This window comes from Vitis vinifera, chromosome 2 (assembly GCF_030704535.1).
Source record: "Vitis vinifera cultivar Pinot Noir 40024 chromosome 2, ASM3070453v1".
NCBI classification, from domain to species: domain Eukaryota; kingdom Viridiplantae; phylum Streptophyta; class Magnoliopsida; order Vitales; family Vitaceae; genus Vitis; species Vitis vinifera.
Window position 1 is genome coordinate 160177 of NC_081806.1, and position 50560 is coordinate 210736.

The 50560-nt window shown below is 37.0% G+C and overlaps 7 protein-coding genes across 16 annotated transcripts; 4 read left to right on the top strand and 3 right to left on the bottom strand.

Annotated features, from left to right (window-relative positions):
• Positions 1-5982: 5982 nt before the first annotated feature.
• On the bottom strand, positions 5983-9130 carry LOC100267372 (uncharacterized). The gene is made up of 3 exons (XM_002279151.4): positions 7937-9130; positions 6490-7032; positions 5983-6323 (listed from the first exon to the last, which is right to left on the bottom strand). Exons 1-3 carry the CDS (start codon positions 8867-8869, stop codon positions 6216-6218), a joined length of 1584 nt encoding a protein of 527 aa, XP_002279187.1. The 5' UTR covers positions 8870-9130; the 3' UTR covers positions 5983-6215.
• Positions 9131-12335: 3205 nt separating this feature from the next.
• Positions 12336-17216, top strand: LOC104881090 (pentatricopeptide repeat-containing protein At2g13600). Of its 8 annotated transcripts, none has more exons than XM_010659950.3 (3): positions 12336-14940; positions 15665-15783; positions 16290-17216. In XM_010659950.3, the coding sequence occupies exon 1, from the start codon at positions 12417-12419 to the stop codon at positions 14859-14861; it is 2445 nt and encodes an 814-aa protein (XP_010658252.1). In that variant the 5' UTR covers positions 12336-12416; the 3' UTR covers positions 14862-14940; positions 15665-15783; positions 16290-17216. The 8 variants fall into 8 exon arrangements, with proteins under 8 accessions (XP_010658252.1, XP_010658255.1, XP_010658270.1 ...); XM_010659953.3 differs by having other exon boundaries at positions 16305-17216; XM_010659968.3 differs by having other exon boundaries at positions 15665-15691; positions 16305-17216.
• A 1764-nt stretch (positions 17217-18980) lies between these two features.
• Positions 18981-21694, top strand: LOC100251848 (uncharacterized). The gene is made up of 5 exons (XM_002273092.5): positions 18981-19377; positions 19457-19571; positions 19669-19750; positions 19828-19879; positions 20041-21694. The coding sequence occupies exons 1-5, from the start codon at positions 19021-19023 to the stop codon at positions 20119-20121; spliced, it is 687 nt and encodes a 228-aa protein (XP_002273128.2). The 5' UTR covers positions 18981-19020; the 3' UTR covers positions 20122-21694.
• Positions 21695-23129: 1435 nt separating this feature from the next.
• Positions 23130-25115, bottom strand: BCH1 (beta-carotene hydroxylase). Of its 2 annotated transcripts, NM_001281197.1 has the most exon segments (7): positions 23221-23298; positions 23386-23442; positions 23552-23677; positions 23915-24049; positions 24164-24235; positions 24331-24390; positions 24497-24868. In NM_001281197.1, coding segments are annotated over 7 exon segments (900 nt in total).
• Positions 25116-34169: 9054 nt separating this feature from the next.
• LOC100250191 (protein SPIRAL1-like 5) lies at positions 34170-34985 on the top strand. Its single transcript, XM_002278952.4, has 2 exons — positions 34170-34525; positions 34619-34985. Exons 1-2 carry the CDS (start codon positions 34298-34300, stop codon positions 34691-34693), a joined length of 303 nt encoding a protein of 100 aa, XP_002278988.1. The 5' UTR covers positions 34170-34297; the 3' UTR covers positions 34694-34985.
• Positions 34986-40766: 5781 nt separating this feature from the next.
• Positions 40767-43063, top strand: LOC100255362 (probable polygalacturonase). Its single transcript, XM_002278894.5, has 6 exons — positions 40767-40996; positions 41161-41493; positions 41613-41733; positions 41811-41985; positions 42097-42167; positions 42242-43063. The coding sequence occupies exons 1-6, from the start codon at positions 40964-40966 to the stop codon at positions 42949-42951; spliced, it is 1443 nt and encodes a 480-aa protein (XP_002278930.1). The 5' UTR covers positions 40767-40963; the 3' UTR covers positions 42952-43063.
• Positions 43064-43260: 197 nt separating this feature from the next.
• Positions 43261-50002, bottom strand: LOC100260441 (mitogen-activated protein kinase homolog MMK2). 2 transcript variants are annotated; one of them, XM_002278824.5, is made up of 6 exons: positions 49497-50002; positions 47739-47868; positions 45587-45724; positions 44187-44519; positions 43868-44051; positions 43261-43764 (listed from the first exon to the last, which is right to left on the bottom strand). In XM_002278824.5, exons 1-6 carry the CDS (start codon positions 49664-49666, stop codon positions 43592-43594), a joined length of 1128 nt encoding a protein of 375 aa, XP_002278860.1. In that variant the 5' UTR covers positions 49667-50002; the 3' UTR covers positions 43261-43591. The 2 variants fall into 2 exon arrangements, with proteins under 2 accessions (XP_002278860.1, XP_019071838.1); XM_019216293.2 differs by lacking the exon at positions 45587-45724 and having other exon boundaries at positions 49497-49967.
• Between the last annotated feature and the right edge of the window lie 558 nt (positions 50003-50560).

The following is a 50560-nucleotide window of genomic DNA, read 5'->3' on the forward strand; positions in this document are numbered from 1 at the left end:
CCATCAAATGTTCATTTGAGATACATTGATGGTTGGATACAACTTCAAATCACGTCAAATCGAGTCACTCGTAGGAATCCTTTAATTTTCACTTTATTTCTTCAACCATTGCGTCGCTCATATGCATGCAGCATCTCAGACTAATTAAAACACCCTTTTTAAGTCCTAAAAATTTCTAAGTGACCCGTTTCATTGGAATTAGGAATGACAATTTTGTGGGTTTTTCGGATCACCCGTTCTTGTTAGAACGGGTATGGGAGCATAGAAATCGGGGATGAGACGGGTTCAGGTGTTTTTTTAAACCCGAATCGGGTTTGAGGCAAGATCAGGTTTAATAATAATATGCCCCACCCCGCCCTGAATATGAAATTCGTTCATCTCTATCATTAGGGTTGTTGATGAGACTACAAACGACGACGGAGACGGAGCTGTCCCAAATCACTTGAGACGACCCCTTCATACTAGATTGCCTAAACCCTATTTTGTATCAGCTTCCAGTGTGAAGAAATGGGTTTTGCAAATCCCTCTCATCCTCGTTCTTGTCCCTGAAACTCATCCCTAATCTGCAATCAGCAACTCAAGTGTTCGTCAAAATGCTAAAAGATGGTGTGTTTCGGACAATTGAAGTACTCAATGCAAAAATCCATAAGATAATCCATTCAGTAATTTCATTTCCTTCATCTCTTCTTGATTCATTCTTGTTTATCTCATATTCACAACTACTAGTAGTCTTATTAGTTTATGTCACTGCCATTTTCTTCATAGGAATCGTTTTAGGTATTTTTTTTTCGAATGTTGATTTGTTTGGTTTGGAGTGTTTCTTTGTTAGTTTTTGGGCAAAAGATGAGAGATTTGTTGGTGATATTTGAGATTATTTTTCTTATTGGTATCATTGTAATTGCAGCTTAATAAAAAAATTTGGAGAGTCTAAACATACAATAGATCTGTAATATGGTGGTAATAAGGTGTGGTCTTTTTGCTAATTTCTTTTCCTCATTTCAACAGATCTGTAACTCATTGTTTTCCCCCCTTTTTAGGCAACTCAAAGTGCATACACATACCCGGGTCGAGATGGGTCAAGAATGAGATTTTAATTATAACTTCAAAACAGGGATGAGAGTGCATAACCCGCCTCGACCCGAGTTTGGGACGAGATGGGAAATAGCGATATATTTTGGGACGGGAATGGGATAGGGGTGACCCGTCCCAAACCCGCCCCGTTACCATTTCCCATTTTCTTCGGTCATTGATAAATAACAAAGCTTATTTCGGTTCATCACATGAAAATATATAGTTCTTAAAGTCCAAATTTTTTTATTTTTTAAATCAATTTTACTTATTTCACCAACTTCTACAGTTTCAGTTTGACTTGGGCACTTGTTTGTTGTTTTATTTTTGTCTTCTTCCATTGAGGCAGGTGATCGAACTTTTGTGGAACCAATGTCAATGGTGAAGAAAAACTATTTTCTTGGATTGGAAATTGACATCTCACAATTTCAAGCCTCCCCCAAGGGAGGAAAGACTTACTAGGGTGTTTGCTTGATATGGCAACAACTAACAACCAAATTTTTTGTTTTTGTTTTTTCATTTCAACTTTATTCTCAAATTCAACCAAAAGGTAGTTGCATATATAGCTTGTTTTGGTGATGTGAAATATTTTTAAAAAAGTTGAGTTACATTTTTTTATTTTTATTTTTGTTGATATTTGGACCGAATGACATACAAAAACTTTCAAGGATATTGAAGGCTCAAGATTATCGAATGAATAAAAAGCAAAAACCAAGAAAGCTAATAACCACAAGTCCAACTATTCATACTCCAAATATATCAAAATATTAAATAAATAAATAAGATATGATACTTTATTTAATTTTTTTGTCATTGGTGTATTAGAGCTAGAGCTTTACTCCTCATCTCTTATTCATCTAAAAAAGAGACTTGTTATCTTTGAGGTTTAAAAGTGGCTTATTTGTATATGAAAGAAAATAATTTTAAAAAAAGAAATTATTATAATCCTTTTAATATGGATTTAAATGTTTCCATTAAAGATAAATGTTTTGTGAAAATACATGCATTAATTGAAAATTTTAAAAATATTTATTTATATTTTGAAATTTGAATTAAGTTAACAAAGTCATGTCTTAAAAGAGCCTACTTCAATCTCTATAATGTGATGGACATTAAGGACCCTAGAAGAAGTTAAAGGCAATAGTGGTGTCATAATGATCTAAAGCATGTGCACCTATCGGTTATACTAATATCTAGCCATACTGCTATTAGGCGTGTCAGCTATCTAGCCATAGTTCTATTAGGCGTGTCAGCGTGTGTGTGTGTGTGAGAGAGAGAGAGAGAGAGAGAGTTTTTAGGTCAAGGGATAACACTACAAAGTGTACTCTATCATGCATTTTATTTACCACCTAAAGCGATCATTTAAACGATAGTATTTTAGATTTCATCAGAAATTTATTTATATCCGTTTTGAAACGGTGAAAGAAGATTATTTTGTGTACGTGAATGATTAGAAAAAACTTTCTTTTTTCACTACGTGCTTTTGACATTGACATGAAAGATCGATATGGGAGAAAAAAAGTTAATTGTCTTAAGAGACTTCCCTCGTAAAAACTCTAAAATATTTTCTAACACACAACTTTGAACTTACACACACTGCAATATAAAAAGGTAATACATTAAATCTTGGTCAATACATTGAGAATGATGGAGAAAAGAAAGAAATGATAATAGTTCCTTATGTTACTATAATTGAAATCTATGCTATGTTGTATATTCAATTAGTTGATAAACAATTAGGTTAAGAAATTCAAATTAAGTACTAATGAAGTGATTACACTAAAATTTATATGATATTAGAGACGTTGTACTATATAGCATACATCATATATTACATGTCATATACAACTATTTGAGGGAGAGGTTGAATGAATCCCTACTCCAACATTGTGTGTCTTAATAGACTATTGAATCATCTATGTTATGACCTTGAACATAGAATTAGTCGGGACTTGATATAACTACTTTAAACATGTCATCCAAGAAGCATGATTGATGCAGTTGAATATAACATATTAGGAAAATGGTCAAATGGAAATGGATTGATATGAGTTATTAGGGGAGATTATTGATGGTACACCTGTAACACCACATATTATGACTCATGATTTTGGAATTATGTCAAAATTTGTTATTTGATATAATAATATGTATAAACTATAATTACAAAAGTCTGGCAATTTTACAAGTTAGGACTCGTAAAGGCAAAAAAAAAAAAATGTTTGATCTCATGCGAGTAATAAGGCTTAGCCATAGATGAGTTTTTTAGTGTTGTGCTATATAGGTTAAATGGGAACTTAACATAAGCATTCTTAGCTTATAATAGTTTTTCATTATGTTGCACGCTCTATTAAGAAAAGGACTAGAATGCTAGAGGTCAAGAGATACAATTTAATGGAAATGAAGAAGAGATTAAGGAATTTTGAATCTAAGCATAACCAAAGTCCACATTTGGAATAATTGTGGATAGATAAGGTTTGGTTCAAACTATAGTAGTGAATTCTTGTAGTTATTCACCCCGTAAATGCAGTTACCATTTCCGAATTATGCCCTGATTTTTGAACTTGAGAAGATCTCTCTTTATTCTAGTTTTCAAAGGCAACCATTTAAGCCTTTGATCTTGGAAATTTCAAATTTGCAGAAACCACAAGTCGTACGGTCGTACCATCCCAAAATAATAAATATCAAACAAAATTCATCTCATTAAAAATAATAATTATAATTTTAAAACTATTGATAATGTAATTTTTATGCTTTATGGTTAATAGATAATTCGTTTTAAAATTTTTATGGTATCTATATTTATTATTTACTATTTACTTATTTAGTGAAAGTGAAACAAATTGGATACATATATTATGATATTGATGGGGTGGGTACCCTCTCCATTCCAATTTGTAATTTCAAACAGGGAAATCTGGTAAATAAAACAAGAGAGAGAGAGAGATGTAAATAAGATTATATAGAATTAGTCACAGGTCTCGATTCTAAAGGGGAGACTGGAGAGGGAGAGGAGCTGGAGCTGGACCCATTGATAAAAATAATAATTTTATTATTCTATATAACGACAAAAAATTGTGATAGGGACACAATAACAAAAATGCTGCAGCCTTTCTCAATCAGCGGGCTAGACTAGCTACCGTGGCATATTTGCATTGGTGACCACTGTTCAAACATTTGGCTGTGCCGACACAGTAGCAGTAGCACTAGCACTAGCCCCCTTCTTGCACCGACATTTTGGTTTGTCGTGTAGTGTACTGTGTACCCTCGATAAAATCATGTTCACAAATGTACAAATGTAGTAGTGTTTAAAACTCTACTTTTTGCAAGGGTTTATGTTATTTTCACCGAAAGATACATTACATATAAGGAAGACCTTCATGTTTAAATTCTTAGCCGTTAAACAAAATCCTAGGATTTGTTTTACCCTACTTTCCAAAACTTATTTTTAAGGCTTTCCCAGCACCTCTCAAGTTGTTTTTAAATCATAAATTTATTTGGATAAATTGTTTTAAAAAATAAGTTTTTTTTGTTCTATTTTTATAAAAATATTACAAACTCAATTTATATAATATAAATTAAATTTAATTCAAGTATGTAGGATTTCATCATAAGGGAATGTATCATATCTAATCTTATTTATTTTTCTATGGTTTTTTTTATAAAAAAAATCATATTTAACTTATTCTATATAAACTGTTTTTAAAGAATAATAGATAACTAGTGTTAAAAACTTTTAAAAATAGTTTTCTATTTTTAAAAGCAAAAAATTATTTTTAAATCACCCAGCTCTCTTATCTTTTGAACGTGAAATATAAGTTTTAAAAACATTTGATGAGAATACAAAACCCAAATGTAGAAAAAAATAAAAAGCTTTGTCTTTCCCCCAAACGTAAAGTAGAAGTTTTTATCTCTCCAAAAATATCATAAACAAACCCTTAGGAGTTTGTCATTTTAAGATACAATTATCACCCCTTGCCCTTGAGGCTTGGCTCATATGGTGAAGGTTGAAGGTGAAAGTTGGGGAGGGTTCAAGTCCCGACAGGACAAAAATTTACCCACTAAAAACATATCACCCAACGGTCTTTACCAGCATACCCAGAATTAGAAAAAAGGTTAATTTATTAACATAAAACAAATCTAGACTCTGAGAGGCGTGCTCTCAAACACCCACCAACCTACATCATGTATTATAATGAGAGAAACCATCAATTATAAGTTTAATGGCTCCGTGGGTCGGTCACCCATGTAGTTTCAAGTTTCAACTTCCAGTCTTCTCTAAACCCCATGCCCCAGTTTCATTGACCCACTGATAAGCACACATTGTCACCCAACACATTTCCCCCTGCCCACGCCATGTTACAATCAATCAACAATAATCCTATGCTTGCCAGCTCATTCTGCTCGCAACTTCCACACAGAGTTCACCATCATGAGGATGGGTTTAAGACATATTGATCAAAGATCCAGAAAAAACCAAGTGATAAAAAGACTTAGAAAACTCTTCAGTGGTGTAAAATTTTCCTCAAGAACAATGTTCCAAATAACAAGGCTGAAGTTCCATCAGTAAGTAGCAATGACAGGCATACTGAAGATGAAGACATCTCAAGTATGTTGATGAGGAATGTGGATGGATATAATAAAAAAGGAAGGTGATGGGAACCACATGAGATGCCCTCTTGCAAAAGTATGGCTTTTTTGTTGTGATTTCAAATTCAAAATGATAGCTAGTCCTGACCGTTAGGATATTCTGTTTCAGTAAACAGACGATGATAGGCATCCCATATCCAGTGCCCCTAATATAAAGACTTAATGCAGGTATGAGTTGGGCCCTATGCCCCATCGTGCGGGCCAAAGATCCTCGCCCTCACACCAAACAACAGAGTATCCTCATCAGAGAACTATAGATTATAATAAACAAAACCGTGCGCGCTGCACTCGATCATATATATAAATGGTATAAATTAACAACATTTTTTTTTACATAAACATATGTTTTCTAATGATTGTTTGTCAGTTAGACTGAGGAAGACGCTTAGCAAGAAAATTTTAAGAAGTGGAATAATTAAATGAAGAAATAAGTTAAGAATAAAGAGAAGTTAAATTTAAACACAAAAAGCACCCTTGCCTGCCTTGGTCAGGGTTGGCTATATTTCGCTGATCTCACCCTCCCTACATACACCCACATCTATTGCCATGTTTTTTGCTGATCTCTTCTTTGAGTCCAGGATCCTGCAACAGTTTCTCCTCGGTGACTGCCCAACAAACGCAACGAAGAAAAAACCTTAATTAATCGCTACATACTAAACAAATAATATGTGGGTCCAGGATCATCATTTCTTATATTATTGAAATTAAAACCTGGAAACTCTCTAGGATAGTTACAAAAGAGACAATAAGAGATCATAGAACACTGCTTACCCTTTGCCATAGATGTGGGTCGGGTTTCTTGTAAACCTCCACTCTGTCAATATCAGCAGGATCAGCCATTTTCCACCTGCACAATGGGTGAGGGACACGATGCCGAGCATACTCACTGACTGTTTGATTCATTGAAGAATCAAATCTTGCCCTTGACAAGTAGAACACAAAGGGCTTCTGGCATGGGTTCCTGCTAACTGGACGCGTATTGAAGGCATAAGCCGTGTAATCAGCTTTTCTATACCAATTCAAGAATGTTCTTGAAGGCATTTCTATCTCACGAGGTGAGAAAATTCCCCGGAAAATTTGAACTGCAAAGCCCCAAGAAACAGAAATGGTCCAGCCCTTTGCTTTGTCATAGCAAATAGACTGTTGCATCAGACCTGCAGAGTCAAGCTTCATTGGCACCATGAGCTGCTTGAGGGCCTCAACCCGGGTCACATTGGGAAAGATGGGCTCCACCACATCAAGGTGATGTAGCGACACCAAGGGTGTCACTGGATGCGCAGCAAGAAGCCCAAAAAGGTTCCCATACACATCATACTGATCCCCATCCATGAAGAAGAGATTCACTGTTAGAAATCAGTAACCATCTTTCATGACTAAATCAGTACTAACCCACTCCAAAAATCCATTAAAACGAGAAACACCATTATTCACCTATACAAGGATCTCCATTATGATGTTCAACACAAAAGCAACCACACATGAATTCTACAATCAAAATTACAAAATCATCAAATTCAGAAAAACCCATCTTAATGCGTGTGAATTTTTAAGTGTGAACTAATGGAGGTGGCCAGATTTGTCCCCAGTCGGTCACACCCAGCCCCCTTGTAGGTGAAGTTTGAGCTGGCCAGCTGACCTAATGTCAATGCATTTATGATAAAAATTGTGGGGTTGGAGGACAACAAATTGGCTTCGTCACATTGAAAAAGCGAGGCTAATCTCTTTTACATGGTAGAAAGTTTTATGCAAAGGCCGGTCAAAAACCCCCCAGCATAAGAGCACCTACGTGGGTCCCAAACCGATACCTAAGAGGCTAGATAAGGACAGCCTTAAGCTGACGACGCACCTGTGTTGGACCATCAACTCTTATCGTCTACACATACTAACAAACACAAGCAACTACTGTTCCTCCTTGTAATTTCCCAATTTCGGAAAAAAATTTACAGGGGAATCAAAGTTCTTGTCACGAATCATACCGGCCGAAATATCGGATGACCAGGAAACGAAAATCCCAAATGGAAACTATTGCAACCTCCAATTGCAGGGAAGGAATGGGAACACAGATCACCGACATGGGATCAATCCAGATTAAAAGTACCCAAATCAGAAAAAAAGAAAAAAAAGGCATAAACACCCAAAATAAGAAAACAAACTGCGAAAGGGGCTCAAAACAAAAGCACACAAACACCAGGGAGAGAAAGGGAAGAGGTCACCGCACCTGGTGGAAACCGAGTTCTTTTGTGAGAGGAACGCCGAGCTCAGCCATGCAAGCCTGCATTCGGTCATCTGAGCCGTACAATCCTGGGTATCTCTGTATGCACCTGTCTTGCATTCTCTCAAGAGCTCTGGCTAATGGGTAGCTAATTGCGAACCCGCCACCGCCGTAGGCCATACTGTAGGAGAAGTATATGTTCTGCAAATGGCTCTCCGATAAGCTGCCGATGTAGTAGTACTGGTTGTGGTCGTATTTGGCTAAGAGTCGAACCAGATTCTCGGTGATGAAAACGGTGTCGTCGTCGCCCATGACGAACCATCTCACGTCCTTCATTCTCAGCCGGAACGTTTCGGACACGATCCGCGAGATCCTAATCGCGGAAGGGTGCCCCTGCTTGTTCGTGTAGGAGAACCGCGACGTGTCGCCGGAGATCCTCACCGGCGGGAGCCCCTCGTCGCTCCGGGTCTTCACCTGATTGTCCAACCAAACTATCCCCCTCATTTCCTTCGGCTTCCACCATAGCTTGATGTAGTTCTTTCTCTGGTCCCACAGCTTCGCCGACGCCGCAATGCCGAACACGATGTGCCGCAGCTCCGTCCTCTTGTGGGCCTCCGGGATTTCCCGCCGTAGCGCCACCGTTGTCGACGTCTGGTTCCGGATCCCCTCCGCCGTAGCAGCGCCCATCGTGACGTTGGCTTCGGACGACAAAACGGTCATCAGCGGTGGCGTAATCAGGAGGTCATCGTCGCAGGCGCGAGAGGTGGATACAAGCTTCAACGTATAGACGACGTATGTCACCGAAACAAAGAGGATGAGCCACACCATCAACTTCGGCAAGGTCCGAGCCTGAGCCACAGGCACGGCAATGGGATTTCCCGATGAACCCCTCATCTGATCCCAACCCACCTTTTCCGAATCCTTCTGGTTCACTTTCATCTCTACAAATCTCTCCCAAATGCACACAATCAGCTGTTACTTGCCCAATCTTGACAAATTTCAGACGCCCAGATCCTCCAAATTCCTCTAAAAACCTCAAAAAAAAAAAAAAAAAACTGAAATCAAATGTGGATTCCAAGACCCAAAAAACCAACTTAAGGGTTTGAGAAATGAGTTTCAGAGGGGGTAAAGGTGTGAGAGAGAGCATGCAATGGCTGCCAGGTTGCACACTCTCCCGAATAAGGCTACACTGCAAAATTTTCATTTTATATTTTTCTTTTTCTTTTTCTTTCTTTTTATTTTTTATTTTTTTTTTATTTTTAAAATTCCATTCTTATTTGTATTCATTCTGATTATATATGGTGTAATTTCCTCACACCCACACCGGCCTTGTCCGTTGTCCAAATCCGGTCATGTCCCTTCAAACCTCAATAAGTTGACCGACGCTGCAGTTTTGAGTGTTTTGACATTTCTTTTAAATTATTTTTTCATTTTTGTAGGGGTTTAGAAACTTAGGATAAGACTTTTATGATTTGGTATTACTAAGATGTTTCAAAAAATCATAAGCTTAGTATTGAATCAATAAATGGTAATTTAATGTGATGAAGGAAAATAGTGCAATTAATTTACTGGTTACATTCATGAAGGAAAATATTATTGTTAAAAAAAATTCCATAGATGATCAACTACCTGAGTTGGGCAAGTTTGTTAGCCCAAGTAATCAAATTCTTGCTTTTTTTTTAAAAGGAAAATATCACTACCAGGCTACCAGCTTCCAGGTTTGTGAAAATAAAAACAAAGACAAGTGAAACCTGATAGTTACATGTGTCATTGTAGTTCCCAGAATTTTAAAGAATCGTTTTTATATATTTTTATTTTATTTTTTTATGAAAAATCAAATCATATTTTACTATAAACAAAAAGGTAGTTTTATTAATCTACAACTATTAAAAAAATATAGACCCCGTTCACCTCAACCTCGTAGCCCTACTTCAATTATGAAATTGGGCTTGGTTGGTGGTCACCTGTGAGACTGTGACCCAGACCCACCAAGTAATCAACGTACTCAGCTTGGATTTTATAGGCTTTTAAGACCATATAAATCTAAAATCACCTTCAATAAATAATTAAAAGAAAAAAAGAAGAAAAAACTCGAGAGAAAAGATAAGACCTGTTCTTTTGGAGGATGTAAATCATGTCCCACTTTAGTTGGAATTTATTTAGTCATTTTAACAAGGTTTAAAAGTCCCCCCCCCCCCTGGGCCCACGCACGGCCCAATACCTTTTCCAGGCCAGAGTTGTTTTTCAAGAAAGCTGATACATGGGCCCAAGTTGTTAGAAGTGGGCCGCATAACTGGGGCCAGAGCCAGAATCCTGTGCTCTCTCATGTATAAGGATTGCAATTGGTTTGTACAAAAAAAACAGAAAAAGATAAGCTTGTCCTAATCAAACAGCCTTGGAAGAAGCAACTTTTCCCGGCATTCGGTGTAATTAATTACAGAGGATGTGTGGCCCACATCGTATTTTTGAGAGGGCAATACACGTGAACGGCTGAGAATGGTTCAGGGATTGGGCCCCACGCTTGAGACGGTGGCTCTCTCGTGCCTATCACCGTTGTCTGCTGCAGAAAGCAGGTGAACCTGGGTGGTCCCGCAGTTGGTAAATGATTGGAGAGGTGGAGATACCATACCCTATGTAAATCGACTTTTAGTTTTAGCTTATCGTAAAAGTTGTTTCATATTTATGAAATTCTGTTTTACATCCATGAGTGAAGAGTGAAGAGTGAAGACTGAAGACTTAAAAAATCATGTTTTTACAAATAAATAAAATTTAAAAATGTAATGATATAAATTGAAATTACTGAATTAAATTTATCTTAAACATCAAAATTGTTTTAGTTAAACTTAACTTTTTGCGTATACCAAGTACCAACCACATAAGGTTGGATTTGTTTGTCTTTTATATCGTTTCTAATGCAGAATCAGCCGAATTGAATTTACTTTGAATCTAAATAAAGTACCTATCAATTTTATATTATATTAAAGGATGTTTTCATTGGTATTGCAATTTACAACTTGCTCTAATAATAAGCTCAACCTCTGCTTATTTTAAGCCCAAAAATAAGGCTTTTATTTTAAGTAATGTTTTCAAGATAAATAATTTAGAGTTTTCAGTGTGAATTTGAAAATTCTAATTCATTGAAGTAAAGGAGTAGAGATGATGATTTTGTGGAGTAAATTAACCAACCAAGTTGGAATGGATAGAAGGAGAACCAATTTCAAATGGTTGCTGACTTCTTCCATGAAAGAAATGGCAATTTCAATTTGGTATTGGGTTCAAATCTCAAATTTACCGAATCAATCATCTTATAAAATGAATATCACAACAATTAGGTCAGTTTGTGGGTTTGATTTGATTGCATCAAAATGAGCAAAAACAAAAAATTGTCTACTCTTAAGTCTTAAAAGATATCATCGCTTCATTCATGCATTCAGCTGATGTTCTTGCGTGCAAGTATACATTTATGGAATTTGAGGCGTTACATCAAGATACCCATGAGTTTGCCCTAAGCCCCGACTTGCCTCAACTTCAGAAATATAGGAGCTTTTGGACCAAAATACCCCTTTTATGGAAAAATCATTATAATCATTTTTCTCAACTAACTTTTAAAATAGTCTTTATTTGTCGTGAAAGAGACATCTTATTTTTTCTTTTTTAAATTCATATTGAAACCGTATTTTTCGGGATGAAGTTTCATTTTTCAACCAAAACCATATTTATCAACTATTGTTTCCTTTTTCTATATGAAACTTCATTTTATGATTTTATTCTATTTATTCATATACGTTTTATTTTTTTAAAGATTCCTAACTTATTAATAAATAAAATAATAATTTATTATTATAAAAGTAGAACTACACCTTCAAGTTTAAATATATAAATTTTTTATTATTAAATTTACCTATTAATTAATAAATAATAATTTTAATATATAATATGTATAATTTTAAATTTTAATGATGTTATATGTACCTACTTATTTTAATAATAATAATGAATTAATACTTTATTGATCAATAAATTAATAATTTTATGAGTAAATAATACAAAATTTTAAAATTTTAAAAAAACAAGTAAAAATGTGAAGTTAAAAATATAAAAAAATTCAAAATAAAATCTAATTTGTTAAAATTGAATCATTTGTGATATCTATGGTTTTAGAATTTATATGATTTTAATTTTTGAAAGTGTTTTTAACTATTATAACACTTAAAATGCAACACCTAGAGTAACATAGCTAATTATATGGTAAAATACGTAATAACATGATTAATTATCTTTGACATTTTTACTAAAAAAAAAAAAAAAAGTAATAGGAGTTAATAGCGAAAAAAAAACCAAAGCACTTCGAAATTTTTTTATCCAATCAGAGATAAGTTAGATAACCTCATTTCTCAATCATTCACGACTCAAAAAATATCGAAGAAAAAAAAAAAAGACACCATCTAACAAGAAGGTGTTCAATCTCAGCTGATCATTCTCATGCATGAAGGGGCTCGCCACCCACAGCGACGCTCTCCAATCCATCAAAACCCTTGTGCTGAAACGCCTATATCCGCAAGCCCTTAGAGCCTCAGCATCGCTCCTCCATCCTCCTCTCACTGATCAATCCTATGCCCTCTTCCTTAAATCAGGCTTCGCACTCGATGCCTTCCTCTCCAGCTTCATTGTCAACCGCTTTGCCATCTCAGGCGACTTCGCTCGCGCCCGCAGGTTCCTACTCGACACCCCATACCCCGACACAGTCTCCTGGAATTCTCTCATCTCTGGGTATGCTCGGTTTCGGCAACCCGGGCCCGTGTTCGACTTGTTCAATGGGTTGAGGCGATCCGGTCTGAGTCCTGATGAGTTCAGTTTGAGTTCTTTGGTCAAGGGGTGTGGTGTTCTTGAGCAAAATGAGGTTGCACATGGGGTTTGTTTGAAGATGGGGTTATTGAACGGTTTTGTGGTGAGTGGACTGCTGGATGGCTATGCGAAATTGGGTGATGTTGATTCAGCTGAGAAGTGTTTCAAAGAGTTTTATATTGCGGATTCTGTGGTTTGGACGGCTATGGTTTGTGGATTTGTTTGGAACGGAGAATTCGAGAAGGGGCGTGAGGTTTTTGTAGAGATGAGGGGTTTGGGTTTGGGTTTGGAGTTGAACGAGTTTAGCCTGACTAGTGTTCTTGGGGCACTGTCTGATGTTAGAGAGGGTGAACAGGTTTTTGGTTTAAGTGTTAAGATGGGTCTGTTATGCGGATGCTCAATTCATCTGAACAATGCATTGATGAATATGTATTCTAGGTGTGGGAGTAAATCCGATGCTATTAAAATGTTTGATGAAATGACTGAGCCGGATGTTGTTTCATGGACTGAGCGGATTGGTGCTGCTTATGACGCTATAGAAGCTTTTGAATTGTTTAGACTTGTGCTTTCAGGAAACATGGAAGTGAATGAGTATATGTTGATTAATGTTTTGTCTGCCATGAGGGAGCCAAAGTTGTTGAAATCTGGGAGGCAAATCCAAGGGCTTTGTCAAAAGGCTGGGTATTTGCTAGTGGCTTCTGTTAATAATGCATTGATTTTTATGTATGGGAAGTGTGGAGAGATGGTCGCTGCTAGGCACATTTTTGATGAAATGCTTTGTGGAGATTCCGTTTCATGGAATTCTCTGATTGCAGGGTATGCTGAGAATGGACTCATGAAACAGGCTCTTAAGGTGTTCTCTCAAATGCGTGATTATTTGCTACAACCCAATAAATATACTTTGGCTAGCATTCTAGAAGTAGCAGCAAACTCAAATTTTCCAGAGCAGGCAATGCAAATTCATTCATATATAGTCAAACTGGGATTCATAGTAGATGATTCAATGTTGTCTTGTCTAATAACAGCATATGGTAAATGCAATATGATTTGTGAATCAAAGAGGGTATACAGTGATATTAGTCAAATAAATGTGTTGCATCTTAATGCAATGGCAGCCACACTTGTCCATGCTGGTTGCCATGCTGATGCCCTCAAATTGTTCCAAACAGGATGGCGCTTGCATCAGGAAGTGGACTGCATAACATTAAGTATAGTACTTAAAGCATGTGGTGCTTTGACAGATTTGGAATATGGTAGAAATATACATTCTATGGCCCTTAAATCTGGAATGAGTCAGGATAACTTTGTTGAAAGTGCTGTTATCGATGTGTACTGTAAGTGTGGAACTGTGGATGAAGCTGCAAAAACTTTTATGAATGTATCTAAAAACAATTTAGTTGCTTGGAATGCCATGGTGATGGGATATGCTCAGCATGGTTGTTATCATGAAGTTTTCGAGCTATTTAATAAGATGCTTGAATTGGGGATACAACCTGATGAGATAACTTATCTTGGAGTGCTTAACTCATGTTGTCATGCAGGGCTAGTGAATGAAGCGCATACTTACCTAAGCTCGATGTTAGAACTTCATGGAGTGGTCCCATGTTTAGAACACTATGCCTGCATGATAGACTTATTTGGACGAGTAGGACTCCTAGAAGATGCAAAGAGGACCATTGATCAAATGCCTATTATGCCTGATGCTCAAATATGGCAGATTCTTCTCTCAGGCTGCAACATCCATGGAAATGTTGATTTGGGGGAAGTTGCAGCAAAGAAGCTTATCGAGCTGCAACCTGAAAATGATTCCGCTTATGTTCTTCTCTCAAATCTCTATGCTTCAGCTGGTAGGTGGAATGCTGTTGGAAAATTGAGAAGGGTAATGAAAAAAAAAATAATCTGCAAGGAACCTGGTTCTAGTTGGATTCAGGTGAGAGGATCTGTGCATTACTTTTTTGCTAGCGATACATCACATCCTGAGAGTAAAGAAATTTATATGAAGCTCCAGAGGTTGTATGAGGAAATGTTTGCTTCACCATATTTGGAACAAGATAGACCTGTAAACTATGATCCAATTCAATTTTGATTTATGAGGCAACTGTGAATGGGGGCTGTCCTTTGCATGTTTCTGGGATACCATCAAAGGCTGGTACTCAAGCAATCAGGTACGTTTCTGGGATCCTTTAAATTATTTAACTTACTGCATTTGGCATTAGAACAATTCTTTAAATAGTGAAGAGGAAGGCAAAAATATTATCTTCTCATTTAATCTCTGCGTTCCAAGGAGTGCATGTATAATGACCTTGCTCTTAGCCACTAACAGCAACCACAGTAAGAGGAACTCAAATATTCTTAAATCAGTTTGTCACTGTTCCAGTCTTCTAAGTTTGTGTTTACACATAGTTATTAATAGATTTTTTCTAGTAGAATAGTGGTGACATTTGCCTATATGTCACAGTTTGATAGAAGTGTTAATTTTTTAACATTTCCTTTCTCATTCCTTTATATTACTTTCAGTACCTCCCAATTAATGCAATTGACAGAATATCTAGATGCCTAACATTCAAGCAGAATCAAACTAGCATGTTTTACAAATTTTTAGTCTGTTGTTGAGCCTGTCAACCTGTCAAATTCTGATATGGCTCCTTTGGTTCTTAGAATTATGCTGACAAGAGAGTGCAAACCCCATCTAATCTAAGCAAACTAAAGGAAAAAAAATAAAAAAATAAAAAAAAGCAAACCTAAATTTCCTGGATTTTCTTGTAGATTTGGCACATATCTTTCTAGGACTGGCCCATTGGAAATAAGAACTTTGTGTACTAGTATGCGGTTTATGAGAACAGTGAGGAAATGTCAAAGCTTTTGCTTAGTCATCCTTTTCCTTTGCAGGGCTTTTTACCTGTCATTTCTCAACAGGTATTGTGGCTTCAACCATGAATCAGTCCTGGCTTATTCCACTTGATCTCATTTTTGTTTCTTCCACTTCCAAACTATTCTAATGTAGACAGGTATCTTCATCCTGCTCATTTCTCCTGATTAGCAATTTGAATATCCATGTTGTTAGGTTTTAGTCTTTGGCTTTCACATATGCTAGATTTTCTTTTTCTTTTTAATCATCTAATATTATTACGGGTTCTTCAATTTTGGATTTGGTGTTTGGTTTGTGCAAATAATGTTGCTGGCTTCCTCTTCTGTGCCTCCCTAACTGATAAAAGATCATGATTAATATATGAATCATGGAAAACACCAAATCGGTTTTGAGTTGATTACCATCGCACCATCAGAGCCACACAGGATTTTTGGTCATGTCTCATCATGGATTTTGTAAAATTCTAAATTATGCTCAACTAAAATCTTTCGAACCAAAAACAATCCATGCAACTGAACGGCCCCCTTTTTTTCCTCCTGAAAGAAAAAGGAGGAAGAAGAAAAAGAACTATAGACATCGAGAAAATACTTATGATACAGTGTTTGATACGATCAGTAGTTGCTTATGTTTTTTGTCTCCCTCAAGTATGATATCTGGCAGGAACGATGGCGAGGTGAAGATGCCATGGAAAGCACAGAGACAAAAGATTTGAAAGCCTTTTCTGCTATCCTCAACTTTATCTGCCCCCTCTTTGGAAGAGGCCTTCTGCCCCTGAAATTGCTGCTAGTAGTCACTTGAGGAATGTTACTGACCTTGTTATTCATGATGGAAAAGTATGCGAAGTGAACTTCTGTTAAGAGTTGGATAGTTTGATAAATGGTGGATATCTGACTGGTCGCCTTGGTTGGGTATTTATATAGCACAGGAACAGTTCATTGTAATAACAAGGCCTGAGGAGGGGCTCATCTGGCTGTGTCAAGCAAGCTAGAAACAGACTTTTTAGGTTGGGAGGGGTTGGGAGGGCATGCCAGCGAATTGTCTGGCTGTACAAGATTCCTTTCAGCTCAACTTGAGACATTGACTCCATGGGATGATTTGGCGGCTGATTGACCAAGTAGAAGATCCAAACTTAATCTACATATATGGTGATTTTTTGAGCCTGTCTTACCATAAACACGTGTGGGTTTTAGCAGCATTTTGTTCTCTTGTATGCCATGGGCTCCTCCATGGATGACTAGAAAAAGGGCTACTCTTTGAAATGGCAAGATCTATTGATTTGTTTTTGTACAACTTGACAGATAGATTCATTAGTTAAATGCAACTGGGTTGGACACCAGGGAGCAGGGTTGATATTAATATTTGTTTATACTCTCATCCATGTTTCCATGGAGACTTCCTCAGTACTGCCAAATGTCTATCTGACTGCCTTCAGGATGGCACCTTGCTCTATAATATGATGTATGTTCGATGCCACTGCACATGGTCAAGAGCTTGTTTCCCAGGCAGAGAATCATATATGTATAACGACATTGATGATGACGAAAATGATTTATTTAGTATATTCCTTTTAAATTTAACCCTCATTCTATGGGATGAGTATATTGTGAAATTTTCTTACTGAAGACAGGCCTGGTTTCATAACAGTGAAGGAAGCCCCTCCAATGCAGTGATTCTGATTGATGCCAAGGTTTGGTACACTGGTCCAGCAAGCTTGATCACAAAAGATTGGAGCAGAGGTGCCTTCCTTCTCTCTATTTTGATAAGACTGTGTAGTGGTTGGCTTGCTCGATCAGTCCCCCATGCCCACACACTTGCACATAGCGAATAATAAACAACTTGTTCATGGTCAGACAGGCTCAAGGGCAGGGTGCCAATAAAAATGTGGATTGTATATTCAATCACTCTTCACGTTTGTGTTATATAATGTTATTGGAAAGAAAAAAAAATTGTTACTTTAGTCTTGGCTGATGACAATGGGTATTTCAATCCTTGTACTTCTGTCCCCCAGTTTGGGAAAAACAAGGGGAAGGCAGCTAATAAGGGAGGCTATTATTTTAGTGAACTTATCCGATATACGGAGAAGAAGCCCAAAATCAGATTGATTTCAGACCTGGAAAACTGCAAGAATGACACACACACCAAAGAGAGTAATCAGGCCAGGGTAGGCATGGTTCTGATTTTAACCAACCCGAGAATGGAATCGAGTTGATCAGTTTTGGTTGGTCAATCGATCAGTTCTAATTAAACTGGAACCGAGTGGGATCCATTTATTTACCAACCCAAACCATCCCAACTTAAAGTTGGTTCGCTTTGGTTTGGTTCAGCTCATTCGGTTTGGATTCAAAAACTTGTTTTAATATTAAATAACTAAATATAAATTACATAGCATACAGCTCAAAAGTATAATAATTTAATCTAAAAATAATCCAACCTAAAATGTCACATGAACAATATTCATGTGATGATACAAATCTTTCACATAGAACTTCATAGATATTTGTAATAATCCAAATCCAATAAAAAACATTCAGTGGTATGATGTATGATGATGATGCAAATCACACTCAAGGTGTCATAGTGAGGCATAGCAAGTTAGGCTGGGGATTTTAAAAAATTGAGGTATACTCGAATCCTCCGTTTTCATTGATTTAAGAATGTTTATAATCCATAAATCAAACTGAAATTTTCAATTTTTTTTTTCTTGAAATGACTTGATAAATATTAAAATTTTGAAAGTTTTGACTTAATGTAGTATTATCCAATTTGAATTTTCGTTGGATTCGTCAAAATTTTAAATTTTGAAAGAAGCAATTAACTTGATTCAATTTGGTTCATTCGTCAGTTTAACAATTATTACCAGCCCCTAACTGAGACAACTGGTTGCATTCAGGTGCAACACATGGTTCAAAACTGTTAACGTCTCTAATGGGTTTCTATGGAAGGAGAGTCAGCTGCCGTGACCACAACCCAAAAAGATGGTAATCTTTCAAGTTTTGGGTTCTTGGTCCCCCGTTTTTATTTTTATTTTATTTTTTTCAAAAAATAAAAAATAAAAAAATGAACACCACGTAGTAGCACAATGTATAACAAATTCAATGCCTGGACTTGTGGGATATTCTATATTTCTATCATCACAACCACTTGAAAATGGAACAAATTATGGAGACCTGGAGCCAAACCAGTGATTCCTGGATTTCCTCCCAAGGCAGAAACCATGCCAAAGGGAAGTGAGGAGGCCTATAATTTGATTCTTTGTTTCCATTACCAAGGCAGAAGACATGCCCCTTTTATACCTTCCTCCATTGCATTGCATTGCATTGCATAGCCCTCCTTGTTTTTTTAGGCCCCAATCCCAGCTTTGCCTGCTACCTAGAAGATGGCTGCTCCTATTCGAGTTTCAGGGCAAACACCCAGACCCATTGCAGGACTTGCCCTCAGCTCCTTGCCCATGAAAACAGCATGTCAGCTTAAGCAGAATAGAGCGATGACAATGCAGCAGGGCATCTCTATAAAAAGCATGAAAAAAAATAAAACAAAATTTCGTGGCCTCTATTTGGCTGTGCAGAGGAGAAGCAATTCCTATTTCGGATCAAGTGGCCCCTTTCCATCAGAAACAATTGAACTATTCTACACCTGTATCAATGACAAGAACTTGAAGCAACTAGCGAAGCTCGTGTCAGATGACTGCTGCTTCAATGACTTATCGTTTCCCCAACCATTCAAAGGGAAAAAGGTCCTCTCCTTTTTTCTGCCCTAAATTCATATAATATTTTCCCCTTTTGCAGCTCAAACTGTCCCTGATCTAAGTGCAGGAGGTTCTGCGTTTTTTTGAAGAACTTACTGCAGTCATGGGAAAAAATGTGAAGTTCAGGATACTTCATGTTTGTGAAGGAGATGGTCTTACAGCTGCAATAGACTGGCATTTAGGTAATCCCATCTTCATTTGAAGATGACTCTTGTTTCATAGAAAAATAGTAAACTATTGACAGGCAAACCTAACAAAATTTCGGGTTTATGATTGCAGAATGGCAAGGAAAGCAGATTCCATTCACAAGAGGATGCAGCTTCTATGAATGTGCAGAAGAAGGCAAAAGTCTAATTATAAAGTACCGGCATGCAAACTTTTGATCTACTAACTTCACTTAAAAAGGATGAGTACATGACTGATCGCAATCATATGCAGGGAAGCGAAAATTGTGATCGAATCACCAATCAAACCAGGACCCTTTGCGCTGGTAATGTTGTCATCTACCACTAAAAACTTGGGGAAAAAAAATTCACAGTAGAAAAGCTATTTCAATGAATGTGCAATCAAGAAAGTATTGATTATGATATCCATCCATGTTTTTGATCCTTTGATTTTGTTTTCGATGTGGTTTCTCATTGAGAATCTCAGACTCTGCTGAAGATAGTGACTACACTATTTGATGATTTCCCAAAGGCTACAGAGAGTAAGTTGGCTTCTATTAACATTTAAAAACTATAGTTCATCAAATATACAGCATAATGAGATAATGTAACATATCTGTCACCTGCAGGGTTTCTAAAGAGTCCTGAAGCTATACTAAAGATATTACTCAAGATTTACAATACATTTTTGCGGCCTTTTATTAACCCACTTCTTGCATTATGCATCAACCTATGGAAATTTCGGGCTCGATTGTTTGCCTTTGCATTCAACATTATTCACCATATTTTAAAGATTTTCTTCAAATAGAGGGCATTAATAACAGTCCATTCAAAATCCAATACTCTAAGTAGAGGAAGGGACTTCACAATTCACATAACCTGTCAATCATCATTGCTATCCCGACTCCACCATGCTTCTAACAATGAGAGAGCAACTAAAGGTCCAAGCACAGGTGGGAGGGGTGGAGGCTTGCTGAAGGCAACAATAGGATCAATCTTCTCATTTGTAATTGTCCCTTGTTCCCGAAAATCATTATTTCCTTCTCTTTTCAGTGTTGAGGTAGACGCACTACCTGGAAAGTTTATGCCAATATTGTTGAGTAAATATGTCATTGAACAATAAAAAATTGTAGGCATCAAAGAATGGACATTACCCCATGTTCCTTTGGGAGGATAGATTTGTTTTAATTTGTTCTTTGCAGGCAATAATGCAGCTGTTCCTCGCATGTAGATCCTACTTGTTTCTTCTTCTTATAGAATAAGAGTTATATGCTAAGAAATTAGCAGTCCTGCAGTAGGAAATGAAACAAAGGTAAGCATATTCACTAAAGATTGTTGAGGCAGTTTTTCAGATCCTTTCCATCTGCACACTCCATTCCAGCGAAATAAAAAGAAAGAATAAGGAAATTCCCAAATGGTGGAGAAAAAGAAAGGAATTTTTTTTTCCCCAAATGGACAAGTGTAGTAACGACTACAAGAACTTAGAGCACACTGCTGTCTCTTTCCATCGTTTATTTCTAAAGAAATGATCAGGGAAATGACAGAAATGGCATCTTACCTTATCCTCAGGAGATTCTGTCAGAAATCAAATTGTAAAATTTCCGGTTTCAGTGAACAATGACTACTAATGATCTTGAAATTGATAACATGCTTTGAAATTACAAATCTCCTAAGACTGAAAAGAAACGATACAGAATCCAGCTAAGTACCGTGTGTTTTCAAATTCAGCGAAATGAGCATCACTTGATTTCTAAGTAATAATTTTAAATCGTGAAACTGCATTAAATTATTGAACACGAACATGAAAGTAAAAACTCTTTCTCCGAATCACCCTAAACGTCAAAGTTAAGGTTTTTCTCCAACACTAGATTCATCTCCATCGTCTTCCGTTTGGTTACCGGGAAAACTAATAAAATAAAAGAGAACGAAGAATCGTGGAATCCTTTTACTCTTCAATTTTGTTTTGTTAAATTTTCTCAGCGATCAAACAGAGCATTGGGGACTCAAATGACTATAGAAAACAAGACTAGTAAGAATTTGGAAGAATATGAGAATAGTGTTCTCACCTGCGATTGTTCGTCGGCAGCAAACCAAAGAGGGAAACCAGCGTTGGGAGCCACGAGTGATGTCTAGGGTGGTGGCGAAGGTTCGGGAGCTTTCGGGTACATGCTTGACGGCCCAATTGACCCAATTTCCTTATTCAATGGGCTTGGTGGAGGCTCACACACAGTTATGGGTCTCATGGGCCAAACTTGGGCCACCAACCCATGACGTCTTATTATTATTATTAGGGAAACCATTTGTTATGCTTGCAAACTGGGCAAATGTTTTGAAAATAATATCTTATATATGAATATAAAATACTAAAATTAAAAGCGTTTTATCAAAGTTAAAACTAAAACTTTTTTTAAAGTAAATAAATTATTTCATACGCATGGATCCACTTAATATTATATTTAAAGGTTTGGGATTACTTACAAGTAACAAAAATAAATAAATAAAAAACCTATAGAACTTCATTCAACGACACGTGAAGGGATGAGAGAGCCGAGCCCTCGCCCACAGCTGACGACTGTTCATGTGGGCTTCGCCGAAAAATGTGAGCTCTGGTGGAGAGATCAGAGATGTAAAGTTGATGGTTCGGGTCGCCCGACCCGAGTGAGTGTATATTATATGACTGGTTACGTGGAAGTATTTGATAGGGACAGGACAGCAGGCTTTATCGCGCTTACCAAACACTTTTATCGGAGATACTCTCCGGCCTCCGACACACAAAGCGTGGGCGGTGGTGGGAGGCCCCCCTGCTGCCACGCATGGACGCGTGGCCCTTCACTGCTTTTCTTTTGCTTACACGTTTCTCAATCCCTTTACGTACCCATTTCCCCAACCTTTATTCATTTATTATTATTATTATTGTTTCTGATTTTCCTCTCATTTTTTTATTTTTTTATGTAGTGGTAATGCAAAATCAAAGAATACCAATAAAGCTAAATCAAGCCAGCTGCTCCCTCCATGGAAGCCCTGCCCAGCTTTTATTAACAAATTTGGGCTCTCTCACCTCTGCTTTTGTGCTTACTGACGAAAGCCATTACGCATCCTCCACTGCCTTTTTCCTTTGTATTCCAATGATTCCATTCCATTATATTCAGGTCAAGTCTCAAGGGCTGGATTTGTAAATTACTTTATCATCGATTACAAAAAAGAAGAACACGAAATAGGAGAGTCAAAGAGTTGGGTTTACACTTGATAGTGATTTAAAAACTAAAATACATCAAAATTAATTAAAATGGATTCAGATGATCATTTTAATCTAAGTATACTTAAAAATGGATTATTATTATAATAATCAAGTCTATAAAAATAATCAGAAAATCTTACAATATTGGTCTGTTTTGATGGAATCGGAGGCGTGGAGTACCTTGATAGGATTTAAAATTAGAGAAACATATTATATCTAAAATAAGTTAACTTGTATTGAATGAGGGAAGATGGAGACTCCCAGCCGAGCTTATGGAATTATTGTCCGCAATTTAAGGATCGAATCCCTCCCAACACGTGCAGAATCAAACAAGAAAAGAAAAGAAAAGCTTTTTTCTCATTTGTATAAGACTGCATACTGATTGATGTCATATTCCATATTTACAAAATGGCTGTCATGATTCATGATTCATGAAGAGTCAGATGATTTAATTCTTCTATTGATCTCCTTTTCCAACTCTTCCATGCCTCCCACCTCTTCCAGCTCCTGCAACCCAAATGACAAAACATAGATATATTCATGGTGGGCCCGGGGGCTTGTGGGGGCTAAATTCAAAAAGAAAAAGGCACTGACCATGGGTCCCAAGAACAGCCCGTATGGAACTCCATTAAATTTGTCAGAGTGATGAAGCTGCAATCCACATACAAGAAATTACATATGAATATTTCCTGATAATTGATAAATAGTGATATAAATTGAGAATTTTGGTTTCAGCTTGTAGGTGGGGTGTATGATTTACTTGGTGGGCCGAAGCTACTTTTCGTAGATAAGGGACGTTGGCGATGGGTCCGACAGGGAATCGACGGTGGACAAGGCCGTCGTGGACAAACATGTAGGCCATGCCAAACACTGTTATTCCTAGTCCCTGCGAAAATAAATAAATAAAACTAAAATTAGAAACATGCCAAAATGTAAAAACAGATTCCCACGATCTTTCTTCTCTCCATCAACACCACGCCACGTAATGCAACCTGCAATTCTCTTTCAGATTTTTACTGACGTGGCGATGTAAATTGGATAAGAAAAAGTCCCGGTTTCACTTTCTCGGGACAAAAGAACGTCGGTTAAGTGGTGATGTTTTTTGGTTTGGACAGGGACTCACAGCTCCGAAACAGAGACCTGGGACGAGGCCTTTGTTGAAGAGGCCATAGGAGAGCAGAGATATTGCCGGGACGGCATTGATGATGGCAAACACATCGTTGAGCTCGAAAGGACCTTCTCTGGGTCGATGGTGAGACTGCAGATATATATATACATGAAGAAGAAAGGCAGCCAAATTCAGTCTTAACGATAACAATTAAGTGTACACTTTTTTTGAATGAGAAACTGTGGAGTGATGAGGGCAACATACCTCGTGCATATGCCACAGTGAAGCATGCCAGAGCGCTTTGTGAGCCCACCGCGCCCAAAACTCCATCCCCACCTGATAATCAACAGCACCCACTTGAGATTCATCATCTTTCTTCAAGGATTTTTCAGCAGTTAATACATGAAAGCTTATAGCGTTAGCTAACTTACAGCAGCTCCCACAGAAAGAGCAAATGTACCCAACATTTCCAGAACTGGGATTTCTCCACCCTGTCCATGGCAAGTAATGGAAACCAAGTTCAAGAAAAAAATAAAAAAGAAACTAAAACAAACAACTCCGAACGGTAAATCGAATGAGGTGAGAAAAAAGAAGCACCTCCATTTGCCAAGAAAATCTGTAGTAGACAGCAACGATAGCCATTGAAGTGATGCCGAGGCTAGACATCATAGCAGCAACAAGATAAGTGTATCTTTCCGCTTTCTTCCTCGCTAGTCTCTCAGAGGCCCTGTTCGAGCTTTCCGGACTGTCGTCCTCAATTTCAATACCATCTTCAATTTTCTTCTCCAGGACCAAGCACACCTTCAAGCTCCTCCTTCTCTGCAGAGGAAAAATATTCCCCTTCAAGTGGGTCACCGGAGTTAAGAAAGACGACAAACTTATCACCGAGCTGGGTCCGGTGGCTGTGAAACTATTCCGGCCCAAACGGCACGACATGGAGTTTAAAGAAGCCGAAATTCCTGTCGCCATATAGTGATTTTGCGCTCAAGGAGACTTCAATGAACTCTAAGCTTGGGAAATGAGAAACATCTATTAAAGAAAGAGAGATTCAACTCGAAACGAGCTTTGAGAAGACTTGAAATGGACTCAAAACAAGGTGAGATGCATGGGGACACAGACGAATAAATCCCAGTTTCTACAAAACCATAGGTCAAATGCCCCTGACATGACACAAATCTACGAGAATGCCACTGCGCCCGGGCTAGTTGGCCCCTGTAGCAGACGTTTCAAAGGTTGTCTTCTACCTTTGACAATGCCATTTTTCGTTTTTCTTTTTTTTGTACGTTCCTTTTGTCCATGAGTTTCGATTTGAAAGTCGAAACTGATAATGACAATTAGAAGCCGTAGAAGCAACAGTTCGTAGTGGCCATGAGCCTACTTTCATTCTAATATGTTAGGTTAGTGATCCAATTCAAAGAATATTTTGGTTTCAAACCCATTCATGGGGCCACAGTTTGGTAAACATGTATTGGGTGGGAATATCATGGAAAATAAGAAATAGGATTTTGGACGCAATTATAATCTTAAGTTGATGATATTTGATTTATCATCAAAATATAATTAAAAAATTATTTAATTTATATATTAAAATGAATTTAATGGAGTCAAAATTTATTTAATTTTTTTAAAAACGTAACATTAAATATGACATAGTAGTAGTGTAAAATGAGTATTTTGATTTTTGTCTCCTGGTTTATCATGAGTATGATTGTTGTTTTTAATGCTATACTCAAAATTATACATGTCCTTAGTGAAGTAGGATAATTGAATATCAACGAAATATCAATTCCATTTTGGGATATATTGATATCCAAAATCATGGAAATTTGATAAAAATATCAGAAAATAAAACAGATATTTTCATGGACCAAATAGAAGTGGACGGGGTAGACTGGGTTGGTAAGAAGAAAGCCAAAAAGGGTCGGATGTAAATGGGAAAGAAAAGAGGGTTGAGAAGAGAGGGAGAGTGGATGGACGGTGGCACACGCTGACACGAGAGAGTGGAGGGAAAGGGTGGGTTTTCCATTACGGGGTCATGAGTTGCCACACGTCTCCATGTCTTTTGTTTGAGCCTTGAGGGCCACTCTCCATGAAAAGCCAAGTGATTTTTTGGTCACACCAACAGTCCAACCATCACCCCTTTAATATATACGCGTACGTAACAACACAACACACCCCATTTTGCATTGCACTTGGACACTTGGACACTTGTCTAATTTTTAGGAGGAGTGGTGGTGGTGGTGGTGGTGGTGATGGTGACGGTGATGGTAGTGCCATTATCTTTCTCTCGTCATCAACGACCAAAGTGCTTAACTGATCAGGTTCTCCATAAAAGCAGTATTCAAAACCATGTTGTTTTTGTAGATCTCTTTTAGTCACTGACCATATATGTATATATATAATAAGAATGAATATATTTAATTAACACACACACTATTTTCATATTCTAAAAAACTGTAAGGATAAACAGATCCTTACGAGATCAAATAAATTAACTCTCATACCAAAGTTAAGGATTAGTTTTGATACAGTTTGTGTACATCTCTTCTATTAGTTGATCGTCTTATCAGGTCACCGATTTGATAATCGATACCATATTGGTTGAAAACCAACAACAACATGTATAATCTTCATTTTCCATGCATATTCTACTAATAAAGCCTTCTAAGCACATTCATTGATAAAGGCTATTTTCTGCTATGGGTAAAGTGTCAAAATTAAGTATGACTTTGTTTTTAAGCTTAAAGGAAGGTATTAGAAGGTAAGGTCAGCACAACCAATAATCAGTTGCCTTGTGGAAACCATTGATAAGGATATGCGGTCTCTATTAAGAATTTGGTATAATGCCGGGACCTTTTTATGATAATACTAAACACAACCTTATGCGCCAAAGATTTCACTCATTCATTCTATAAAATTTTTTATCAAGACAAAAAGTGCCATTCCCCTCTCATTCTCAGTCGAGTCACTCTCAATATTAGCACTTCAAAACCTAGTTTTTTCGTTTTAAGGTCAACATTAACACTTCAAAATTTAGTGATTTTCTTAGATGATGTAAAATACTAAAGTTATGTTATGTTTGATTTCAAGAAAATGTAAAAGAATATCCTCTCATATTTGATTTAGCATGAAAAATATGAAAGAATAAAAATTAATTAAGAATTTATATTTTTAAATCATTTAATTTTTTCTATAAACAAATAAAAATAAGTTAAATAAGTTTGAAATAGTATATATAAATAATTAATTAAACTTAAATCTATTTTTTATTTTTTATTTTTTTAATATTTTCTCTCAAATTTTTCAAGAACGAAATAGGGTAAAGAAAAGAAAAAAGTAAAGGGAATTCAAATCCTTTTATTTGAATTATTGAGAATACCTCTTTATAAAAAAGAAAAAAAAGACGAAAAATAAATGTAAAAAAGAATATTAAAGAAATTATTAAATTTAAATCTATTTTTATTTTATGTCTCAATATTTTTTCTTCCACTTTTCTTCTAAGCATTAGAACCCATTTGGGAGTTCTGAGAATGTGAGAGGTGAGAGGTGTTTCCTTCAATTAGGTGTGACAAAGACTTGAAAATCACTTTTATGGTTCGCTGATAATTACTTGAAAATCACTTTTTTGATTCATTAATAATTACTTGGTAGAAAATTACTTTTTTTTTTTTTTTTGTTATATAACTTATTGCCAAAAAGACTATCAAAACATTTTATTTTTTTAATATCCAAACATCAAGTGCTACGAATAAAAGCGCTACAAACTAAAAATACTTTAATCATAATCACATCCAAACGGGTTCTAATTAATTTGGATGTCAAACACAACATAGAATATCCACTAGGTACAATTTTTGCATACTGCACCGGAGGGCTAGGCCATTGGCTTCTCTATGGCCCAGTCTCTACCGTTTATGGGCCTACACTCAGAGGTTAAGAGAAATGCCAATTAGTTCTCGCGCTGTTTGATGGAGGCCCGTGGATAGTCATTGGGCTTATTATTATGTTAAGCCCATATGAGATGTATTCCAGGGCTAGGCCTGTAAGATAATATCCTAACACTTGGTTTGAAATGGAGGAAGGGGTTTAGAAGGAAAAGAAAATAATTCTTTGAAATTCTTAAATGGAGTGTTTGAAATGAAAGAAATTTACTTAGGAAAAGGATTTGAAAAGACGTGACGAAACAAAAACCTCTTCAAAATGAGTTTTCGAGAGCTCACTTTTAAATATTTATAAAATTAAAGACATTCATACAATGTGTCTAATCAGAAAAATTATATTTATATACTGTTCATATTATAAAATATATTTTATTTATTTATATACTGTTCATATTATAAAATATATTTATTTATTTATTTTATTTGTACCCTTCTTTAACAGTTCAAATGTGATCATATAATTTAATAGCCTGCATCATATGTTGCATCTGATTCCCAATCATTACCCAACATTTTCCATGTCTTTATTACAAAAGGGAAAACAGAATTCGAATTGAAATATTTACACATGGTAAATTCAGATTCCATAATCCATAGGGAACATCTAATGTTCGTAGGTTGTCAACATGAAAGTTGCTCCGGGATGAGGTGCCCTTGAGTTGTGGGTCCCAATACTTTAACTTTCTCCTATGTATGTCCAAAAAAGAGGGTGCACACTGATAGAAGTAGAACTCATATATATATTGCAGTTCAGCAGAATATAATGTACACTCGGTTGAAGTAATGTTTTCCATACATGTGAGGCGTGCAAAGGTTTCCTCGGGCCAGACGGAGATTGGCCATTCAATCCAACTTTGAATTCATTTTGTTCTCCTCTAACAATTCAAACAAGGTTTTGTATATATATATATATATTGCAGTTCAGTAGAATATAATGTACACTCGGTTGAAGTAATGTTTTCCATACATGTGAGGCGTGCAAAGGTTTCCTCGGGTCAGACGGAGATTGGCCCTTCAACCCAACTTTGAATTCATTTTGTTTTGCTCTAATAATTCAAACAAGGTTTTGTGTATCTGTGCATGCATTGGAATTCGATGTAGTAAACAGTGAAAACTCGTACATGAATGCTTCAAAGTCAGTATCGTATTGATGACATTTTGGATTAATGTTGAATCATTTTCCACTCCCCCATAATGCACACAAGGATACATCTCTCTCATTCATCCATGTGTCATCTGGACTTCTGCTTGCTAATCAATCATGTTACCAGAGCCTATAAGGAACCAAGAACACTATATCAAACCTTACATAGACTAATATAGTTCATTCTAAAAAGTCTATGTATGACCCAAATTCAACTACTCACATCTCAACAACCATCTTCAATTTCTCTAGAAAAACAAAATTCAAAGTTCTGCTACTTCTAATCTCACTCATGAATATATTGTAACATAGATTAATTGTATCGATACTACTTATTTCTATCAACTAGCATATTTGATTGTCGATATGCCCCAAATTCAACTAATCACACCTCACTCATGACTCGAGCATCATATTGAGATCTCACATAGGCTCAGTATGGAGTATGGGATCCTGCATACTCAATTCTTATGTCTAGTTGCTAATCCAAAAAAGAGACAAAGAGCAATCATTGCATGACTCGAAACATAAACATAGTGAGAATATTAGTTTGGGAGTAACTTCTTCAGCTCAATGCAATTATATACATAATTTTTTATTTTAAAAAAATATGTGATTAAATTAAAATTTGATTATTTTAAGGAATAAGTTACGATCTCAATCTAATCATTTAATTCTTTTGAAAAGGAACTTAAAGGTCTTGGGTTTAAGCTTAAACTTTGATATATCTAGAGTCTAAGCTTAGACCATGGAATGTCTTAAGCTGAACTTGGACCTTGATGTGTTTTAGGACGGACTTGAACTTTAACTTGACTCATATTCACTAAGGGCACAAATGTTTAATCTCGTAATGAAGATGTCTCAAACAAAGTTCAACACTTATAAGATTATCTCTTGTGCTACATATATTAAGTAAAATACTTTAAATCAAATTTTGCATAATAATATATATATATATATATATATATATATATATATATATATATATAAGATATTTTCCTATATATGCTTCCACGTTTATTCATAATATTTTTCATGTATAAATTATAGTAATGAAGATGATGTTAATAATAATTAAATAATTGTATGCAAATATATTTAAAATCATAATACAATTCTATTAGTTCATATTTCCCAAAAAAAAGGAAAGAATGTTCGGCAAAAATGTGCTTGACTCTTGGACATAGATTTGAAGTTTATGTGAAACCAAAAACTCTGATAATGCCCTTGTGATGTTGCTACTGAGATTTTATGGTTATAAGAACTAACACAGTATTCCCACTATTTAAAAGCTTCACAAAACACTAAAATAAATAAGGAGACAAAGAGGATATTAATGCTTTAATCGATGACGGGTGGGAAAAGACGAGCCCATAGTGATAGGGGTTTAATATTGGTAAGAATATCAAGACCCGTATTCACATATGAACATCTTATTGTATAGTGGCCTCTTATCTCATGAGTTTGCCCACTTTAACTAATTAGATAACAAATAGATATATAAATTACTAGGGAATTCAACATTCTACTATTTGAAATATATATTATTAGAATATTGAGTCTTGTTTACATTTATAGATAATTTTATTTCTATTCATCTTGGTTGATAAAACTTTTTAAATAATAACTTACTCTTCATTTTATTATTGGTTTAATTGAAAAGTCATAAATAAGTCTAAAAAAGTTTGTTTAATGATGAATTAGATAATTGAAGGGTTAAAGTGGATGAATGTTTTTCTATAAACTAAAATTACTTGAATTAATTAATGTTTTGGGAAAAAAAAATGGGCACTCGAGTTGTGGAACTAGCGCTCAAGTGTTAAACCACTCAAAGGCACTTGAGCGATGATTAAGGATGCTTGAGCAGTCATCTAAAATCTATTAGAATATGCGAGAATTCGTTTTTGAAAAAATCATGAGTATTATTTTTTATACATTCCAAATATTTATTCCCCGAGCTTATAGGTCTATAAGTCTATATAAACCTCTCTCTTAACCCATTTAGGATTGAACACTTTAAGAGAATTAACTAACTTGTCCTATCATTCCCAATCTTTTAATAAAAGATTTATAGGATTGAATTACAATGTTATTAGAATGATCGACATCTCCTTAAAAGTTGAGAGGAATCCACTAAAGTATTGGTGGTGTTGTCTCGTGGGTCAAAGTATAGATATTAAAGAGTAAGTCTTTAGAGTAAAATGATCAAGTAAAACTATTTATTTTGATATCAAAATTATGAATAGTAAATTAAACGTTTAAATCTCATGGTTTTTTATTTTTACAGTTAGTGTGAACTAAGGTTTTGTATGTTAAAATTTCTTATATCTCTTACTTGTTTCTTCTTATTATTTTGATTTTTGATTATTGATTATATTTATTTTTCCTATTATCTTACAAGTTTAATTTGGGTAATTTTATTCTATATTCACCCATGAGTGCTAACTTATTGGACAAACGTTTATATATACAGTGATTAATCAATTTCATATTTACAAAGTTTGAGTGTAGCTTGGTATAGACCCGGCACTACACTGCAACTTGGTCATGACTTGATTGATTGAGATGGCCATGACTTGATTGAATTGACCATGACTTGGCTGGACGGGTCATAAAATAGTACAGATGGGTTTGTTGCTATCACTGAAAAATTAATATTGTATTATGACTTAGATGATCTCAACAATTGCATCAGCCTCATTTGCTCCTCTCAACCTTATGATCCAAACCAATTAACGGGAGGTTGGAGCCCCTGGCGTTTGGTAGTCAGGAAAGAAAAACCCTAGCTAAAGCATGATGAGAGCCCTTAATATTAATCCCTATCTTCTGGTTTGTCACTCTTAAGTTTTTTGATTGAGATGACTGGACACAACAACCACCTACTAAAATTTGTTGGCAAATTTTCAAGGAAAGAATGATTGGATAGAGCCTTGCTGTCATTTTGCAGTTGAATTAATCTGACAAAGTGCCACCCCACTAGCACAAAACGAATTTGAGATTCGTCTTTTAGACATTGCTATGTCTCCTTTTGCTGACATGCTTGCCATCTGGTTCTTCCTTTTCCTCTCATTCCTCTCATCCACACAATTAAAACCAAGTGAATTGATATATGGAGGAATTGCTGCATATATACTACATATTTCTAGTTTTCAGCTGGAGATTTACATGCATACAGTTACAATGAAGTACAACACAACATTTTCAGGTGGAATGCATTATTTGTATATATGGTGGGTACGAATCTTGGGGTTCTGAAAAGCCTATATATATATATATATATATATATATAATATGCAGATAAGCCTAAATTTCAGGACACAGGCGCATATACTAATGCCATGAAGCTAGGTTGGATAGTTTTTGTCTGTGTTGAAGGACTACTGTTTATGAATCACAATCATTTCAAGCTTCAGGTGAAGTTTTTTCATTGTCCTCTCCTCATCAACATAAATAATTGATTGCTTCATGAAAAGGTTCAAACATTAGAGCTTACTGACTAGACCTACCCATATACATATACATATATATCTAGTTCGTTCGCTGTTGCCGGACTTTCCGGAATCCAAGATTAAAAATAATCTGCATTAGGAGCTTAAACTTTACAACTATGAACTAACTACCATTATATATCATTTTTAGAAACCAGATATGATGCCTTTGAAGAGCTAGCTTCAAATGCTCTGAAAGTAGATCAATTTTTGGGAATAATATGCAGATAGCCAGGCAATTTGCATTAATTAGTTAGTAGTTAATGGGATTCCCTTGGCCTACAAGCTCCCTTCCAACCGGGCGGTGTCAATCTGAAAAAGCTAGTTGAGTTTCTTCCTCTTTTACTTTTTTGTGAGGAATACAAATCATTGAGGGGTCCAATTGCAAACACTAGGCCAGCCAAGCCATTATTTCTCTCTTTTCATTTCCTATTAAAGTCCATCCATTATCTTGATTTAACCCTATTTAATTATCTTCTTTACCATTAAAATAATATGGGGCTAGACCTAAAAGTCACATAAGCTAGCTTAAGCTAATCGATGACTGTTATATCATCTCTTACAGTGCACCCAAATGGAATATTTTTTTATGTTGTTCCTTTCACTGAGTGCTATCATTCCCTTTTATGTATGTATATTTGTAAAGATTTTGCGTTTGCATGATCGATGAATTAATCCTGTCCTCTAGCCAAAAGGCAGGCCCTCAAGCAATTATATGTGGGTTAACCAGGTATTGGGTTGCCTGTCAGTCTGTCATGCACCGATATGGAATTGATGAATACCACTCATTCCAAACCAAGGTATATATCGCTCTCATTTGGTTGATTTGAGCCCTACATGATCATGACGTTGAACCAACTCTTGGCTCATACTTATGAATTGAAGCCACAGTTCTCTAGTCATTCTTGCTAAGATGTTGTATCAGTAAGTATCTTCAGACGAGATACAGGAACAAATATGGAACATGTATATATTTATATGAATGTGTGTTTGTGGATATATATATATTCCTCCATAGAGTCATGTCAAGCATTGATTTCTTCAAATAAGATAGTAATGACAGTGAGTGATGTTATATTTCTTGATATGTACTGGCTTTCCTTTTCAGACTGGACATAGAATTTGATGGAACTTCTAATCATGTGTGATACAAGATCCTTATCATTTGGTTTTACTTAGAAATTAAGCTTCTTAAGGAAACTAGTCCAGCTTCCATAACAAGGCTAGCTTTGCAGAAACTTTCAGGAATGAATGACTTCTAATTGCATTTTGCTTGAACATTTTCCTGCCTTTGGGATTATTTTTATCAGCTCTTGGGAAGAAGTCAGAAAACAAAACCTGGAGGTTGGACACAAATATCCATTGAAACTATAATAGCACCATACATAATTGAGATCATTGTACTGGGCAGTATATGGAAGTATGTCCTTAGATTAATGTTTCTGAACAAACCCCTCGGACAAATATTAATCTAATGGTAAATGATGCAGGCGAACAACCATAAAGACATTGCTGGATACATGGCCAAAGATGAGTAACTAGCTAGGGTAAATTGTTGTTAGCTGTTTGTTACAAAGGATGGAGTCATAATTTCTCTTCATTTGCATGACCATTCGGATCAATGTTCCTCTCTAGTATGAGAATTGAAATGCAACCACTGCTACAAGTTGTCAAAACTGTTCAATAATTAATGAGGATGAGGATGTGGATGTCAATTGGGCATACTGTATCTCCATGATCTAATACGCACATACATTTCCTCTACTGCTATATATTTGAGGTCTCATCCCTTCTGCCCTATCCCTAATACATGTTCTAGGCAGCTATGAGTCGGGGAGGTAGCTATGGCGGTGGGCAGAGTTCATTGGGATACCTTTTCGGGTCCGATGAGCAGCCAAGCGAGCCCCCAGTTTCACCAACGATTCAACTGCCACCTTATGGTATAGATACCATTCCAGAGAAGCCTCCAAACCGGCCTCCACCAGCCGAGAAACAAAGCAGCTCCAACAACTATCAGAGAACTCAAGGCCAGAATACAGGAAACTTCATTACAGTGAGTAGTTCACAAACTAGAGAAGCAAATGATCAAAATTCAATTGCACTTTACCATATGTATCTAGTTTTCATCTTCCACTTTATTTTTCAGGATCGCCCTTCGACAAAAGTTAGATCAGTTCCTGGTGGAGATTCATCTCTTGGGTACTTGTTTGGAGATAAGTGATGCTACAACCTCCTGAATTCTCAACCCTTAAGAAGGGATGATTACTGTACTGTGGGTTTGGATAACAAGTGGAATAAGGGATTTAATTCCCAAGTGTTGGATTTGCAAGCTTTCTACTAGCATATAAAAAAGAACTTGTGTTTGTGTAATTTTCATTTAGATGCCTATAAAGATTTAGAATCTCAAAATAAAATTTAAGCTTTTTATTTGAGATTACTATCTGTACGTCTTACCGTGTAAAGAAAGCAGTTCCTCCTATCAGTGTGTGAATTTTCTAGTTGATTCCTTTCAATGATGGGTTCTGATGTTTTTTTGTTTATGTTGAATTTTCAAGGCAGACAAATTGGAAACCTAGTAAAACAATTAACTTAGCAGCTGGTACTTCTCCTTCCCCTTCCCCTTCTGTACTGTTCATTAGAGTCTCTTTTAACTTTCCATTTTAATTAGTTTGATTTTGATCACTCCTTCTAAACCCCTTATTCTAGACCAGACTTGATACTTTAATGTTTTTCCCTTCTGTGTTTCTCACTAAAGAAATTAATTATAAATATGAGATATGATCTCGGTGATTCACCGGAGCATAAAACCTAGCTACCCTTTCCATGTGTAGGTTTTATTCATTTCTTTGGCTGCTGATTAAGTTGGTTGAGCATATTTCTGAGCTTGTTCTTAGTTTTATTATTGATAAGAAACTGAACGTTTATTAATGTTGATCTCCTTTCACCCTTTCAATAGAATGGTTATATTAACTGCCTGTGATATAATTTCATGGACCATTCAATAATTGCATGCCTGATATTCCAAACTTGGTGGACTCAATTTTCATAATATTGATGGGTTTCTTTCAAGAACTTTATGTGAAAAATGGGAATAATTCCTTATTCTTTGTTAAAGAGAGATGGGGAGTTTCAGCATGTCAATGTTGAATCAATGAGACTTATCCTTGGTTAAATATTTTCTTGCTCAACGCCTGTATTTTGGCTACTTCAGTTCCCTTTTTTCTTCTTCTTCTTCTTGTCTTCCTTGGCTTTCAACTTGAATCAGATCATGCCCAGCTCTTTAATTCTTCAGGAATTGGTCTTTCTTTACACACACTCATACTATCTTAGACATCTTTCCCTAATTATCTCTCACTCAGTTAGTACTTCCTGATCAGCTAAGCTATACATCATCACAAATTAACCATTTCAATTCTTAATCCATCTGTTATAACCATCTCAAAATCCTGCTTAATTGAAATAACATATATAAAAGGGAAATATGAAGTACATCCATTTATGCTTCATCAATGCAACTACCTTGTAAAATCATTGGCTTAATTTACCAGTGTACCAAAAAAGGAAATACTTATTGCAATTGTTAGTATAAGCTTTTTCATTCTTGTGTTGGAAGCTTCTTGGTATAACAAGAGAGGTAACCTTCCTTACAAAAAGAAGGAAACACATAGAATATCCATAAACTAAGAAGCAAATATACTTAGTCTCTAAAGCCCGGTTAAGATTGTCTTGGAAATTCATTCATGCATAAATCTGCTAGAAAACCATGCATTAATACATTCCATCAAAAAGAGAAGTGAGAAACTTCCACAATCCTAAAGGATAACATGCATGGAGGGTGTTGATCATTCTAACCCTGCAAGGTCATTGTTATGTGTCTTCCTTTTAAGCTATCTTGAAATAAAAGCCAGATGCCTACAACCTGGAGGTAGCTTCAGCCATTCTTCAATCCAGAAATCTTACAGGATCTATATCAAACTGAAAAATGGAACTGTTAAAGCTTGGGATTCTGTGGAGTGTCCAATTAGACTTTTACAGTGGCTCTTGTACTCTCTAGTACTCCTCATCAAGAGTATGACAGATAACAACGTGTCCAATTTCCTTCAGTTATTGTCATTGAGAAAGATTTCTGTGGACTTACAAAAGTTGGGGGAAGAAAAGCATGATGCCTTTTACCTTGTCGATTTGTTTGTGATGCAACTTCTTAACCCATATCTGAGGCTTAAACTTCAGGCATTACTGACCATTTTTTAGTGTATGCATGTTTCCTTGGTTGGTGGGACTAGAACTGGATTTAAGTAGGTTAAGGGTAAGGGTCTACATGGTCTGCATGCTTCACTAGTGATAAACAGGTGGGTCTAGGGCTGTCTTTTAGGTGTGGGGTTTTTTTCCTTTTCAATACCCTACAAGGCATATTATAATTGATTGAACCAAACTCGTTTCAGAACAAATAAATGAAAAACAGTATAAACTGAGTGGAACCAACTTGATACTGTTGACTGAAAATATATAGACAAGGAGGCCATACTCATTGATTAATGGTTTGAATACTGAAAGTTTGCAACTTCCCAAGAGAGGAATCTTTTCAAAAATGGTGCATGCCCGGACCGTAAAATCTCACCACACATTCAAAACTAATGATGTTAAGTTGAATGCCTTTCTTGGCTGTTGATGAGGTTCTTATCAATAAACCATGTTAGAGTGCCATGGATAACATTTTTCCCAGTTAATGAAATAAAAGTGGTACTTGAACAATATACCAAGATAGTCATGTAAGAAAAGATATATCAAAGTGAGGAGAAATGGCATAAGATTATTCATGTTAGCGGTATTCAATCAAACATGCCCAGCCTCCAATTATTTTGGTATTGGGTCATTTATATATTAGAATCTTCAAGCTGGCTTTTTTGAACTGGGATGGGTCAGTTTCTCAGTGTTGTTTTAATTCTTAATGGAAGCTCACTTCCTGAGATCCAACTTGTGGTAGTGAGTCTTTTTTCATCATCCTGAAATCTGAATGACTTTTTCCCCATCTTTTGCCTCTGAAAGCAAAACTGTTGATTGTTCAATCAGTAAACACCAAGCCAGCAAACTGTACTACAAACAATTCCAAACTGGAGTCCCAGTACCAATGTAATGTGCTAACTCTTCCAAACCAGTTCAGAAGAACAGACCCAACCAATATTCAGGCTGTTCCTATGTGCCACTAAAGGAAATGTTAATGTGCAGTTGTCAGCCAGTGACACTGTTCTCCATCCCTTTTGTAGTCTCTGCAGGGGCATGGTATGATGAGGAGGAAAGGAAATATCACTGGTCATTGAGAAGAAGTAAAAATAAATGCCAATCAAGTCGATTACAAGAAAATAGAGAAAAAAGAAAAAAACAGAAAAAGAAGAAGAATTGCTTACTGGATCTATATCATCAATTGTAGAAAAGGGCTTTTGAAGATGACCGATTAAGATGGTTGTTAGCATGTTGTATTGTACCCAGTTCCTGTGGAGAAAAAAAGCATGGAGCCCGTTGGGACGTCATTTATTTTTTAGTATATTTGACTCTGTGTAATTCAGGGGCATCACAGAGTGGTCTCCCCAGGATTCGAACTTGGGTCAAAACCTTAAAGCTTAGGACGTTGCCCTCCTGGTACCATCTGAGCTAGCTCCTGACTGACACAGAGCCAAATATACTCAAAACAAATGACGTCCCAAAGCCAATATTTAATATTTCATCAGTATGTATAGTTCTACGAGGGTGTAAAGCCTACTTGCTCAGTATCATTTGTTGGAATAATCTAACCTAATTCAATCCATTAGTTATATCTAATCAAATAAATTTTGAAGCTTTCTAAAGCAATGAATTCAAATTAAGATCCGTTTCATACCCAGTAGTTGTTTTTCTGGGGAGTGTTAGAACAATTGTTTGGGTACTACTCTACTGATCAAGTGGTAATTTTGAGTAGGAAGCGTCTAGAGCTTCCCTTGTTCGTTCTCATATGGTTGAAACTTGATTAATTTTAAATGGGCACCCATCATTGTACTCAACTGTCCTCTAGTTTTAACAAGAAGCTAGACCAGATTGAACTTCACACTCCCAGTAGGACTTCCCCACGCAGTAAACCACAGACAAACCCAACTACATTGGGCTCCTTATAGAGGGTTCAATCACATGGATGTCCAGCACAAGTAGGGATCCAATACATGTATATGTATGTCAGCTCAACCCAGTTTGCAGCAACCGTAGCCCATAAGAGATAGGTCCATACCTGGCCTTAGAAGCGATTGCAGCCACTATGTACATGGATAATAGAATTAATTACTTATTCAGCCTTTCTAATAGGATGGAACCGATTTTCATTTTCTCAAATGATCAGACAGCACGAGGATGAGGTAGAGCTGGCCACTTCTGATTGTTCTCAAAAGAAGCTATTCAAATGCCTACTAAAGATTAGAAGAGAGAGGGATGTGTAGACTTCCACTATTATCCCATGGCCACTACATAAAATATTGTACAAGAGAAGTACTAGAAGTGGAATTCATGTGCATTGCATTATAAAAATATGGGACCAGCCCGGATGCCCAACAACCCAAGGCGCAAAAGCCACTATAAGAAACAAATATATTAATAATTATAATAAGTGAGTCATGATTTGTTGATTGCTTACCTAAAAGTTATCCCGTGAATGGTTCTAGGGCTGTGCTTGTTGGGTGATGAAGATTGAGGCCTGGGAGTGTAGGAATAGGAGATAAGACTTGTGACTATGACCTCTCTGCTTTCTCACCCAGCCATGTGCATTTAAGAAGCCACACAACTGAAAGTGATCTCATGCAAAACCACTGGTTAACAAACAAAGGCTTGTTATTGGAGTTTGTTTGCGTGTGGCCCATCTCCCTCAACCGAAGCCCGTGAAGAGTCGGCCACGGTGCCATGAGAGGAAGCTCACGGGTTGGCTGACATGCAAACTCCGACAAAAGAACCGTGATTTGTGGACCCAGTACACTACATTCCACACATGATCAGCCAACAAACCCATGCCCTTGTGCCCTTCCTCTCTTTTGGACCATTTTCCATGGGGTCTCTCCACTAAGTCCAATTTTTCAACCCCTATTATTCCTAGAAGACGGACTTGTGAGGCTTCTAAAACAAAAATTCTAGCACGCATGGCTTGGGGTTTTGTGGCATCTGCCATGTCCACACAAGAAAGTCTGCAGGGTGCTGGAGTTAGTGGACCTCCATCTAACAAATTAATAGTAGAAAATGCCTTTTATAGTGCGATTGAGTATTCAGTGTATCATATCTCCATCTTCTTAATAAGGTTGGATTGCGTATTAAGTGTATCAAGTGATTCACATCTTCCACCTCCCAATAAAAAATCGATTATCTTCACTAAGTAGCAGGCCCCTAGTTTTGAACTCAGTGACTGTACTAGACCTGGAATTGGGGTTAGAACTGCCATTTTACTAATGTTTTCACGCACATTCTCACCAGCCAAACACCAATAAGATAAATTCCAGCGGGTCATTGTTGTACTAAGTCTAAACCATGCACAACCCAACATCTTGGCGTGAATTGTGGGACTCAAAGGAGTGATAAGGTTGAGCATAACTATGGAAGTGATAAGGTTGAAAACTCCCACAAGTCATGCTACAATAGTGGAGAGACGTTGAAAGATGGAGTATCAATGGCAACAACTTCAACCTGAAATGAAATGGTAGTTCGACTAGTTAAGGAAATCTCAACAAATTGATGGAGCAAATCCCGGATTTAAAACAGAGCATATCTTGAGTATTCTCGCAAAGCATATCTCGGATCATATCTTGGAATGTTGACGGAGCATATCTCAAAGACAAAATAAATCAAATTACTCTTAGATAGTCTTGGATTTTTTGCTACCAGTTATACGGATTCTATGTAATCTGTTTTCGGATTAAATGTAATTTTGTTACCCCAGTCTTTTGCGTTTAAATAGAGGACGTGGTCCTCTGTATGTTGCATCCTGGAAATAAAAAAATGGAGTTACATCTCCAACCGTGTTCATGTATACAAAAGTAGACTTATTCTTTTGCTTAATGCTAGAATCTCCAATACCAAGAATTGGTAGAGAAGATCCATCACCAATAAGAACTGAATCTGAACCAGAATAATTTCGAATATTAGTTAACATACCTTGCTTACCTGTCATGTGATTTGAGACTCCTGTGTCTGAAGTCCATTCCGTTTCAGCAATTGTGTTATCCAAGGTAAGTGCTGCCAGTGCTTGTGGTATGTCATCTTGTTGTGTTGGCCTTTTGGGCACCCACCAACATATTTTTGCAATGTCCTACCATGCCATAATATTGACATTTTTCTTCACAATATTGGCCTTATCACTTCCATAGTTATGCTCAACCTTATCACTCCTTTGAGTCCCACAATTCACGCCAAGATGTTGGGTTGTGCCAATAATATATAACACGCTCTTGCCTCCAGAACACACCAAAACGCAACTGCCGTTCCCACAATGGAGCTGTCCAAAAGTCTCAGAACCGCTAGAGTATGCCTCTCTTTCCCTGTTGAAACCACAATCCAATGAGAAAATTGGCGTTGTTTATGATCACTTTACATTTAATTTACAATACCCATTGCAGAAAAAAACGTCTGGCAGCTGCATTCATGTGGGTCTCCTGATTTTATTAACCCTTTTTGGTGAATTTACAGGTTGTTGGGGTAGTCTCAGTGGTTGTAGTGCTGGTTTTGCTGAGCACAAATGGAGCTGAGAGCAGAAAACACTGGGTGTTCGATTATTTCGAGTACAGCGCAATAAACTGCAGAGCTCACAGCGCATCGTTGACAGATTTTGGCGGAGTAGGCGACGGGACAACGTCAAACACCAAGGCGTTTCAGGCGGCGATTGACCATCTGAGTCAGTTCGCATCCGACGGTGGATCCCAGCTTTTTGTTCCTCCTGGAAGGTGGCTCACGGGAAGCTTCAATCTCACTAGCCATTTTACTCTGTACCTCCATAAAGATGCAGTTCTTCTTGCTTCTCAGGTGAGCTTTTTCTCATAGTTTAATCAGTTTCATAGCCTCAGATGAGCGCAGACTGCAGTGGTTCTATTTTGCATTCATGCCCTTGATACCAACTGTTAACACATTAATAATCATCATAGGATGAACATGAATGGCCTGTAATCGACCCCCTGCCGTCCTATGGTAGAGGAAGGGATACTCAAGGAGGGAGGTACATCAGCCTAATTTTCGGAACCAACCTCACTGATGTAGTGATAACAGGTACTAATCACAGCCAAATGTAATGGGGTTCTGGGTGCACCATTAAACTTACTGTATGGTGGTTCATTTGATTGCAGGGGAAAATGGCACTATCGATGGGCAGGGCGCCCTCTGGTGGGCAAAGTTCCACAAGGGAGAGCTGAAATATACGCGACCTTACCTAATCGAGATTATGCACTCTGATAATGTTCAAATATCCAGTCTGACATTGGTGAACTCTCCTTCTTGGAATGTTCATCCTGTTTACAGCAGGTTTGAGTCGAATCTTCTCCACTGGTTACTGGTTACTGGTTACTGGTTACTAGTTACTAGTTACTAGACTGCAGCCTTGTTTTTTCTGACTGGGAAAGAATTGAAATGCAGCAATGTTATCATTCAAGGACTTACCATCACTGCACCAGTCACCTCTCCAAATACTGACGGGATCAATCCAGGTTGGGGGACTGATCAAAACTGATATGCTTTTAAATTAGTTGATTTTTCTAACTGAGTTTTGCTTCATTTGCAGATTCTTGCACAAATACTCGAATTGAGGACTGCTACATCGTCTCTGGAGATGATTGTATAGCAGTTAAGAGCGGTTGGGATGAATATGGGATTGCTTACGGGATGCCAACCAAACAGCTAGTGATCAGACGGCTCACCTGCATTTCCCCATTCAGTGCAACCATTGCATTGGGCAGTGAGATGTCCGGTGGGATCGAGGATGTCAGGGCTGAAGACATCCTAGCCATTGATACGGAATCAGGAGTAAGGATCAAAACTGCAGTAGGAAGGGGAGGGTATGTGAAGGACATATATGTGAGAAGCATGATCATGAAGACAATGAAATGGGCATTTTGGATGACTGGAAACTATGGCTCGCATGCTGATAATAACTATGATCCAAATGCACTGCCTGCAATCCAGGGGATCAATTACCGTGATATGGTGGCAGAGAATGTGACCATGGCAGGTAGACTAGAGGGGATTTCTGGTGATCCATTCACTGGAATTTGCATATCTAATGTGACAATTGGGTTGGCAAAGAAGGCAAAGAAAGCACCATGGACTTGTACTGATATTGCCGGGATCACAAGTGGCGTTGTTCCTCAGCCATGTGACCTGCTGCCGGACCAGGGACCGGAAAAAATTGTAGCCTGTAATTTTCCAACAGACTCCCTGCCCATTGATACAGTTGAAGTCCAGACCTGCTCTTACTGGGGAAAGTATTTGTAAGAGAGATATATCATGTGTTTATGGCTTCATTTCTATGGAATATGATAATCTATATGGATAGAATGCAAAAGAAAAAATATATATATATATGAGAGTTTAAGCTAGAAAGAAACTAGTTAAAACAACAGTGGAAAGCAAGGTCAAGGGTTTAGCAACAGCATCCTATTCAACCATTCCATTCTCTACCAATTTCCAGGTATACAATGCAGAAAGAAGCTAGCTAAAACATCAGCACAAAGTACAGAGGTCTAGCATCAATATGACATATGAAAGACCTATACTAAGCAGCTCTTCAGATTCACACAATTATTTTATTCGAAAAATAAGAAACTTAGATTGACCAACATTACAACATTCACAATCTTTGATCCAAAACCAATATGGAGGTTTACCAGCTCATATAAGAACCAAAACCAATATTGGTTTAGGGTTTTGCTGATACATAGGGGACAGCTAATCCCTTCCAACATTTTTCTCCATATACATGAGTTAACAAGTTTCAAAGAATAAGCAAACTCTAATGCTGTTTCTACCTACTCTGGATGGTTATCGTTATGGACATACATTGTATTCAAGTGGGGAAAGTTATCTCCCAATATGTTTCTATAGCATACGACAAAGCATTATGACCACATTTCTCCTAGTGAGTTGGGTCAGGATTAAACTTCACTGATTCCCTCCAGATGAGCTCCTTGATGTTCTCTTCAGTGATTGATGATTGCTCGAAATCAAAACTAAAAGGACTGGGACAAACAGGCTCATCATTGATATCATGTAGAGATGACAAATATGGGTGACATAGTGCCTCGTCGACTGCAAAGAAGCAAGAGACAAAATCATTCCCAAAAACAAAATAGACCTCGAAAAACAGGTCATTCCTTAGAGATGTGCATGAAAGTTTTAACTTTCATTGTACCTGTTATACGCTTGGTGGGATCAAAGACAAGCATTTTCTCTAGCAAGTCAACAGCACTAGGTGACATATTGGGGAATCTAGCAGAGATTTGTTGCTTTGGATATTGTGGAAGCTGCCTAACATATCGTCGGGCATTATTACTTCGGAGAAAGCCAAGACTTGCATCATCAGGTGAACCGAGAAGCTGTCACACCAAAGAAAAAAATTGTGGTAGTTCTGAGCCAGATTGGCTGATTTTGTAGGATTTATCATGGAAAACTGGAAACAAGAATGCTGCAGCCAAAAGTAAACATCACTCCAAAAGCACCAAGAACCATACCTCTGTGATAAGCCTCAGCTGATGAACATAATCTTTGCCAGGGAATAATGGTTCTCTGGTCATGATTTCACCTAGTATGCAACCAACAGACCATATATCAATCGCAGCAGTATATTCTGAACAATTAAGGAGCAACTCTGGTGCCCGATACCAACGAGTGACCACATACTCAGTCATGAAATCCGTTTCAGATGTCGTCCTTGCCAGTCCAAAGTCTCCAATCTTAAGATCGCAATTTGCATTCAGAAGCAAATTGCTGGGCTTTAGATCACGGTGCAAGACATTTGCAGAGTGTACATATTTTAATCCTCGCAACAGCTGATACAGAAAGTACTGCAAATCCTAGAAGATCAATCTCTTGTACAATTTCAACCCAAAGCACAGTAATGATAAAGAATCGGTTGCCCAAAGCTGGTCTTTTAGCTCAGTAATTGTTAATATTTGTTACAGGGGGTAGGTATAGTAATAATAATTTCATCTGATAATAACACACCAACTGTGATCGTCAATGTGTATTGTTGGATCACTTCAGTAGTTTATTGAACACCACTATGCAATAGTTGCCAAGAACACGAGTAAACAAAGAAAATTTAGAATCTGATAGAACTGGAATAATATTAAGTAATTCCTGCTTTTTTTGGTTCCTTTTCATTCCAGCAACCACTAGAGGGTCGTAAGGATGTTCATCAAATTGAAAACAAGATCCCCATCTGCTATTTAAAAATTTTAGTGCAAGTTTATGATCATAAAACAATTTTTTTTCCCACTTCCATAATCTGAAGTTTGTAAGGAATCACATCCAGGCACTGCATGCATGAACATCAAATAGAAGCAATATTTACTCATATAAATAGTTCCAAGCCAATATTTGTAACCTGATAAAAAGTGCAAAGCCCTAAAACTGAGACAAAATTACCAATAATGGCTTGTGTATCAAATTTGCAAAAGTCAATTAACAGTTTGATCCTCTAACTATGTTATTCGACAATTAATTGGCAGACTGATACCTAGGATAAGTTTCAAAGCTCTCCTAGTTAGGTGCTATGTCAAGCTTCTTGGAAGAGAAAGCTTATTCCGCCTTATCAATCTAGCTATGATAATCACCATGTTACAATTAGTTAATTGCTTGCTTGCTTCTATTTTGTCTATTTGATTCTGTCTACCTTCATCAGAGGGAAAAATTACTAGAATGCACTCTTGGATGTAAGCAAAAAACCAGACTTAGTGATTGGCTGGAAAGGAGAATAAAAGAAATCAATAAATAGCTGCTCCATTCTCAGGTCCAACTTTCTGATCAAAGTTAAGGACAACAGTCAAGACTCATTGCAGATAAGTTACAAGGTTAGAGCTCATTAATTATAATGACAAGGTAAGATGACCAACAATAGTCAGTGAGATACCTGACAATGATCATCGGTGAGGGATTGGTTAGAACAAATGATCTGATGAAGATCAGTGTCCATCAATTCATAAACAATGTAGACATCATTGAAAGTTTCCTTCTTTGGTGGTCGTATAATGTCCTTGATGGCAATAACCTGTGGCAAGGAAAGAACTGGGCAATGATTCCATGTTTCAGGCGAAAAAATAGGTCATGATAACTGTACACACACTCCCAGACAAACATAACAAGGCAAATGAACAAATTATTTTGAGAAAAAACCTGGAAGGCAACTGCTATCTGGCATTAAAAATCCTAAAAGCATTTATGAATCAATTAAAAGCAAATGGCCAAGATAGTAAACACCGATTGACTCAGAGTCAGGAGGGAAATCGTTGTTTCTATTTTTTGGATTGGCACTTTGTCAGTAGGAACAAAAAATTGCATTAATCATATTTTTTGGTTTGTTAGTTTTCTTTTGTCACTCTTAAGTATATTAACTTCTGTGTTGCAGAGACAATAACAAGTTTCCACTATACCACCCAATAGTCTAAGGACAAGGCAGCACACTACCAAATCACTATCCCACACCTCAAATACCATAGAAGCAAGCCTGCCCCATGACTAAGGGCAATTACATGGCCAGAAAGAGATTCTTGAGCCACAACCTGAGAAAAGCAGCATCTTACAATCAGTGACCTAATCACTTGAACTAACAATCACGAGCTGCATCTCAAATGCCACTGGGCCAGTGTTGCCCCTTATCATGCCTAAGATGAGCCACACAACACATGGGAACCAGCAGAGCACTTGAGCTGGGGATAAGCAGGTAAAGAATCCCTTTGATACCTCAATCTGCTTCTTCCCTCCATTCAAAAATAGAGTCTGTGGGGAACACCTAGCCCATACCTGTGACTTCCAGCCCAACAATCATGTGCACTGCCAAGTAGTCATTACATCACCACACTGTCCACGAGGTAACTAACAGCGTGGGTCTCTTTTTTAATGCCCAATGCCCCAATCCTAAGCTGTCCCCAAGGCAGGCTCAATTGTGTCGATCAGATGCAACCCCTCCGATCTGGGATCTCATAGCTGGCCTCATCAACTTGATGAGTACTTGTTCAATCCATCTTGAATAGAGATTGTAAGAACAACTGATTCATCCCTGCTAGAAAGATTTTGAAAAGTCAGTTGGATCAAACCAGCCTTTGCCCCTGATTCCAGTCCTGAAGCACCTGCTTCCACTGGCCAAGTTCCAAAACCATCCTATGTCTTCAGGTTGACTCTTCGACCATTAGGAGATAGGTTCACCATTCCTTCATCCAAGTATCCACCTACAGGTCCAACAAATTTTGTGCTAGGACCCCAGAGAACACTGAATCTACGCCACAAGGTTAGATATACTAATATGTATCAGTATAAACTTGAATCTGTCCTCTCAAGGTTACATATATTAGGAAGAACTCTGTGGTTTAGATACACATGCACTTGATGGCTAAATACTTCCCAATTCTTTCCAAAAAAAAAAAACTGTTCACCAGCAATTCATCAATTCTGCAGCAGCATCTTCTTTTTTCTTTTTCTTTTTCTTCTTTTCACCAAGGTCAGATATAACTTGGATAGAAAATTTACCAGAGCTTATCAGGGTTTGGTGTAATAGTCCCAGGTGCATGTCATATAGCTCCATGGGCACATAGCTTACCCATCTTTAATTAAGATGTAACAATTGATGAAAAGAAGGTTTCCTGAGCACTGATCATGAGTTCTTACTAATGTAAAATGCAGGCTTTTCCTATTTCCAATACAGTTAGGAGAATTTAAAGAACTCAAGTTACTGTCGTTATAACAAGAGCACTATGGTAGGGAAGTTTAAAATAAATCTAGAGGAATGCATCTTTGTAAATGTATGACCATTGCATTGCCATTCATTCTGGCTTAAGTCTCTGGCACATCACACACTCGCATGCATGCGCAGACACAGAGAGGAGAGGAGGGGGGAAGAGAGAGAGAGAGAGTATCATAAGAGCATAATATTATTACTAGGGTGAACACAGCAACTATGTGTGTACAAACAATGAAGAAACTCATCATAATTAAGAAAGAGAAATGCACAAGACCCAGGAGGCAAACAAGTATGTTGAGATCTTTTAGAGCAAGGAAATCAAACTCACATTTTCATGATCCATGTGACGAAGGAGCTTAATTTCTCTTAAGGTCCTTTTGGCATCTATTCTGTTGTCAAATGCATTACCAATCTTCTTAATGGCAACCTCCTCATGTGTTTCTGAATTTACTGCAGCACTGAAAAGAAAGGAATCAAGTTATCCTCCCTTCTGTTGATCAAATAGGAACTTGTCTGATATGTAAATGTTAAAACACCTTTCTGAGTTCCTGGGAATCAGCACAGAAACTCCAAATACTCCCTTAAATGTGTCTGTCTTTGTTTATACGATAGAAAATATAATAATAAATAAATAAAATTCTGTGCCCTTCAAGTAGGAAATGGGTGAAAGCAAGAAAATTGGAACTATGGTTAACAGACCACTAAGAAGTAAAGAAGCATCTAAAAATAATGGATGAAAAAGCAACAAGAGTCATTAATAAGTATAGGATAAATAAATCAGGAATGTGATTCTATCCCCTCTTTTTTTTTTTTATGGTTTCAGTCCAGTGAAACAATATGCTGCACTGTTAAAAAAATTACAGCTATCATATCATGCCACCATAATGCATCAATACCATAGGCACAGATTTTGGGCTCAATATGCACTTTTTTTATTTTATAGGTAAATTTTTGTCCCCTTTGGGGTTTGAAACTGAAACCTCCCACCAACCCTTCCAACCCTTTACCAATTGATTCAGGCCTCAAGGGCTGGGGCTCAGTATGCACTTCAATTTCACAATAACGAAACAATGCTTCAGCATAGTCTTTGCTGCAAGAACTCCCCTCCCCAAACCGTGGTATGCCCACACATGAAATGGTGTGATCGTGCGAACTTTGAGCAAAGGAATCAAAATAAAATGAAGCATTCTGGGTAGATTTCTTTCTAGTTTTGAGACAAGGCATCAACAGAGAAATTCATGGATTCAAGCCACACCTTGTATCCCATCCTCAAATGAACAAGTTTCGAACTTTCAGTGATGTCTTCAAGGAGCAAATAGAATAATTAGATTTATTTACATATTTTGGCATTGAGCAAAGCTGGTGAAGAAGTTCCTGCAAACCCAACCAAAATTATCAAACCCCAACCAGCCAGACGGTAGGAACTGATAATATAGCCTCTTAAACAACTCAATTTGGATTTGGTTTGAAAACTATGAGCTTAATACTCCGTAACCATCTTTTCGAACAACATCCCCGTCTAATTTCTTAAAACAATTCTGCTAGGAGCCAAAATGGCTAAAAGCCACGTTTGATAATCTACAATTTTTTTCCAAACACATGCTGGGAAACCCATAAAATCTAACCAAATAGAACTAACCAGAATAAGTTGAAGCGCTGAAGAAGCACCTTGGATCGTAGTCAGAACTTCACTCAAACATGGGTTGGGCACTGGTAATCGCTATTTGTAGCATACCTTTACGTTTCATCCAAACCTGAGCCATTTCTCCAATCCAGTAGGTCGGAATGGATCCAAAACAACCTCCGACTATGGAGAGATGGAGTACCCAAAATTTATACATAAACGTGGAAGCTAATTTATCCCAACTCGGCCATCAAATGCAGTTCCTGAATAACCCCCCGCACTAAGCTAAAACCTCCCAAAACCCCACTGAAATCTAAGCGAAATACATCAACAGAAACGTGTAATAAACATACAGCTTCCCATATGCAGGTCAACAGAACAAAACACGAAAACCCATAAATAAATACCAAAATCCATACTGATTAACACGGAAATAAGGTTGAAATTAGTACAATAACTCACCAGACAATGCCATATGCACCTCTACCAACCGGACGAATCGGAGGAACATACTTTGCAGAGACCTCGAAAAAGTTTCCGTACACATTGTAGCGTACGTAGCGGCCACCATGTGTGGGCACTCCTTTGATGTTGCCACCATCCCCAGAACCAGAGCTCGCATCCATGGACATGTTGAGACCCCAAAAAGAGCTCCGAATCCGAATTCCCTGAAGCGGGTTTTGGGGGGTTTAGCTGAATTTAGCACGAAAAAAGCTCTGAAATTTAATGGTTCTTCTCTTTTTTTGTGGAGACTGTGATGAAGCTGTGACTGCAACCTCCTTTTTTCAACCCCAAAGCTTTTGATCTGAAGATGGTTTGAAAATCCGTGAAGCGAAAATGTAATACGACGCTTTGGAGGATATATCAGATGCTCTCGCAACACAGGGAAGATGCTGCGCCAGCGGACTTGGGAATCGCTGATAGTTAAATTCCCATTCCAATCAGCAAAGTGGGTCCAGCTTGAAGCTTTGATATTCAAGTGTCAACTCGACCAATCTTCCATTATTCTTAGTAAAATTTTGGAGAAATTTTCTCCTCATATTGAAATGTACAAGAAAGTCTTTATCATTAAATAAATTCCATAATTTATCTCAATTTTAGCACTTCAAATTATAATATTTTCACACATAAGTTATGTATTAATCTCGAAATTAATTTCTCTTTTAATTCTTTATAATTCTAACCTAATTCTTTCAAGAAAAATATCAACCCATCTCTTACCATATTTCCAATATGAAATAACACAAAATAAATAAATAAAAAACCAATGATTTCAAAATATATTTTTTAGAAAATGGGTCATTTTTAAAAATATTAACAATTATTTTTCACATTTTAATATTTTAAAAATAAAAATAGTATCCATAAATATATTTTTAAAAATCTAAAAAATCAGATATAATATTTTCGGATAAATAATCCTCCTCAAAATTGGGTCACTTGTCTTGAGGTTTGGACTTTGAATGGAGTGATGGTACCTAAAATAATAAAGCAAATTATTGAGAAAATTTCAAAGTTGGAATATA

Coding starts and splice junctions, on each gene's coding strand:
- LOC100267372 (XM_002279151.4), bottom strand. CDS start 8,869: ATGAAAGTGAACCAGAAGGATTCGGAAAAGGTGGGTTGGGATCAGATG. Junction 7,033..7,936: donor AAGAACTCGGTTTCCACCAG/GTGCGGTGACCT, acceptor GATGGGGATCAG/TATGATGTGTATGGGAACCT. Junction 6,324..6,489: donor ACCCACATCTATGGCAAAGG/GTAAGCAGTGTT, acceptor TTTGTTGGGCAG/TCACCGAGGAGAAACTGTTG.
- LOC104881090 (XM_010659946.3), top strand. CDS start 12,417: ATGAAGGGGCTCGCCACCCACAGCGACGCTCTCCAATCCATCAAAACC.
- LOC100251848 (XM_002273092.5), top strand. CDS start 19,021: ATGGCTGCTCCTATTCGAGTTTCAGGGCAAACACCCAGACCCATTGCA. Junction 19,378..19,456: donor AACCATTCAAAGGGAAAAAG/GTCCTCTCCTTT, acceptor ATCTAAGTGCAG/GAGGTTCTGCGTTTTTTTGA. Junction 19,751..19,827: donor GGCAAAAGTCTAATTATAAA/GTACCGGCATGC, acceptor AATCATATGCAG/GGAAGCGAAAATTGTGATCG.
- BCH1 (XM_059740950.1), bottom strand. CDS start 24,868: ATGGCGACAGGAATTTCGGCTTCTTTAAACTCCATGTCGTGCCGTTTG. Junction 24,236..24,330: donor CTCTTTCTGTGGGAGCTGCT/GTAAGTTAGCTA, acceptor GTTGATTATCAG/GTGGGGATGGAGTTTTGGGC. Junction 23,678..23,914: donor CAGGTCTCTGTTTCGGAGCT/GTGAGTCCCTGT, acceptor TTATTTTCGCAG/GGACTAGGAATAACAGTGTT.
- LOC100250191 (XM_002278952.4), top strand. CDS start 34,298: ATGAGTCGGGGAGGTAGCTATGGCGGTGGGCAGAGTTCATTGGGATAC. Junction 34,526..34,618: donor ATACAGGAAACTTCATTACA/GTGAGTAGTTCA, acceptor TTTATTTTTCAG/GATCGCCCTTCGACAAAAGT.
- LOC100255362 (XM_002278894.5), top strand. CDS start 40,964: ATGGAGCTGTCCAAAAGTCTCAGAACCGCTAGA. Junction 41,494..41,612: donor CAGTTCTTCTTGCTTCTCAG/GTGAGCTTTTTC, acceptor TAATCATCATAG/GATGAACATGAATGGCCTGT. Junction 42,168..42,241: donor TACTGACGGGATCAATCCAG/GTTGGGGGACTG, acceptor CTTCATTTGCAG/ATTCTTGCACAAATACTCGA.
- LOC100260441 (XM_002278824.5), bottom strand. CDS start 49,666: ATGTCCATGGATGCGAGCTCTGGTTCTGGGGATGGTGGCAACATCAAA. Junction 45,725..47,738: donor GTCACATGGATCATGAAAAT/GTGAGTTTGATT, acceptor TCCTTGCCACAG/GTTATTGCCATCAAGGACAT. Junction 44,520..45,586: donor TCACCGATGATCATTGTCAG/GTATCTCACTGA, acceptor TAGGATTTGCAG/TACTTTCTGTATCAGCTGTT.